This window comes from Zingiber officinale, chromosome 5A (assembly GCF_018446385.1).
Source record: "Zingiber officinale cultivar Zhangliang chromosome 5A, Zo_v1.1, whole genome shotgun sequence".
In the NCBI taxonomy this organism is placed as follows: domain Eukaryota; kingdom Viridiplantae; phylum Streptophyta; class Magnoliopsida; order Zingiberales; family Zingiberaceae; genus Zingiber; species Zingiber officinale.
In genome coordinates this window covers 1,240,848-1,312,936 of record NC_055994.1, presented here as the reverse complement: position 1 = coordinate 1,312,936, position 72,089 = coordinate 1,240,848, and positions in this window count along the sequence as shown.

Here is a 72,089-nt window from a genome sequence, read left to right as displayed (position 1 = left end):
TTGCAGAAATTATTAAAAATTTCAAAGGTTTCATCCTTTGTCTTTAGAAATTTTACCCAAGTGTACCTAGAGTAATCATCAATTATAACTAAGCAGTACTGGTTCTTACTTAGTGATTTGGCTCCATGTGAATCAAATAGGTCTAAATGTAGGAGCTCAAGTAAGGAATCAGTTCTATCTAGATTGGTTGACTTGTGGGTTGATTTGGTTTGCTTACCTTGTTGGCAAGTTTGGCAAACTGTATTTTCTAGGTTTCTTAATTTGGGTAGCCCTCTAACTAAGCCATTTTGACTTATTTTTGAAATGAGTTTGACATGAGTGTGGCCTAGTCTTCTGTGCCACAGGGTAGTTTTCTCTTGTTGTGTCAAGAGGCACTTTATTGATGATTTGGGTAGATCAATTGTGTAGATGTTATTCTTCCTAAATCTCTTAAGTATGGCTTCGGGGTTATCAATATTTTTAACTAAACACCTAGATTTATTAAAAATAACTAGGTAGCCACTATCACACAATTGACTTATACTTCGTAAATTAAAGTTAAAATTTTCAATTAACAAAACATTTCGAATAATGAAATCAGAATTAAGTTCGATATTACCTTTTCCGATTACCTTAAGTTTACCGTCGTTGCCGAATGCAACTGATCCTAGGTTCTTGTATTTGAGCTTAGTGAACTTCAATCTATCTCCAGTCATATGTCTGGAGCATCCACTATCCAACATCCATTGATCCAATTCCTACACATAAGGTATTTGAATTGGATTCATTTCGATGGATCAACAGATAGTTTGATTGAAATAAGCTTTCTAATTCTCCATCTTACTCATTCTATATTAACAATCAGTTATGTCTATGAGTGATTGTGAGATGGTTGAGTTTTAATTTTAATTTAATTTAATTTAATTTTGAAAAATATTTAAGTTAATTTCATTTTGAAAAATATTTAAGTTAATTTAATTTTTAAAAAATATTTAATTTAATTTAATTTTGAAAAATGTTTAAGTTAATTTAATTTTAAAAAATGTTTAAGTTAATTTAATTTTGAAAAATGTTTAATTTAATTTAATTTTGAAAAATATTTAAATTAATTTAATTTTGAAAAATGTTTAAGTTAATTTAATTTTGAAAAATATTTAAGTTAATTTCTTTTGAAAAATATTTAATTTAATTTAATTTTGAAAAATATTTAAGTTAATTTAATTTTGAAAAATATTTAAGTTAATTTAATTTTTGAAAAATATTTTAGGTTGATTAAATTTTTGAAAAATATTTTAATAAAATTTTTGAAAAATAATTCAGTTAATTAACTTTGAAGGATAATTAATTTAATTTTAATTACGAATTTCGAATTTTAATTCGAATTTTGAATTTAAATCTTGAATTAGAAATAATTATGAATTTTAATTTCAAATTTCAAATTTTAGAAATAATTACGAATTTTAATTTCGAATTTCGAATTTGAATCTTGAATTAGGAATAATTACGAATTTTAATTTCGAATTTCAAATTTTAACTCGAATTTCGAATTTGACTCTTGAATTAGGAATAATTACGAATTTGAATTTCGAATTTTGAATTTTAACTCGAATTTCGAATTTGACTCTTTAATTAGGAATGATTGCGAATTTTAATTTCGAATTTCGAATTTTAATTCGAATTTCGAATTTGACTCTTGAATTAGGAATGCTTACAAATTTTAATTTCGAATTTCAAATTTTAATTCGAATTTTGAATTTCAAGTTTGTATTTGAATTTCAAATTTGATTTTCTTTTAATTTCTATTTCTTAGTCATCTCATCCGATCTAAATTTTTAATCAGGTAATCCTATAATTTTTGTGAGATAAATTAGGTTCAATTTTAGGGTTTGGTTTAACTTTGTGTTAGATTCATGTTTTAGCTTTGGGTTCAACAAGTAGGCGTTCTTTGGATAAACTTCTGGGCTATGGTGAGTCACAAGGACATCATTAAAGTAACCATGCCTTCGAGGTTTTCCAAATAGTCCTACTCATTGAACTTAGTACTAAACCTTGGTCTAACTGGTTAGGATCCATAAAGGGTAGCTTCGGTCAGTTCCACTTAGCCAAATGCACCAGGTCGAAGCCATATCTTCCTAGACATGCGATGACTAAGCTTCCCCAACGTACTATCATCCAATACTTCACCAGTACCGTGAGTCAAGTTAAACCTAGCCCAATTTAATCTAACCTTAATTACCCTGCCGGGTAGTCTACTCTTGGTTACCCTTGTCGGGTAGATTAAGTTTGGAGGTACCAGTTATTCTGGAGCCTTCCCTTGGATTTTTGTTTGAATTTTATTTGAATTTTTAATTTTAAATCTGAATTTAACTTTAAGTTGATTTTTAATTTGAATTTCAAATTGAATTCTAATTTAAATTTTAATTTGAGTTTTAATTTTATTTAATTTGAGTTTTAATTTAATTTTATGTTTATTGTTTTTCTTCTAGCCCCCCCTGGATCATAGCCTCGATATGGTCTATCGAGGTAATGTATTTGATCCTTAGGGACCAAATATTGACCAAGTCCAACTTGATTAACCAGGTTAGACTTGGGTACCCATGCTTGGACTGATTTATTATTTTGTCTATTTACTAAGGACAAGTAAGATCTATATTTTCTTTTAGTTTTATAACCTAGCCCCAGTTTTGTTGTAAACGGCTCTTTGTGTTCCAAGAATTAGGTCAAGCTTCTTGGAGCCCAAAGAGAACCATTCTAATGTATTTTTCAAATCCTTGACCTGAGTTTTCAGACTAAAATTTTCTTTCTCAAGTTTTTGAACTCGAGTTGAACTTCCAGTCAGAACTGGGTCAGGCAAGGTCTTGGAGTTAGTCACTTCTTTAAGGACTGCTACTTCCTTTAGAAGTGACTTGACCTTTAGGTTTCACTTAGCTAATTTGCGTAGTAAGTAATTAACTAAATTATTAAGTCGAGGAACACTTACAGCGGGGTCAGACCCTTCGGAAATAGATACGGATCCGTGGCTTCGTTTGGACTCGGCTTCTGACTCGCTCTCGCTCTCGGACAGTTCAATCTGGTCCTGGGCCATCAGCGCAAGTAGACTCGTCTGATCGAGTTCATCGTCGATGTCTTCTTTTGAGGATTCTTCCCAAGTCGCTTTCAACACCTTCCTTTTCCTCTGCTTCTTTCCATCCTTCTGATTTGGGCAGTTGGCCTTGATGTGCCCTTTCTGGTTGCACCCATAGCAGATCACCTCGGACTTGACTCTTGAGCTAGGTTGACCTTCCTTGGATTTTACTTCTTTCTTTAGGTCTCTCTTGTTGAAGCCCTTCTTCTTCTTGTAGAGTTTCTTTACAAGATTTACTAGTTCGGTTGTCAATTCATCGTCTTCATCGTCTGAGTCAGGTTCGACTTTCGATTCCGGTTAAGTTCTTCGCCATGATTTCGGTTCGTGTGTTCGACTGGTACCTGCAACTAAAGCACCCCCCTTCTCGGTTGGCTGTGTATTAGTCTGTTCATGTAATTCAAACTCACAAAATAACTCATCTAATTTTATAGAAGATAGATCCTTGGAGACTTTATAGGCATCTACCATTGATGCCCACAATGTACTCCTTGGAAACGAGTTTAGTGCGTACCTTATGATGTCTCGATTCTCGACTTTCTGCCCAATTACATGGAGGGAGTTGAGAACGTCTTGTATCCGCACGTGGAGTTGACTTGCCGTCTCTCCTTCCTGCATTTTTAGATTATATAGTTTATTGAATAGAAGATCTCTTTTACTAATCTTGGTGTCGGAGGTGCCCTCATGGAGTTCGATCAGCTTCTCCCAAAGCTCTTTTGCGTTGGAGAATGATCCAACTCTGTTGAGCTCCTCCTTGGTCAGTCCGCACTGGAGGGTGCAGGTCGCTTTTGCATCAGCTTCCACCTTCTTGATTAGGGTCGGTACCCATTTTTCGCAGGGTGTCGACTTGCCGTCTTCGTCGGTTGGCAGTTGTATTCCAGTCTTGATAATCATCCAGGTATCAAACTGGATCTTCAGGTAAGTTTCCATTCGCCCCTTACAGTACTCGAAGTCTTCTCCGGAGAAGAGCGGGGGACGAATGGTGCTGAAACTCTCTTGTTGGGCCATTTGTTAAATATGCAAAATAAAAAATAACAGAAATGTCCCAAGACTAGGTCTTGGATTAGCAGTGCGGGAAATAAAGTTAAGAAATAACGAACTTGAGTGGTGTTGCACTAGCCTCGAGTAAAAACTGATTCGAAAAAAAATAATTAGAATATAGCTATTAAGCTAATTCTAATTGACTTTGTAAAACTGAAAATACCACGAAAAAAATTTACGTGATTGGTGGTTGCACCAGATCAACGCGACCCCGCTCTGATACTAATTGTTGGATCGAAAGCGCTAGAGGGGGGGGGGGGGGGGAATAGCGCTCGTGGCTTTCACTATTTTCGAATTCGTAAATCATACAAGTTTAAGCAGCGGAATAAAGAAAAGGGAATAAAAACAATACACAAGGACACGAGGAGTTACTTGGTTCGGAGCCTGTGGCGACTCCTACTCCAAGGCCCGCGATCGTTGATCGCTTCCGGTGGGCAACAACTATAAGCTCGAAACAATAGTACAGATTAAGATTTACAATGAGTGTGAGAATGTAAATTATACCGAACGACAGATTCTAAAATAGCGGAGCTTCGGGTCGTCGGAAGGTTGTTGCAGTACTTCGGGATGAACTTGTTTGCAGTTGAACGCAGAATGATCGCTTGTGAATTCTTGTTTTTAGTGATGCTCGAACCCTCCTTATAAACAGTGATGGAGGCGCCTCCAAGCCTGTCCGAGGCGCCTCCAGGCCGCCAAGTCGCACGCATGGATCAGCTCTGATCTGGTTGCACCTTACCCAATTGAAGGCGCCTCCAAGCTGCTCCAAGGCCCCTCCAACGCCTGGTCCAAGGTGTAGGACCGTTGGGCCGGCTAGAAGGGTTGGTAAATAACTTGTCAATTAAAACAGACAACCCTTCCTCGAACGATTAAGCTAACACTTGTAAAATGAATTAAGCAGATAAATAAAAGCATAAAGGAAAAGACGAGGCACCAGATGTTTACTTGGTTACAACCGATGTGGTTGTTAATCCAAGGAAGATTAAGCTCAAAAACTCCTTCAGGTGGAGAAGCCTCTTATATCGTTTAGGCATAGAAAACAGAAGCTTAACTACAACTAAAGCATACAAGTGCTTGAAAATAGAATGATCGTGATTGTTAAAAAGCTTCTGGACCAAGGCTATATTTATAGCCTTGGTCGGGGCGCCTGGAAGGGTTCCGGGCGCCCTGGGGGGATAAAATTTATCCCCCAATGGTTGGATCGAGTCAAAGCTCGATCCTGGGAAAAATCGATTCGGCGCCGGATTCGGCGCCCGGACACTCCGGCGCCCGCGGGCGCCCAGGCCAAAAGTCAACCTGTTGACTTTTGGTCCGTCTCTCTTCTCGGTTCGGCTCGCCTGCGTGGGTCTTTACGCTCGGCTCCGCTTGCTTGGGTGATCTCGACATCCGGAATAGGGCTCACCGAACCCATCTTCCGGTCTTCTCGGGCGTGCTTCCTCGGCTTCTCGTCCCTCGAGTGCCGCGTGTCTTCTTGTCGCGTACTCATCCGCAAACTTAGTCCCTCGGTCGCACCTCATGTTGACCTTCGCTTGCGTCTCTTGCTCCCCGAGCAATCTTCCGCTCCGGCTTTCGTACCTCGGAACCACCGCGCGCACTTCCTTCTCGTCCGCCGGTGTACTCTTCCGCAGCACCTCGTCCCTCGGACGCACAGCGTGCCGTCCTTCTCGTTAGCTTCGTCTTCCGCTCGAGTACCTGTGCTCCTAAGCTCCTGCACACTTAGACACAAGGTTAGAAACAACGCAGGACCTAACTTAACTTGTTGATCACACCAAAACAACCTTGGGGTTCCAACAATCTCCCCCTTTTTGGTGTGATCAACCCAAGTTAAGGTAGGGTCAACACTAGATATGAAATTAAATAGTTTATTGCAATAACATGCAACATGATAGAAAAAAAATTAAATTTCAAACATTCCAAATTTTAATTTTCAATTTTCTACCTCCCCCTAGACTTATACTTTCCTTCTCCCCCTTTGATCACAATAAAAATGGGGAACAACTAAAATCTAAGGGTTTGACACTTAGAAAGATTATAGAAATCTATTTCAATGATTTTCCGAGAAAGCATATTTCCAGGTTAAGGAAAAAGATTTCTAAGTCAAAGAATAACTTAAAAATTTTTCTAAGTTTTCACTAAAACAAACTTTCTAAGCTAAAAAATTTATGCAAGAAAATTTAGGAAGATTGATAACATTAAAAGAATTTTCTATGCATTTATTTATTTTAATACTTATATCAAAAAGTTTTAAATTTCCATTTCAATTTATTAGAACTTCTTAAATCACACTTTTTCAAATTTAAAGCCACAAATATTAAACGTGCAAAAAATTATATCATGTTAATTTTTATAATTTTTTGAATTTCTACTTCACAAAAATATTTCAATGGCATAAACTTGATAAAATTTTTCGACAATCTAATTTGTAAAAATTCTTTCGGCAATGTGCAAAATTCGTTTGAAAGAATATTTTGTGATAAAAATTCTAATTTGTAGGAATTTATTAATAAAAGATTTCTTAATCCGAAACACTTTTTCGATGACTCAATTTCTAAATCGCAAAACTCTTTCGAGAAAGTAATTTGTAATTCGAAAAAATATTCGAAGAAAGTTTTCGACAACACTTCTAATTTGCATAATTCTTTCGAATAAATGTTTTGCAATTTACAAAAGTTTTTCGATAAAATTTCTAACTTGCAAAATTCTTTAAATAATATTTTTGATTTGCAAGACAGGTTTGACAATTGATTTTCTAATTCGAAAAATTCTTTCGATGATTCAATTTCTGATTCGAAAGACTCCTTAGGCAATTTTTCGATTGGTTTAACCAATTGATTAGAAGATGGAGACCATACCTGACTTACCTTTTTGGTCGTTGGTTCTCCCTCTGTTGAATTAATTTCTTCCGAAGATTCTCCCCCTTCATCGATCTCAGGATGTACTTCTGATGACGGCTCGATGTCTATTGAGGAGACGACTTCAACCGGTTCTTCGTAGAGCATTAAGAACTTTTCCCAAAGTTCTTTCGCGCTTTTGTACTCTCCGACTCTGTCGAAATCTTTAGTTGGTATTGCGCTTAGAATGTGAAACTCTGCCCGAGCATTCGCCATGGACTCTTCACGTTGCTTCTCGTTCCAGAGGCGTATGCCGATTTTCTCTCCGTTCGTGTCTTTCGGTGCTTCATAACCTGTTTTCATTATTAGAGAAATACCAATATCAGAGTTAAGAAATACCTTCATTTGTTGCTTCCATGAAGACAGCTTCCCCTCGAATGTTGGTGGGTAGTCGCTAGCTCCGGCCATTGTTGCTTCAGACGACGGTTAGTCCTTCTGAGCCGTCTCGGCTCTGATACCACTTGTAGGACCGTTGGGCCGGCTAGAAGGGTTGGTAAGTAACCTGTCAATTAAAAACAAACAACCCTTCCTCGAACGATTAAGCTAACACTTGTAAAAAGAATTAAGCAGATAAATAAGAGCATAAAAGAAAAGACGAGGCACTAGACGTTTACTTGGTTACAATCGATGTGGTTGTTAATCCAAGGAAGATTAAGCTCAAAAACTCCTTCAGGCGGAGAAGCCTCTTACAGCGTTTAGGCACAGAAAACAGAAGCTTAACTACAACTAAAGCATACAAGTGTTTGGAAATAGAATGATCGTGATTGTTAAAAGCTTCTAGACCAAGGCTATATTTATAGCCTTGGTCGGGGCGCCTGGAAGGGTTCCGGGCGCCCTAGGGGGATAAAACTTTATCCCCAAACATTCAGAACGCATTAGATGCGTTTTAGTCAAACTTGCTGGTCCGGGCACCCGGAGGGGTTCGGGGCGCCCTGGGCTAGTCCGGGCGCCCCGGACTGGTCCGGGGTGTTCCGGGCGCCCCAGAATAGTAAAGTCAACCCATCTTGTCTTCTTCATCCGTGACCACTGCTCTGGTTCGGTTCAGCTCGGTCCGGGTCTTCTACTCCAGATCCGCTCGATCGCACCTGTGCCGACCTTCGCTAGCGTCTCTTGCTCCCGAGCAATCTTCCGCTCCGGCTTCGTGCCTCGGAACCACGCGCACTTCCTTCTCGTCCGCCGGTGTACTCTTCCGCAGCACCTCGTCCCTCGGACGCACAGCGTGCCGTCCTTCTCGCTAGCTGCGTCTTCCGCTCGAGTACCTGTGCTCCTAAGCTCCTGCACACTTAGACACAAGGTTAGAAACAACGCAGGACCTAACTTAATTTGTTGATCACACCAAAACAACCTTGGGGTTCCAACACAAGGCGCCTCCAGCTTCTCTGGACAACTGGCTTCGGCTAGCACCCGAGGCGCCTCCAAGCCCCATGGAGGCGCCTCGGACACTGTTCATCCGAGGCTAAGTGTGCTTCTTTGTTCCTGCAAAATGTGTGAGTCCCAAACACAAACCCTACAAAACAAAATTAGCATAGAAACAATATGATAGATATAATTGACAGTCATCGGACTGTCTAGGTCTGACTTCGGATTTCCAACCGGAAACCCTAGGTCGACCCGACGCCTACTGTTCCCTCTACGGGGAATGCGTCGTCACCTACTCCACTCAGGAGATTTACCTGTTGCCAGTGCGATCCTCCAGATTGACTGGACTTTTGCTCAGCGTTCGAAGAGTCCGGACTTTCTGCTGGAGTTCCGCTTTCTGGCTAGTCCAGTCTTTCACCTGGTTCGCGATACCAGGATTTTCCACCTAGGGTTACCCCCTTAGGACTTTTGCTTGAAGCTCTCGACCCGCCAAGACTTTTCGCATAGGGTTACCACCCCCTATGACCTAGGGTTACCACCCCCTAGGATTTTCCACTTGCCTAACTGCAGCTAGGACTTTTCTGAAACACTCAATTAAGTACGTTAGATCACAAAACAACTTAACTTTGAATTCCTTTGCCATTATCAAAACAATGGTCGATCGTCGGATACTTCCCGCACCAACATTGGAGGGCACCTCCTATAAGTATATAAGGTGCCTTCAATAAGGCAAACTCTATCCCAAGCAAACCGGCACTTATCTGTGATCTATTCTAAAAATTATCCTGCTAAGGGCGTCTTCTATATCCATGGAAGACACCTTCTATAAATAGTACCGAGGCGCCTTCCATAACCATGGAAGATGCCTTCTATGAACAGTACCGAGGCGCCTTCTATAGCCATGGAAGGCTCATGGAAGGCACCTTCGGGTACTGTTCACCTGAAGGCAATGTTGCTTTCTTGCCCTACAAACATGTGTCAGTCAAAATAACCTGCAAGACAAGTGTTATCACAAATATGAATAGTAGTAATTAGTTCATGTCCTCTCAGGACCAGGAACTAGTTAAGGTCTCAATCTAGGGATCCCAAATAGACCTAAACTGGACCGACGCCTACTATCCCTCAATTGGGGTACATCCTCATAGAGTCACTCTCCTCTAGTGACTTACCTTTACTTACCTTTTGCCAGACATCCGGTCAGCTTGTCTACCAGTTTGAACTTCATACCAGCTATCCAGTCAGCCATCGACCTAGCTAGACTTCATGCCAACTATTTGGTTGGGCCCGTCGACCTAGCTAGACTTCGTGCCAGTTATCCGGTCGGCCTGTCAACCTAAATGGACTTCGTACTAGCTATCTGGTCAGCACATCGACCTAGCTGGACTTCGTACCAGCTATCCAGTCGGCCCATTGATCTAGTTGGATTTCTCCTGCACACTCAGTTAGATTGTTAGATCACAATGAACCTAACTTAACCTACTTTGTCATTCATCAAAACTTGAGTTAGACCATTAGTGCTAACTGCACCAACACTCCGTTCCCTTGTGGATCACCTTAAAGGCACTTGTGTTTGAGGCGGTTGAGGTACTTGCTCATCAATATGAGGCAATACTTCAATTTCAGTGGTAGGTTCCTCCAATTGCATTGGAGATATCATGGGAATATCTTGGTTCACTACGCTCACTGGATGTGTGATACCCATAATGTGCGGTATGGTAACCATATCGTTACTGATCGCACTAGTAGTAACTATAGGAGGATCACCAATGTTTTCCTCAAAAGATACTTCCCTGATTTTATTACTCCGACTGTCCTCAATGAACTTGACATTTCCCATTTCGAAGAAGGATCTATTAGAGAGATCATAAAATTTATACCCTCTTGACTTCTCATAGTATCCTACAAAATTATAGCTAACCGTTCTTGAGTCCAGTTTCCTTTCATTAGGATTGTAAGGCCTAGCTTCAGTTGGACAACCCCAGACATGTAAGTGCCTAATGCTAGGCTTCTTACCTGTCCGCATCTTGAATGAGGTTTTAGTTACTGCCTTATTAGGTACTCTATTGAGTAGGTAAACTATAGTCTTGAGTCCTTCACCTTACAAGGACTCTGGTAGAGAAGTGAAAATCATCATACTTCTTACCATGTCTTTTAGGGTTCAATTGCGACGCTCAGCTACACCATTCTGATTGGGTGTACTAGGCATGGTATACTGAGGCACAATTCCACCTTAGCAAGGTAATTAGCAAAAGGTCCTGGACGTTGTTCACCTGCTCCATCATATCGACTGAAATATTCACCTCCACGGTCGGATCAGACAACTTTAATTTTCTTACCTAGTTGAAGTTCAACTTCGGCTTTGAAAATTTTGAACATATCCAAAGATTGCGATTTCTAATGAATAAGGTACAGATAGCCAAATCTGGAATAGTCATCTATGAAGCTAATAAAATATGTGTCCAATCCAAGATGCCTTAGGGAATGATCCACAAATATCCGTATGTATTGTTGGTTCAGCGGGGCCAGTAAGAGGGGAGGGGTGAATTTCCTGTAAAATAAGAATACCCTCCTCAAACTTTCAACTCTAAAATTATAGCAACAATAATAAGAAAATAAAATAAAGCAGAATAACAGAAAAGAAAGAAGACTCAACGATTTTGACTTGGTTACAACCAAGAAGGTTGTTAATCCAAGGCGGTTGGAAAGCACACTAGAAAAGTCTCATTCTCTGAAGGCGGAGAAGCCTTTTACACACTAAAAGCTCTTACAAGTTGTAGGAAGTTGTTACAGAGTTTATTCATTAATTTCCTAGCTCCAGGGGCTTTTATATAGCTCCTGCAAATCTTATCCCGAGTGTTGAAGGCGCCTCCAAGAGGGTTGAGGGCGCCTCTAAGAAGTTTGACCGGATAAAGCTCTATCCAGTTGCAAACGGTCACGAAGACTGGGTCTGAGGTGCTTCCAATGCCCTTGAAGTCACCTCGAACTGGTTTGAGGCACCTTTAAGGTAATGGAGGCACCTTCAATGTTGAGGGCGCCCTCAATGATGTTGAGGGTTCCTTCAACCTGCATGGTATAAATACTGCCTTCAACCTGCATGGTATAAATAGCTTCCAACTTCTCTTTTTCCTCTTCTTCCGAAGCTCCGATCGCTTGGGTGATTTCGACCAACTGAAATAGGGCTCACCCGAACCCAATTTCCGGCCTTCTCCTCGAGCAGGCTTTCGACCCGGCTTCTCGTCCCTCTAACGCCGTGCACTTTCTTCTCGTTCATCGATGTACTCTTCCGCAGCTCTTTCGTCCTTCGAACACACCGAGCCCGTCAGCTCCCTTCCCGTGCCGTCCTTCTCGCTAGCTGCGTCTTCCGCTCGACTTCCTGCGCTCCGAAGTTCCTGCACACTTAGACACAGGGATCAAATAACAAGCAGGACATAACCTAACTTGGTTGATCACATCAAAACACCCACGGGGTCCAACATGTATTGGCTCCAAAACATCACTACAACGGCTAACCCCCTTATTCCTTTTGTTAGTAGTCTTCCCCTTGATACACTCAATGCAAACATCAAAGTCTGACATGTCAAGGGAATCGAGAATTTCATGTGACATTAACCTTTCTAGGCGTTGTTTGAATATGTCCTAAACGCCTATGCCACAACATGGAAGAATTCTCGTTGGTCAATTTACGTTTCGTACCTATACTATGCATTATTACGTTGTCAACCGTAGGAGTAAAGGTGTTCAATTTATAAAGCTTATCAACCAAGAAACCATTACCAACCAACACTGAATTAAAGAAAATACTGAAAATTCCATTTCTAAATGAACAAGAATAACCTGATTTGTCAAAACAAGAAATTGAAATTAAATTCCGTAGTAAAGATGGTACAATAAATGTATTTTCTAAATCCAGAAAAGCATTGGTTCCCAAACAAATCCTAAAAACATCAATTGACTCGACTTTAGCCTTCTTTCCATTTCCTGTATAGATGTATCTTTCACCATCAAGTGGAAGTCGGTTCCTGAGATAACCTTGCATAATGACACTTATGTGAGTAGTAGCACTGGTATCTATCCACCAAGTGTCAGTGGGTACTATAGCTAAATTAACTTCTGAACTAACAAAATTTTGAAAACTCCCAGAATTTGCAGTATGCTTTCCTTTTCCTTTATTGATCCTCTTTCTTTTCTTGCTTAAACCTTGAGATCTAGATGCTAGGTGAGCACTTTCATGTGTCTCAAGCCTCAGTCTCTCCCTTACGTTTCCTTTTCTAGTATACCGCATGGTTACCAACTTCGTAAAAAGTGTGATAGTCTTGACATTTTCATTTGAGGTGAATTGGTCTACCATTTTGTCCAAGAAACTCCTAGCATCTCCTCCCTCGGTTATTGAGCCCTTTATTGGTGCCGGTATGGAAAGCTTCATGATACTCAGACACATGCAATTTGATTTCTCCCACACCTGAAATTCAGCCCTCTGCTCTATAGTGCTAGCACTGGTCAGAGGTGCAGGACGATCATTCCTTAATGTATAGTCTAAGTCCATGCAGCCTAAGACTACTGTCACGTATTCTTTTCATTCAGCAAAATTCGAATCAGTTAGCGTTGGGATGTTATTAATGTTGGCAGTTACAGATTGCACTGAAATTAAAGAAAGAAATTTATTTAAGCTCATGATTTAACTAAAGCTAAGAACATATAAGTAATATAAAATTATGCAAATAAAATAAAATTTTAAATGCATATAAATGAGCTCTTTATTAGATACCAAGTACAACATAATGTGCCTTCCTTTGGGCCGACACATTATTTGTTAGCGATACTCTCTAATATAACTCAAACTTTAATTGGCCACATAATGCGTCTTCCTTTGGGCCGACCCATTATGCGTATAATATGACACTTTATATGAGTTATATTTGGTCCATAGCTCACAACAACTTTAATCGGCCATATAATATGCCTTCCTTTGGGTCGACATATTTTGTGCATGATTTGAACAAAATAATATTTTGTTTCATAGTTGTAAGCTAACTTAAACATATATCTGGCATAAAAGTAACCTTCCTTTGAACCGATTATTTTTAGCATAGATATACGTCTACTAACACAAAATGTACTAAACCTACCTAAGGTGTCTTCCATTGTGTCGATACATTAGTTCAATTTAGTAGTAAGTTGTGTGGATAGACTCAAGAAAATTCTAGGAACTTAATTCGAACAGATTACTTAATCAGCTTTAACAATATAAAATTAGGCTTATTAATCGATTGATACCTTATAGTAGTCGATTGATATGATTCAATCGATTATCCCAATCGATTCGAAAGTCTACTATATGTGACTACATAATTATATATATAGAACTTTTTAAATTTAAGTTTTATAATTATAATTAAATAGTATTAAATTATTTAATACTATTTAATTTCTTAGTTATTCATGCATTAAAAAAAATTAATGCATTTGTTTTTTTCCGTTTGTTCACTGTTTCACATTGAAACAATGATAATTTTTTTTCTTCTTATGCTGTTTCAATGGAAACAATATGTTACCTTTTTTTTTGTTTTTTAATCGATTCATAAAAATAATAGAATAAAAAATAATCTTAATCGAATACAAATTAAACTTAATCAATTAAAATCGAAATAGTCGCGAGTTTAAGACAGAAAATCATTTAAATTGATATAGTCGTGAGTTTAAGATGGAAAATCATTTAAGAAAATTTTTTAATCAATTTCTATCAATTTTATTTGATGTTTTAGGCTTGGTAATTTATTGGTCGGCCAAATCAATCTATTAAATCATTGCTACATGGAATATCAAGTCTTTCCTAGATTTTCTATACAAAAGATTTTGATGATTAAATAAGTGTATTATACTAGGAAAACTTAATCTAACATACAAATAATAAATCAATGAAAAAACTTAAACTTTAAACCATGAAATCGATGAAAGAGAGTCCTGGCTCTGATACTAGTTGATGATTCTTGTAAAAATCTAAGCCGCATGAATTCTAGACAATAAAAATAAGAATTCGAATAGAAAAACCAAGAACATATGAGCATAGATCTTCGTTTCATCGAGAACATGACATAAGAAAGTAAATACTATAATTATAAAGAACCTGAATGCAGCAGAATTGTCATTATTTTTCGTGTAGAGCTTGTTGATCCAACAATCCCGTGGAAAAAAAGAAGGAGAAGAAGGTTGGTCTTCCGGAGGAGTTAGGATTGACGGTGCCAAATCCTCTTCCTCAATGGGGAACGAAGAGACGTCTCAAAGATGTCCTAATCTTCTAGGGACCAACCCATTATATAGTGCATATCTATTATCAACTTATAGATAATCATAGATGTGAGACTATAAGTATATATATATTGAACATCTATTATCAGTATATAGATGATAATAGATGCAGGACTAAATGTTCTACACATACATGGTCTACATCCAATAACCGAACCCAATAAGCATAAGTTAGATCACTTTAAAGGGTTCAGATCGTATTCATATATGCAACTTACAAATAAACCCATCTGATAGGGATAATTATATCCAACACTTCAAACCTAAATCACTTATGATGTAGGCTGATACATATATCGGTTAAAGTTCATGGTGGATCAAAAGTTAGGTAGTTAATTGGACATAGTTGGCAACCATCAATTGAATAGTCCGATTGGCGATAGCCAATCAGACAGACTCTTATGGGCCCCACTTTCCAGCTCTATCAGAATCATACGAGTCTTTGTCCCCTGTTCTATCCTAATCTACTACCCTCGATTGGACATTCCCTAAAAGGGGCCCACTCCCGGCTATGTCGGATTTGCACGAAGCTCTACTCCCCATTTTTTCTCGACCGACTACCGCCGATCAAACAATCCTTCAAACGGATCCACTCTCCGACTCTATCGAACCTGCACAAGGCTCTGCTCCCCGTTCTCTATCGATCGGCTACCATCTATCGAGCAATCCCTAAAAGGGACCCACTCCCTGCCTCTACTAGATCCACACGGGAATCCGCTCCTCGTTCTATCTCAATCAGCTACTGTCAAACGGATAGGCTCTCTATGGGCCCCACTTCTTGCCGGATCCGCACTAGGTTTTGCTCCCCGTTCTCTCCTGATCTGCTAATGCTGATCTGACAGCCCCTCAAGAGGACCCACTCCTTGGCTCTGTCAGATCCACATGGGGCTCTGCTCTCCGTTCTTTCATGATTGGCTATCACTGATTAGACAGTCCCTCAAAGGGACCCATATCCTAGCTCTACCAGACCTGCACGGGGCTCTGCTCCCAATTCTCTCTCGATCGGCTACCAAAACCAATTCCTCCTCTCGGTCCCTATCGTAGCCTCTTATTTATGAGTACTATACCCACCTATACCCACCTTCATACCCATGGTGTAGGGGCCGTCCAAGCTAGCTTGAGAACCAAGCTAGGGCCGGCCAAGCCTTGGTCCATGGGTGGCCGACGCTAGCTTGAACCCAAGCTTAGGTGGCCGACCCTTATTAAATTAAAAAAGAATTTTAATTTTAAAATTTTCTTATGTGAAAGATATAATTTATTGGAAAGATTAAAAATTAAAATATCTCTTTTATAAGGTTCTACAAAAGATTAAAGAAAGAGATTAAATCTCTTTCCTTATTTGTAGATTGGAAAGATATTTTATTTTTCTTCTTTGTAAATTATTCACATGTTGAAAAATTAAAATTATAGAGATTTCTTTTTATCAACCATGAAGGGATTTTAAAGGAAAATTTTATTTTTTAAAATTTCTGAAGACAAATAAGAAATTTTGATTGTTGATTGAAAATTGCCTTGTTTGCTGTCCATGAGGTGGCCGACCATGACATGAGGGATTAGAAAATTTTGTTTAATTTTTCTTAATTAATTCATGTCAAGGAAAGTTAAGGAAATTTTATTGTAATTAAATTTTCTTATTTGCCAAAGCTAAGGATTATAAAAGAGGGGGTCTTGGGAGCCTTCAAGGTGAACAACCTCTATTATTTTCTCCCTCTTTTCTTCCTTGGTGTGGCCGACCTCTTCCCTTTCTCTTCTCTCCATCCTTGTGGCCGAACCTCTCTTCCTCCTTGGAGATCAAGTGGTGGCCGAATTTTAGCTTGGAGAAGAAGGAGAGAAAGCTTACATCCCTTGGAGCTTGGTTGGTGGAAAAAGATCTTCATCTTTTGGAAGCATTGTGCTTGGCCGAAACTTGAAGAAAGGAGAAGAAGGTGCTTGGTGGTTTCTCATCTCAGAAGATCGTTGCCCACACAACGTCCAAGGTTTGAAGAGGAATACGATAGAAGACCTAGAGGTTTTTGTTTTCAAAAGAAAAGGTATAATAGTATTTAATTTCCGCATCATACTAGTTTTATTCCTTTGTAAAAATACCAAATACAAGAGGCATGCGATTCTAGTATTTCAAATTTGTTTTCGATGTTGTGTTCTTTTATTTTTCTTTTCCTTGTGATTTGATTGTTCTTTTTGGTTGACCTAAAGTTATTTAAGGAAATTAAATATTAGCTTTCCTTAAAAGGCTTTGTCTAGGCGGTGGTGGTTGTTCCCATATCCAAGAAGGCCAAGTGCCTCGCCATGCAGTCCTGGAAGCCAATTTTGGAAATTAATATTTAATGGAATTAATAACCTAAGTGATTTGGATCAAACGTGTTAAGTTCCGTAGGAGATCCAAGTCTAAACCTAGAAGAACAAATAAATTAAACTTTGGATCAAACATGTTAAGTTCCGCAGGCGATCCAAGTTTAATTTAAAAGAGCACATGGTAGCTAGGAAAAGGTTCAGATCTTTGTACAAAATTTTTGTACAGTGGAACCATTAGGCTTTCCGAGTAGCAACCAACAATTGATATCAGAGTTAGGGTTTTGCCTCTGTATATTTGGTATTAGTTTAATTATACACATGTCATACATAATTTAGGCAGGTTAATAGTAGGATGTGCTAACTTTATGGATGCAGGATCCAACTATTATGACTTATAGTTATTATGTGTGTGTTTGGACCCTTAGACATGCCGAGGGCATTTTATTGTGTGTGCATGATTGTATTATAAAATACAGCAGGAGCTGTATTTAGTTTATTAGGATTTTATTTTTTTGATCTAGTTACATGTACATTCCTTTTATGGAATATAGGATCGATGGATGTAAATTTTATTTTATGTTCGATCTAGTTTACATGTACATTCCTTCGAGGAATATAGGATCGAAAAATGTAAAATTCTATTTATGTCGCGGATCGAATATTGCAAGGCGTGGAACCTTTTGAGGACCAGAGGCGCAGCGGAACAAGGAGCAAGATAGATGCGACAACTAGACCCGGTGGCAGTGGCCAAAGATGGTAGTAGCTAAGGTTGGTGACACATGGAGGACAACAATAGATAAAAGTCATAATAGTTGAAAATTAGTTTTTCTATTTATTGCTTTTTATGCTGTGACTGTGTATGCTTGTTAGTATGCATGTTAAGTAGACTAGCATAGTCAAAATTGCTCACTTTAAATAACTAAGTGGGAGAGGGATTTATTTTTAAATAAATTCTACGATCTCCATTACTGGTTTATAAGTGATGCAACAAGCTTGCGCGTTGGCTCTGAGTGCTTTCCTCCATATCGGATGAGCTTGATTGCGGATCACTAGATTAAACTTCCATTTTTGGATGACTATAGGAAGTTAATTAAGAGCGTGTGATCTTCCCCATCGGAAGGGGCACAATCTTATTAATGGACTTAGTGTCAAGTAATGGTATACACTTAGGCACATCTAATAGTATCCTCCCCATCGGAGTCATTGCTATTATCCGTGTGACCAAAGTAAACCAACTATTAATTTTATTTGTCAAAAAGTTAGGTTGACAAGATAATAAAATTAATGCGTAAAACCCTCCTTTTACAAATGTTGAATTTGTATACGTCCACACTATCGTGACATACAAAATTCACAGTGTTTTAACGTGCTGGTTAATTTAAAATAGTATTGTTTGAGGAATCAATATTATTCTAAATTTAGAGTTCTGACTAAAAGTTATTTGTGATTCTTAGGATGACTTTCAACCCACTGGCCATCATAATAAAAGAGAACAGACTTACTGGTCCTAACTACATAGATTGGAAAAGGAACTTGGACATTGTTCTAACTGCTAAAAGCTATAAGTTTGTACTGACTGAGCTTTGCCCTGATACACCCAATGGTGAATCTACCCAAGAGGAGATTGAGTACCATAGGAAATGGGTAAAGCAGATGAGATGACGCGGTGTTACATTTTGGCTTCAATGTCAAATGTATTGCAACATCAGCATCAAGATTTACCAACAGCCTATGATATTATGAACAATCTCAAGGAACTCTTTGGTCACCAGGATCGGGCCTCTAGGCAAGAAGTCATGAGGAAGATAATGATAGGCACCATGCAAGAGGGTACTCCTGTGAGGGATCATATCCTAAAGATGATGGCTTATTTGAATGAAATACAAATCCTTGGAGGAGAAATTGATGGGGAAACCCAGATCGATATGATCCTCCAAACGCTACCTAGAAGTTTTGAGCAATTCCGCTTGAATTACAATATAAATAAAAGGGTATATTCATTGGCGGAACTACTGACAGAACTTCAGGCAGCAGAAGGTTTGTTCCGTCATAATTCTCATATTCACTATGCTGAAAATGGTTCTACTTCTAAACCGAAAGGAAAGAAGAAGAAGAAACAAGTTAGCTCAGCAAAGAAGGTGAATAAATCTCAAAGTACAGGACCTAAAGCTGGAGTGAAGAAGCCGAAGGCCAAGTGCTTCATCTGCAAGTAGTCAGGGCATTGGAAGGCGGACTGTCTTTGTAGGAATCAAAACAACAAAGGTATATCTCATGCTCTAGTTGTTGAAATATGTTTAGCAGTGTTATCTACCAGCACCTAGTGTGTAGATACGGGAGCCACTGATCATGTCTGCAATTCCTTGCAGGGGTTCCATGAAACCCGACGACTAACTGAAGGAGAGATTACCGTCTACATGGGCAATGCTACTAAGGTGGCGGCTGTTGCAGTGGGAGACGTCTACTTATCTTTTAATAAAAATAGAAATTTGGTTTTAAGAAATTGTTTTTATGTACCCAGTTTTAGAAAGAATTTAATTTCAGTTTCTAAACTGTTTTTGGATGGATATTCAGTTTCCTTTAGTAACGATGTGGTTATTAAGAGAAATAAAGTGATTATCTATTCTGGTGCATTGGTTGACAATTTATATACTTTAAATCTAATTTCTCCCACAAAGCAAAATATGGAAATCAATAACACATCTTCTAACTCAAATAAGAGAAAAGAACCTTCGGAAATGAACCAAGCATATCTTTGGCATCAAAGGCTTGGTCATATTAACTTAAGTAGGATTCAAAGGTTTATAGCCGATGGACTTTTGGGTTCATTAGAGTTGGAAAATTTTCCAACTTGTGAATCTTGCTTGGAAGGTAAAATGACCAAGAGGCCTTTTAAGGCCAAGGGGTATAGAGCCAAAGAAGTGTTATAATTGGTTCATTCTGATTTGTGTGGTCCTATGTCTATCCAGGCGAGAGGTGGTTTTGAATATTTTGTCTCTTTTATAGACGATTATTCAAGATACGGATACATTTACCTAATGCGCCGCAAGTCCGAGTGCTTTGATAAGTTCAAAGAGTACAAGGCTGATGTGGAGAAACGACTAGGTAAAAGTATCAAGACACTACGGTCTGATCGTGGTGGCGAATACCTCTTAGGAGAGTTTAGGAATTACTTATCAGAGGCCGGGATTCAATCCCAACTATCCGCACCTGGTACACCCCAACAGAATGGTGTGGCAGAACGAAGGAATATGACTCTTATGGAGATGGTTAGATCGATAATGAGTTATTCAGAATTACCAAATTCATTTTGGGGATACGCTCTGGAAATGACAGTGTACATTCTGAACTTAGTACCTTCTAAATCAGTTTCTTCTACTCTCACAGAATTGTGGAATGGACGAAAACCCAGTCTAAGACATATTTGGATTTGGGATAGTCCAGCACATGTGCTGAAACCAGATGCTGATAAGTTAGAATCTTGTATAGAAGTTCGCGTGTTTGTGGGTTATCCCAGAGGAACGAAAGGTGATTTATTTTATAGTCCTAAAGACCAGAAGGTCATTGTTAGCACCAATGCCCAGTTTTTAGAAGAAGACTATATAATGGATCACAAGCCCAGTAGCAAAGTTGTTCTAGAAGAACTTAGAGAGGACACGTCTACTTTAGTACCAACAGTACAAGATGAAGTACCACAAGAGACTGCAACATGTGTCACACATGATACACAACCACAGATGGTGTCTCGTCGTAGTGGGAGAGTTGTGAGGGAACCTGAGAGATTCATGTTTTTGGGAGAGTCTTCGGACTTGATCCCGGGTAAACATGAACCTGATCCCCGAACATATGACGAAGTACTCCAAGATATAGATGCAGCATCTTGGCAAAAGACAATGAATTCTGAAATAGAGTCTATGTACTCTAATAAGGTCTGGGAGCTTGTAGAACCACCTGATGGTGTAAAAGTCGTCAGATGCAAGTGGATCTACAAAAGGAAAAGAGGGACAGACGGGAAGGTAAAAACCTTCAAAGCTAGGCTTATTGCGAAAGGGTACACTCAGAAAGAGGGAATCGATTATGAGGAGACTTTTTCACCGGTAGCCATGCTTAAGTCTATCCGGATACTCTTATCCATTGCTGCTCATATGGATTATGAGATTTGGCAAATGGATGTCAAGACAACTTTCCTTAATGGAAGTCTTGAAGAGAACATCCATATGAAGCAACCAGAAGGGTTCATCGAAAAAGGCAAAGAGCATCTAGTGTGCAAGCTCAATCGGTCCATTTATGGACTGAAGCAAGCTTCAAGGTCTTGGAACATCCGGTTTAATGAAGTAATCCAGTCATATGGATTTATTCAGTGTCCGGATGAGTCTTGTGTATACAAGAAGTGTAACGGAAATGTGGTGGTATTTCTTGTACTATACGTAGATGATATTTTGTTAATTGGCAACAATGTCAAGGTATTATCGGACGTAAGGGTATGGTTGTCCAAACAATTTGATATGAAGGACTTAGGAGATTGTGCACACATTCTTGGGATCAAAGTTATAAGGGATCGCAAGAAAAGAATGTTATGTTTGTCCCAAGTTTCATATATAGATACAATCCTTACTCGTTTTAGCATGCAGAATTCCAAGAAAGGTTTCTTACCTTTTAGGCATGGAGTAGCTCTATCTAAAGATATATCTCCGAAGACATCAAAGGAGATAGAGGACATGAAAGCAGTTCCTTATGCTTCGGCTATAGGAAGCCTTATGTATGCAATGCTGTGTACGAGACCTGATATCTGTTTTGTCGTGGGCATGGTTAGCAGATATCAGAGTAACCCTAGACAAGGACATTGGACTACGGTAAAGCATATATTAAAGTACCTGAGAAGGACTAGAGATTATATGCTAGTTTACCAAGCAGACGATTTGCCCCCTGTGGGTTACACGGATTCAGATTTCCAATCAGATAGGGATAACGGTAAGTCTACATCAGGCTATGTGTTTACTTTAGGAGGTGGAGCCATTGCATGGAGGAGTGTTAAACAGAAATGCGTTTTGGACTCAACCATGGAAGCTGAGTATGTAGCAGCCTCTGAGGCAACTAAAGAAGCAGTATGGCTCAGGAACTTTCTAATGGATTTAGATGTGATTCCTGGTTTGCCCAAAATCATCACAATTTATTGTGATAATAGCGGTGCAGTTGCAAACTTGAAGGAACCATGAGGCCATAAGGCAAGTAAACATATAGAGCGCAAGTACCACCTGATACGAGATATTGTGAAGCGAGAAGAAGTTGTCATCACCAAGATTGCATCAGCAGATAACCTGGCAGATCCTTTCACTAAGGCCCTTCCAGCAAAAGCTTTCGATCGGCATGTGGAGGGAATGAGAATCAGATGTATGGCAGCAGATATGACAGCTTAGTCATTAGTATAAGTGGGAGATTGTTAGAGTGTATACTGAAAGCCTAAGCTTTTGTAAACATTTATTTTGAATAAAGAATCACATTTGGTTAAATTATCTATATTTGTTTGTAGTTGTTCAATTAATTTATATTGTACATAACATGGTATGTGGTGTCACATACAGAAGATGATATTATCAGTACCTTATAAATTATAAACAGTAGCTCACGACCAAAATGGAAAGGAACAAACCATTGGAAGGTCGTAGTGTAATTAGGAATTAGTTTATCTTAACTATATAATTACACTAGTACACTTATAGTGTATTGAGTAGGACCATTAGAGGTCATTTCTTTTATACTGACTTTATAAAGGAACAAAGACCTCAGTTATTATGGAAGTGTGTGCTCTTAATCCTAATATAATAACAAGCACATATATTTGATATTTATTTCTTTGATTTATCAATGGGTGAGATTTAGTTCGATAAATCAATAAGCCCAATAAGTTGGGAAATGATATCACTTATAGTGTGTGTTGTTGATTATAGAAGGAAACTGTGTCCTAGTGATCTAGGTTGATAATGCCCCCAAGAAGAGCTCATAAGAATTGTCATGTTAAACCCTGCAGGTGGACTTACTCCAACATGACGATAAGATTGAGTGGTACTATTCTTGGACTAAGATATTAATTAAATGAGTTGTCAGTAACTCACTTAATTAGTGGACATTCGACATCTTAAACACAGGGAGACTAACACACTCATAATAAGAAGGAGCCCAAAAAATGTAATTTGGGATTGGTGCGCTAGTTCAATAATAGTTCTCTAGTGGAATGAATTATTATTGATAAAATTAAGTTGTGTGTTCGGGGCGAGCACGGGATGCTTAATTTTATCGGGAGACCAAAATCAATTCCTCCTCTCGGTCCCTATCGTAGCCTCTTATTTATAGAGTACTATACCCACCTATACCCACCTTCATACCCATGGTGTAGGGGCCGACCAAGCTAGCTTGAGAACCAAGCTAGGGTCGGCCAAGCCTTGGTCCATGGGTGGCCGACCCTTATTAAATTAAAAAAGAATTTTAATTTTAAAATTTTCTTATGTGAAAGATATAATTTATTGGAAAGATTAAAAATTAAAATATCTCTTTTATAAGGTTCTACAAAAGATTAAAGAAAGAGATTAAATCTCTTTCCTTATTTGTAGATTAGGAAGATATTTTATTTTTCTTCTTTGTAAATTATTCACATGTTGAAAAATTAAAATTATAGAGATTTCTTTTTATCAACCATGAAGGGATTTTAAAGGGAAATTTTATTTTTTAAAATTTCCGAAGACAAATAAGGAATTTTGATTGTTGATTGAAAATTACCTTGTTTGCTCTCCATGAGGTGGCCGTCCATGACATGAGGGATTAGGAAATTTTGTTTAATTTTTCTTAATTAATTCATGTCAAGGAAAGTTAAGGAAATTTTATTGTAATTAAATTTCCTTATTTTCCAAAGCTAAGGATTATAAAAGAGGGGGTTTTGGGAGCCTTCAAGGTGAACAACCTCTATTATTTTCTCCCTCTTTTCTTCCTTGGTGTGGCCGGTCTTTTCCCTTTCTCTTCTCTCCATCCTTGTGGCCGAACCTCTCTTCCTCCTTGGAGATCAAGTGGTGGCCGGATTTTAGCTTGGAGAAGAAGGAGAGAAAGCTTACATCCCTTGGAGCTTGGTTGGTGGAAAAAGATCTTCATCTTTTGCAAGCAACGTCCGAGGTTAGAAGAGGAATACGGTAGAAGACCTAGAGGTTTTTGTTTGTAAAAGAAAAGGTATACTAGTATTTAATTTCCGCATCATACTAGTTTTATTCCTTTGTAAAAATACCAAATACAAGAGGCATGCGATTCTAGTATTTCGAATTTGTTTTCGATGTTGTGTTCTTTTGTTTTTCTTTTCCTTGTGATTTGATTGTTCTTTTTGGTTGACCTAAAGTTATTTAAGGAAATTAAATATTAGCTTTCCTTAAAAGACTTTGTCTAGGCGGTGGTGGTTGTTCCCATATCCAAGAAGGCCAAGTGCCTCACCATTGCTCTTGGATCTGAAGGGTAACCAACAGAGACTTTGTCTAGACTTTGCCAAGTGTCTTGCCATTGCGCTTGGATCCAAAAAGACTTTAATTTCCGCATCAGACTTTGTCTAGGCGGTGGTAGTAACCAACAGAGAGGTCTCAAGGGTCTTCTACTAGAAACTCATTGCGCTTGGATCTGAAGCATGGCAAAGCCTCCGCTACCAGTAGCTCTCCCGAGCGGCTGGATGTTCCTTTCTCGCGGGAAATTCTTGAAGATAAACACCCAAATGATTCCCACCTTTATCAATAGGAGAATATGGAGGTCCCACTAATCCCGAGGATCATATCCATAATTTAAAAATGCTGCCCTGCTACACCAATACACTGATGGTGTCAAATGTCTAGTGTTTCTAATAACTCTCTCCAGCTTGACATAGAGATGGTTCGATTAGTTCCCTACTGGTTCCATTATATACTTCATTAAAGATTTCAAGAAGGCTTTCCTTCAATACTTTATCAGCAGTTGAAGATACCACAAGACCAATTTGAACCTATTCTCCCTCAAGTAGGGGCAAAGGAGTCCTTAAAAGCTCTTATATAAGGAGGTTTGATCAAGTAGCTATGGATATTCCATCTGCCATCTCTGAAATATTGGTAAGTACCTTTTCACAAGGGCTTATGGATGGAAATTTCTTTCGCTCCTAGCAAGGAAGCCCCCAAAAGAGTTTGACAGTTTGTTAGGCCGAGTGGGCAAATATATTGACGTGGAAGAATCTTAAGCCAGTTAGAAAAAGAAAGTAGACAGTTCCTCCCTTCCAAGCCGAGTGGAATACCCCTTCACCTCCCATGTGGCACAAAGAACACTGACTGACTCCCATCCCCCCATCTCAGGAAGGGAGAGTGGTGCAACACATGAAAGTGGCATAGACATCATTTGCCGAGCTGCCCCGATGGATCCCTACTTTCTGTACTTACCATCAGACCAAGACTCACAACACCCAGGATTGTCAGCAACTCACCTAAGATAAACACTTAGAGGCTGAGCAAGGTCAACTGCCTCCCTAAATTGCTTCGCAGCTGATTAGCCATTAGTGCCAAGCCATAATATAGTTGATCAACAATCCAACACCCCTTGAGAACAAAGCAACCATGCCCCACTAAATAAAGGCACATAACTCCCTAGACCCGACAAGAAGAAAACATTAGCAATGTTGCTGTAAGGAGGGTGGGCATGATCTCCGAAGGTCCCACTGATGAAGATTCTAACCGGGCGAGGGAAACCCATGGTCGTAGACTTGAGATTCATGTGGTCGGTTCTAGACGAGAGCAAGCAAAGGGCCCCATATCAATTTTGGGTCCCAAGATCTTGAAAGGATAGAGCTCTCTCATGATGATGCCTTAATCATTAAGGTCATTATTGCCCACTCTGATGTAGCTTGAGTTTTTGTGGACACCGGAAGTTCTGTCAACGTCCTCTTCAAAGCATCCTTTAATAAAATGCATATAGATCAAGGTGAGCTTCAGCCTATGACTATTGCTTGTATGGATTTATAGGCAATGAAGTACAACTGCTTGGTCAGGTCAAACATGTCATCTCTTTGGGAGTTGATTTAGGATCAAAAGAAATTTATATATGTCCATAATGGCATGATATTATCCATTTTAGACCCAAACTCTCATGATTTTATTTTTGGACTATATCCAAACGGCCTCATACCAATGGAGATATCTTATCTTTATAAATCTATGATATTTTCCATGTATTTTCAATGTGGGATTTTGTTTGCAACCTTACAAACCAACAATACCCCCCTCAAACGAAGGACCACAGGCTTCCTATGTCAGATCCTCGACCCACCAGGTCTTTTTGCCCCAAGATCCACTCGACCTACTAGGACTTCCTTGCCTAGCCTTAATTAGGATTTCCTGCCTGGCGTATAGTCCTCTTGATTCAAACATAGGAGCCCTCACTTCCTTTGTTCAAGGTCAATATTCTACTCACATAGCTTAATTAGACCATAACTCTTGTGCACAGTTGACGATTAGACCTTCTGGCAGTCCGAGCTCTAACACCAATTGTTAGGATCAAGACATGCTAGATGGGGAGGGGAGGTGAATAACACTCGTGGCTTTTTCACATTTTTGCAAAACACAAAATGAAACAAAGCAAAAAATAGAAAACATAAGTAGGATTTACTTGGTTCGAAGCTTGTGACGACTCATACTCCAAGGCCCTCGATCGTTGATTGCTTCATTGGACAATCACTATAGATTCAGAAAGTTACAAGAATAATTACACTTTGAATATAAGTAACTAAAAAAATAATACCAATGACTTGAAAGATGGATCTTTTGTGTAGTCGTCGTCGGAGTAGAGTTACATTGTCGTAGATATCATTCGGAGCAGTGTATAGAAGCTGAAGATGCTTGGAATTCATTGTCTCAAAGTGCTAGGTCGAGACCTCCTTTTATAGCCAAGTTGAGCTTGATCTAGATCCACTGATCTTGGGATCAAGTTTGACTCAACTTTGATCGGTCGACTGATCCTGCCTGAATCGGTCAGTCTTTCCATCCAGATTCTGCTACTTTAGATGAATCTTCGTTCGGTCGATCGATCCGCAGTTGCTCCTCAACTTATCTGGTTCGATCAACCTGGCCTGATTAGCCCACTTCTTATCGACTGATCGATTGATTGAACCAGACATTCGGTCGACCGATCCTTGGTCGAAACTTAGATGTAAGTTGATATGATCTCTGGGGTTCGGTTGACTGATCAATGCCACAAACTTCAACCTGTAAAATGTTAGTTATATGCAAAATAAAGTTTGAATAATAGACAAAAAGATATTTTGACAGTCTTTGGACTGTCCAGTTTTAACTTCTGGATTTCCCATAAACCTTAAGTCGAACCGATGCTTACTGCTCTCTTAACGGGAAACTCGTCCTTACCTACTCCTCTCAGGAGAGTTTACCTTTTGCCAGATCGGTCCTCCAGACTATCTAAACTTTTTCTTAGCGTCCGAGACTTCAAGACTTCATGTTGAACATCCACTCAACGACCTGTCCAGACTTCCACTTGGTGTCCGCGACCCCCAGGATTTTCACTTAGAGTCCTCGACTCTAGGATTTCACACAAAGTTCTCGATCCGCCAAGACTTCACCCAGTCTCCTAGACCAGGACTTCGTTACCTAACCGCAGCTAGGACTTTCAATAACCTAGGATTACCTTCCCCTAGGGTTTTTCACCTGCAAGCTCAGTCACACTTATTAGATCACAAGACATCTTAACTTTTGAACCATTTGTCATAATCAAAACTCATGTTCAATTGTCTGGTGCTCCCTGCACCAACAGTTGAGCCCTTGATGAGAACTCAGAGGAGCACCCTCATTGTAGTGGATGTTTCATCCACTTGCAATGTCATATTGGGGAGAACTGCTCTACATGAATTTTGAGCGGCAGTCACCAATTTCTACAAAAAAATAAAATTTTTTGTAGAATGTTGGGTAGGCAAGGTAAAGGGAAGCCAACTGGTGGCATGGAAGTGCTACGTGGATGTGGTCAAAATGGAGGCATGAAAAGCCTAAAAATCCCAAGTAGCAAAAGTGCACTCCATACAATAAAAAGACTTAGGCTAGCCACCTAAGGGGTGAGAAGAAGTGCAAATCCACCACGATCAGATGGAATGAGTCACACAAATTACAATTGATCTACCTCCAAAAATGAAGGAAGAATTGGTGACATGCCTATCCTATAACAGAGATGTTTTTGCTTAGTCACCATAAAAAATTACAAGCGTTGCTCTAGCATTGATAGAACACAAGCTCCATATTCCTCCAGATGCCCAGCCGATCAAGCAGAGGAAGATAAACTTTGGGGTAGATTAGAACTAGATCATCTGAGAGTAAGTCAACAAATTACTAGAGGCGAGAGACATTCGAGAAGTGCAATTTACAGCCTAGCTTGCCAACATAGTTCTAGTTGTCAAGCCTGATGATAAATGGTGGATATGCATTGACTTTGGGTCCTCAACAAGGCATGCCCTAAAGATTGTTACCCGCTCCCACATATCTACCAGATGGTTGATTCCACCACTATGAGTGAGTTGATCTATATGATGGATGCTTACTAAAGATGCCACCAAATCTCTCTTGCTCAGGAGGACCAAGAGAAGGTTAGCTTCATTATTTCCAATGGTACTTTTTGCTATAATGTTATACCGTTCAGATTAAAAAACATAGGAGCAACCAATTAAAGGCTTATGGATAAGATCTTCTAGTAGGAGATTGGAAGAAATGTGGAAGTATATATGGATGATATTCTAATCAAGTCTACTCATGTGATGGACTTAATTTCTAGCATAGAAGAAACATGTAGCACTCTATGAAAATATGGGCTCAAGCTAAATCTGATTGGGTACTTATTCTGAGCTAGACGGGGATACTTGCTCGAGTATATTATCACCAAGTGAGGGATCGAGGCCAACCAAGAAAAAGTTCAAGCACTTAAAAGCATGAACACCCCTTAAATCTCAAAGAATCCCAAGAACTAATAGGCCATATTACCATGCTCTCTCGGTTTATCTCTCAGTCAGCCAATCAGACACTCCCTTTCTTCTAAGTACTTCATCGAGCTACCAAATTCAGTGGGATGAAAATTGCATCAAGGCCTTTAGTAGCTTAAATAACACTTAGAGACGTTACCATCCCTATCCAAACCAGAAGCCAGAGAGCAACTATGGCTCTACTCAAAGAGCAGTTGTGGCTCTACTTGCCGGTTGTGAAGGAAGCCGTGGGATCAGTTCTGGTCAAGAAAGATAACAATGTACAACAAGTCATATATTTTCTGAGTAATCTATTAAAAGGTGCTGAATGTCACTACACTACTCTTGAAAAACTAGCCTATGGGCTAGTCCTGATGGATCATCATTTGTAGCCTTACTTCCTTTCCCACTCAATCACAACCCTCACCAACAACACCTTGAGTAGAGTGCTGATAAATCAGGAAGCTTTAGGGAGGCTAATCAAATGGACTATGAAACTAAGTGAATATGACATATTGTATCAACCCTGCATAGATATCAAAGCCCAAGGCCAAGCCCTAGTCGATTTCTTTGACTGAAGTGCACAATTCAGAACCGGTGGGCACTTGAAAAAAAAAATACATAGATGGATCCTCTACTTGGCATGGAAGTGGAGTGAGAGTCTTAGTAATACCTCCCCCAAGAAGATGTGATGTAGTTGTCCGTATGGTTTAATTTTAGAGCATCTTATAATGAAACCAAACATGAAACTCTACTGGCTGGGCTCCAAACAATAAAACAAATGGGAGAAACTTAGGTGATCATTCACTTAGACTCACAGTTGGTGGCCCAATAATTGGCCAAAAATTTTTAAGTTAATAGTGAGCGGCTCATGATGTACACAGAAGCATATGAGAAGCTAAAAGCCAGTTTTCTTGAGGTTACCCTACACTGTTGGTTGCTACTCGGAAAACCTATAGGTTCCACTGTACAAAAATTTTGTACAAAGGTCTGAACCTTTTCCTAGCTACCATGTGTTCTTTTAAATTAAATTTTGGATCGCCTACGGAACTTAACACGTTTGATCCAAAACTTAATCTATTTGTTCTTTTAGGTTTTGACTTGGATCTCCTGCGAAACTTAACACGTTCGACCCAAGTCTCCTTAAGTTATTAATTCCATTAAATATTAATTTCCATAAAAGGTTCCCAGTACTGACGTGGCGAGGCACATGGCCTTCTTGGATATGGGAGCAACCACCACCGACTAGACAAAACCTTTAATAGAAAGCTAATATTTAATTTCCTAAAATAACTTTAGGTTAACCAAAGAGAACAATCAAATCACAAGGAAAAGAAAGAAACAAAAGAACACAACTTCGAAAAAACATATTCGAAATACTAGAACGTAAGCCTCTTGTATTTGATATTATTTCCATAAATAACTAGCATGATGCGAAAATAAAAATTACTAGTTATACCTTGTAGAAAAACCTCTTGATCTTCTACCGTATTCCTCTTCTAACCTCGGACGTTGTGTGGGCAACGATCTACCGAGATGAGAAACCACCAACCACCTTCTTCTCCTCCAAGCAAGGTTCGGCCACAAAGGAAGAACTTCACCAAAGAAGAAAACCAAAATACTAACCAAGCTCCAAGAGATGCTAGCTTTCTCTCCTTCTTCTTCTTCTTCTCCAAGTAGTATCCGGCCACCACAAGAGCTCCAAGGAAGGGAGAGGTTCGGCCACCACAAGAGGAAGAGAGGGAGAGGATGGCCGACCAAGGAACAAAAGAGGGAGAGAAAATAATAGAGGTTGTGTCTCATGAAGGCACCCTACCCCTTCTTTTATATTCCTTGGCCTAGGCAAATTAGGAAATTTAATTACAATAAAATTTCCTTAATTTTTCTTGACATGAATTAATTGAGAAAAATAAAACAAAATTTCCCAATTAACTTGAGATGGTCGGCCACATCATTGGAAAACAAAAGAGGACAAGTTTTAATCAACAATTAAAACTTCCTAATTTGTTTCCGGAAATTTTAAAAAATAAAATTTCTCTTTAAAATCTCTTCATGGTTGATAAAAGGAAATTTCTATAATTTTAATTTTATCAACATGTGAATAATTTTTAAAGAGAAAATAAAACATCTCTCCAATCTACAAATAAGGAAAGAGATCTAATTTCTTTCTTTAATCTTTTGTAGATCTTTTACAAGAGATATTTTAATTTTAATTCTCTTTAAAATATATCTTCCACATAATAATAAAAATTAAAATTAAATTTCTTTTTAATTTTATTTGGCGGCCCTACTAGCTTGGGTTCAAGCTAGAGCCGCCACCCAATACCGGCCCTAGCTTGGTTCCCAAGCTAGCTTGGCCACCCCTTATTGATGGGTATAGAAGGTGGGTATAGGTGGGTATAGAACTCTATAAATAAGAGGCTACGATAGGGACCGAGAGGAGGAATTGGTTTTGGTCTCCCGATAAAATTAAGCATCCCGTGTTCGCCCCGAACACACAACTTAATTTTATCAATAATAATTCATTCCACTAAAGAACTATTATTAAACTACCGCACCAATCCCAAATTACATTTTTGGGCTCCTTCTTATTATGAGTGTGTTAGTCTCCCTGTGTTTAAGATATCGAATGTCCACTAATTAAGTGAGTTACTGACAACTCATTTAATTAATATCTAAGTCCAAGAGTAGTACCACTCAACCTTATTGTCATGTCGGACTAAGTCCACCTGCAGGGTTTAACATGACAATCTTTATGAGCTCTTCTTGAGGACATTATCAACCTAGTATCTCTAGGACACAGTTTCCTTTTATAATCAACAACACACACTATAAGTAATACCATTTCCCAACTTATCGGGTTTATTGATTCAACGAACTAAATCTCACCCATTGATAAATTAAAGAAATAAATATCAAATATATGTGCTTGTTATTATATTAGGATTAAGAGCACACACTTCCATAATAACTGAGGTCTTTGTTCCTTTATAAAGTCAGTATAAAAGAAACGACCTCAAATGGTCCTACTCAATACACTCTGAGTGTACTAGTGTAATTATATAGTCAAGATAAACTAATATCTAATTACACTACCACCTTCTAATGGTTTGTTCCTTTTCCATTTTGGTCGTGAGCTACTGTTTATAATTTATAAGGTACTGATAACATCATCTTCTGTATGTGACACCACATACTATGTTATCTACAATATAAATTAAATGAACAACTACAAACAAATGTAGGCAATTAGACCAAATGTGATTCTTTATTCATAATAAATGTTTACAAAGCTTAGGCTTTCAGTATACATTCCAACATACACAAGATAGCACGAGCGGTAATCAAAAGGTGGATGAGTTATCAAAAATGACCAATTCATTATCCACTTATGTTATTGATAAGTCTGTAGCATAAACTCTGCTGATAGCCCAAATCAATCTACAGGAAAATATGGAGGAGCTGATCGATTAGCAGACTCCACTGATTTCTTATCTCCAACATGGAACTTTGTCGATCGGCACTGAGCAACTCAGCATATTAAAAGGAGGGCTAGCCATTTCACTCTAATAGGAGATCATCTATACAAGCAGGCAGTCTCTCACTCATTTCTCAAGTGTATCAAATCGGATGGCGTCGATTATGTTTTGCAAGATACACCAATGTTATTGTGGTAGCCATGTGGGAGGCCTAGGCTGACGCAGCTTGACTAGTGGCCACCTACACTTCCTGTCAAAAGCATCAAAATATCTCTTATGAATTGACTAAGCCCTTGAAGACATCTTTGGTTTCTTGTCCTTTTGATTAGTGGAGAATGGATATTGTTAGCCCCTTTTTGACTGCCCCCGTTCAGAAAAAATTCATACTTGTTGCGGTGGATTATTTTTCTAAATGGGTAGAGATGGAGGCTTTGGCTAGAATCACTAAGCACACTATTATTGTTAGTGCAATTTCCCCTGGGTCAAAGTTGGCCATGTTGACTAAGCTTGAGTTGACTCAAGCTTGAGTCTTGATGGTTAAGTTTTGATGTTTGACAAGATATGTAGATTGACGGTCAAAGGTTGACTAGAAGAGTCAAGTAAGTCAAGGTTGACCGGATACTTGACTGGAAAGTCCTAATTGGAGGTTAGGCAAGGACATGACTAACGAGAAAGTTGGAAGAAGAAGAAAATCTAAGTGGATTAGTGTTGATAAGACACTTAGTGTGGAAAGTCCTGGTAAGTGAAACCAGACAGTTTGAAAGTCCTGGTGAGTGAAGTCAGACAATTGGAAAGTCCTAGTGAATGAACCTAGGAAGATGAAAATTCTAATGAGTGAAGTAAGGTGGGAAAATCCTAGTGAGTGAAGCTAGGTAGTGAAAAGCCCTGGTGAGTGAAGCCAGACATGTGAAAATCCAGGTGGATCAAGGTTGACCGGACATCTAGTATTTAGAACTTCAAGTGGATCAGCGGTTGATCGAACACTTTGTATGAGAGGATAAGTCTAAGTGGATTAAGGTTGGTTGGACATTTGGCACGAGGAGAAAAGTCCAAGTAGATCAAAGGATTGACTGGACACTTAGCGATAAAATCCTAGCAGGTCAAGGTTGACTAGATAATAGGCATGAGGAAGTCCCAATATGTCACAGTTGACTGGATATTGGGAAAGGAAACCCTAGACTTGGATTAAGCAAGTTATGGTTAGATAATCAATTGAGGCAATCAATTGACCCTAAGCTAATCGATCGGGTAATCGATTAGGAGGTTCTTGCGAGAATACAGAAAGGGCTGAAATCGATTGGTTCAATCGATTAGGCTTGGTCTAATCAATTGGGTAATCGATTATGGATGGTTGTCATGAGAAAAGAAGGTGGAAGAATCGATTGGCCAATCGATTTCAGCCATGCTAATTGATTAGGTCAATCGATTGAACAGTGTGATGTCGTGAGGCAGGTGAAATCGATTGATCAATCGATTCAGGGGCCTCTTGTGTGAACACAAAAGTCAGCTGAATCGATCATCTAATCAATTCATATGCCCCAATCGATTAGTTTATCGATTGGAATATAACCGTTGTGCAGGTCGTGAAGTATAAAGCCGTTGGCGAGGTTCAAATATATAAAAAAAAAATCGACCACCTCTCCTCTCTCACCTGTTCTTGGAAATTTTAGGAGATAAAGTGCTGTTACATTTCCCATCTTCTAGAGGCATTCAAAGCAAGAAAAGCTTAAGGGATTCAAGTTTCAAAGTGTTAAGTCATTTTCGATTTGTATTTACATTTATTTCCTTGTTTTGAGTTGTTTTTTTTATTCTTGAGTTGTACGAGGTAAAGTGTTGCTGCATTTCCCACCTTCAAGAGGCATTCAAAGCAAGAAAAGCTCAAGGGATTCAAGTTTCAAAGTGTTAAGTCATTTTTGATTTGTATTTACATTTATTTCCTTGTTTTGAGTTGTTTTTTTTATTCTTGAGTTGTACGAGGTTTCTCCACCTCCGGATTGTTCCGAGAAGGAATGTTTACATAGTGGAGAGTGTACTCGAGTGTGGATCCTCGGATTAATCACCTCTTCTTGAGGTGGATACCAAGCAAATCCTTGTGTTAGTATTGGCAGAGCTTTGCTTTGTGTTTTCCACTACAAATCATGCATCGTTGACGAAGCGAGACGAACTATTCACCCCGTCTCCTAAAGTGTCCCAACAAGTGGTATCAAAGCAAGGTTGTTCTTCACCGGACTCATCGCTGGAAAGGGCAAAGAGCTAAAGAAAGAAGAATAAGTTGAAGCCTAAAGTCAACAAAGTCAAATGTTGGGACCTTGACGTCCGCTAGAGGGGGGGGGGGGGGTGAATAGCATCTCACCCAAATTGTCGCTTCCTACGCTTGTTAGTGCACAACGAAAATACAAAACAAATCTAACAAATAGAAAGCTAAACCTAGAGACAATAAGCTAGACAATCAAACCTCTAACACGTTTATGTAATGTGGTTTGGAGACCACTTACTCCTACTCCACGGTTGTCCGTAAGGTGGACGATCCCAATCATCGGTGGATGACTCCCCGGAAAATCTCCGGCTAGCTCGAGTAGCTCCTTGTGGGTGGAGAAACCTCGCCAAAAACTCGCACAAGCTCTTGATCACTCATGAAAACCTTGGAGACTCTAATAGGGGTTAACCACCTCTATTTTCGTCAACCTTAACCAAGCTTCCAATGCTTGGTTGTATAGGCCACGAGTTAGAAAACCCCGCCTACTAGTGGACTGCTAAAACCATAAGTCGACTGCCCTCTGTTGAGATTCGACCGTTACAACCTAACAGCCATATACCAATCGACTGATACTTCCATCAGTCGACTACTCCACACTAACCGAACGAACAGAAGTATTCTGTTCGTGCCCAGTCAACTGTCCGGTCGACTGCACCAGTCGACTGATGAAAACACCAGTCGACTGCTACATTATTGCCACAGTAACACTATAGTACTTGTACAGTACGCTACAATACTGCTACAATAACCCTAATCCTAGGATTTAACTCCCGAGTATATTCACTCAGCACTCGTCCTCACCTGACCAACCTAGACCTAGCCTTCTAGCCTCCTCCATCAGCCTTGCATTCCTCGGATGTCTACCCATCCTTCATGTCTTGCCTTCTGGAGCTTCCATCGGCCTTATCATTGTTGTCGGGTCTTCCTTTGCCAAGAGGGCGCGCCTCCGGGACTTCATCCATTGCCAAGTCACACTTGGACTTACGTTGCCAAAACTACATGCTTGAACTTACACCGTCAAGACTCATCCTTGGACTTTCCTCTGCCAAGATTACCATTGGACTTTCTTTGTTGTACTTGTATCCTGCACACTCACAATACATATCAAATACAACAATAAACCTAACTTAAACCTTTGCCCAAACATCAAAACCTAGGGTACCCAGATTGATCCAATATCAAATACTTCATCAACAAGCTCAACTTTAAGATAGATTTTCGAGATGAACTCGGATATGACACAAGGATGCCTCCACTATTCACATCTACAAGTTTTGATTCTTGGAAATCAAGGATTGAAAACTTCTTCATGATGGAGATAGAGAAATAGTTTGCTTTAATGGAATGTTTTGAAACTCCAACAAATGAAAAAGGCAAACTTATCAAGAGAAGCAATTGGAGCAAGGAGCAAATTCAAAGATGTGAGGCTAGTGACAAAGTGACCAAACTATTGGTCAATTTATTGCCTAGCAACATCTTGAGCAAGATAGGAGAGTATGAAGATGTCAAGGAGCTTTGGAGCAAATTAGAAAAGATTGATGAAGATCCTTCCACTGTACCAAACCAAGAAAAATCCAAAGAGGGAAATTCATTAGATCAAGAAGATGCAGAGGTTTATCTGTCCTCAAGAGAGTGCAAAGATAAAGGTAAAGGGGCATACTCTTTGTTTGATGTGCACAAGGATTCTGAGGTTGAGGGATGCTCAACATCCGAGGATGAAGAAATTGAAGAAGCCTCCGCCTCAAGGATTGAGGGGGAGCGTCATTTATTGACACCAGAGCAAGAAGAAGCTCCTACTTCCAAGACAAATGGAGGATCATGTGTCACTCCTTCAAGAAAAAAAAGGTATAAAAATTTTAAATTATAATAATAATAAAGATCATATTATTTATTTTGAGTGACAGAAAGAGGATATTACAAAAGTAAATATCCTAAGTTGACCATGAAGAAGGGTCAATTGACACTTAAAGGCAAGGAGAAGCCTAAGAAAGTCGACCCCGTAGTACGAAGAAGCAAGGAGTACATTGTATGCTTCTCGTGCAAACAAAATGGATATTATTGGAACCAATGTCCAAAAGAAAAGAATCCAACCAAAGTCAAAGGAGGAAGTTCAACTCATGGGGGAGCTCTTAAGAGCAAACTCAAGGTATCATTTATTAACGCAATTTCTTTGAGTCATGATAAAAAAACATGCTAGAAGTAGTCTTTATCATTTTAATGTAATTTATCATGAAAATATGAAGCATGATAGAATTAAAGAAAAATATGTAGTATATCATGCTAGAACCACACTTCCTAAGGATAGAAAGTTGGAAAATAATCTAGGCAAAAATTCTAAGGACTTTAGATATAAGCCTAAAAATAGAAATGCCCAAGGAAATTAAGAAACATAAAAATCTAAGGATTTAAAGATAGAAAATTAAGTCTTAAGATCAAGACTTGATAAATTGGAAAAGACCTAAAAAGAAATGAAAAATATCTTTAAGGGGTCAAATGAGTAGAATCTAAGGATAGATAGACAAGAATCATCCAATGGCAGGAGAGGTTTGTGTTATAAATGTTGGATTTTTCGGACCGCAAAAACCGCTTTTTCGCGTCGCGAAAACCCCGAAACCCCCGCCACCCGATCCGTGCGAAGAAAAATAAAACAAAAAAAATATGAGTACGAGTTTCTAAAGTCTAGATCTACACTAGATAAGAGCGTTACCCTCGATGCGATGCCCTTCGCTATCCCGCTAGTCCAACGGTTTGCCGGATCTCAAGATTGTCAAAGTAGACAACCCTCTAGAAGTATCCACACGAACAAAATTAGGTGGAGAGGACCAAACAAAGGTGTGCTAGCACCTAGGGTGTTCGGCCAAGAGAGAAGAGGGAGAGCAAGAAAAGAGAGATATAGGAAGAAGAAGATGTGAATAAGCCTTGAATGAAAATGAATTCCATTCACAATCAAAAGTGGCCGGCCACCTTCATGGAGTGTAACTCCTTTTTTCATTAAATGTGGAGGGCCACATTAAATTGAAAGGGAATTTGTAACCCCATTAGGTGGCACACACATGTGCTAAACATGATGATGTGGCACATCATCATTGGCCACTTAATGCCAAGTCACAAATGATGTGGCATAAAGTCAAGTCAAACTTGACTCTTCCTCTTCCTCTCATGGTTGATCTAATCCAACCATTTAATTCAAACCAATTTAATATAATGAATCTAATTCATTTAATTAAATTGATTCAATGAGTCATAATCTAAATTAGACTCATTGAACACATGAATCAACTTGAGTCCAACTCAATTAGGCCAATTAGGATTCCTCTTAATCCAATTTGATTCATCAAATGAATCTAATCCTCTTGGTTCATCATATGAACCTAATCTCCATCTAATTGTCCTTAGTGTGTGACCCTATAGGTTCTTGTAATGTTGGCAATGCCCCTAAACCCATTTTAGAGAATAAGTAATGAGCGATATCTAGCAACACATCATTACTACCCAAGTTACAAGAATGTTGAGATCCAACATCACCTTGTGACTACTAATTGTGACTCCTCACAATATATAACAAGTGTCCTTCTATCCTAGACATCTAGATTGATTAATGTGAGGCATAGACCGTGTTATCCTCTGGCCAATCTAAATCTTGATCTCCAAGTAGACTCACTAAATCAAATGAGCTCAATATCTCATATTGACTCATTTGGGCATGACCATGCACTTCGTGGTCTCACTCTATCAAGAATATCGATGTCTCTCCCGTCATATAGGAGGGATAGCTCACATCTACATCACTCACATCCCTCTACATAATTCGTTACATACCCAGTAATCGCCTTTATAGTCCACCCAATTACGGGTGACGTTTGACGAAACCAAAGTACATAACTCCTTATGTAGGGATCCATGGTGACTTCAGGTCCAAGGACTAGTAGTCATACTAATAGCCACATGAGAAAGTATATGACACTCATATAACGATCCATGATACTTTCTCATGGCGGGTCATTCAGTATACATTCTCCAATGCATACCCATGTGTCAACTTGATATCTCTATATCCATGACTTGTGAGATCAAGTCATCGAGTTGACCTACATGCTAGTCTCGTCGCATTAACATTGTCCCTGAATGTTAATACTCGACTAGGAATGATTAAGAGTAGTGTTCCCTATATCATCTCACTATCGGTTCAACTAACCGATTGATATAAGTGAGAACCTTCTACTCAAGGATGTTATCATACTTAGTTTATTTGGCACCAATACAAGTAAGTATAATAACAAAAAATAAATGCCTTTATTTATATAAGAATATGATACAACAAGTCCATAATACAATCATCAAATGATTGGCTCTAGGACTCTAACTAACAATCTCCCACTAGCACTAGTGCCAATCAGTGAAGGCTCTAAGCCCCAATGACCTAGTGTGACCATCATACTTTCTCTGTGCCAAAGCCTTGGTCAAGGGATCTGCGATGTTAGCCTCTGTAGGTACTCTGCAAATCTTCACATCTCCTCTCTCGATAATCTCTCGAATGAGATGGAAGTGCCGTAGTATGTGTTTGGTCCGCTGGTGTGAGCGAGGTTCCTTCGCTTGTGCTATAGCTCCATTATTGTCACAATAGAGCTCAATAGGGTCAGCGATACTGGGAACTACTCCAAGTTCAGTGATGAACTTGTGGATCCAAACTGCCTCCTTTGCTGCCTCTGATGCAGCAATGTACTCGGCCTCTGTCATAGAATCAGCTACTGTGTCCTGCTTCGAACTCTTCCAGCTCACAGCACCACCATTTATGCAAAACACAAACCCTGACTGCGATCGATAAACATCCTGATCGGTCTGGAAGCTAGCATCACGGTAACCCTTTACAGCTAGCTCATCATTGCCTCCATATATCAAGAAATATTCTTTAGTCCTTCTTAAGTACTTAAGAATATTCTTGACCGCTATCCAGTGACTTTCACCTGGATCTGACTGGTATCTGCTCGTCATGCTCAAAGCATACGAGATATCAGGTCGAGTACATAGCATGGCGTACATGATAGATCCTATGGCTGAGGCATAAGGGATCTGATCCATGTGGTCTCTCTCCTCTCTAGAAGAGGGGCCTTGAGTCTTCGAAAGACTCACGCCATGTGACATCGGCAGAAATCCCTTCTTGGAGTTCTGCATGGCAAACCGAAGGAGTACCTTGTCAATATATGTACTCTGACTTAGGCCAAGCAACCTCTTAGATCTATCTCTATAGATCTGTATGCCTATAATGCGGGATGCCTCACCTAAGTTCTTCATTGAGAAACAAGTCCATAGCCAAGTCTTGACAGACTGTAACAAAGGGATGTCTTTCCCAATGAGTAGTATGTCATTCACATACAATATGAGGAAGACAACTATGTCCCCTACAACATTCTTGTCGACACAAGGTTCAACTTCGTTCTTGATGAAACCAAACTATTTGATTGCATCATCGAATCAAAGATTTCAGCTCTGAGAAGCTTGCTTTAGTCCATAAATGGACCTATGGAGCTTGCATACTCTACTAGTATGCTGCGGATCTACAAAACCCTCAGGTTGTGTCATGTACACATCCTCGAGCAGGTTTCCATTCAGAAACGCGGTTTTGACATCCATCTGCCATATCTCATAGTCATGGTAAGCTGCAATAGCAAGCATGATCCGAATGGACTTAAACATCGCTACTGGAGAAAAGGTTTCATCATAGTCAATACCATGAATTTGCTTGAAACCTTTAGCTACCAAGCGACCCTTATAGATAAGTCCATCCATGTCAGTCTTTCTCTTAAAGACCCACTTACACCCAATAGGTTTTACCCCTTCAGGTGGATCAACCAAAGTCCATACTTGGTTGGTGTACATGGATTCCATTTCGGATCTCATGGCCTCTAGCCATTTCTCGGAATCTGGTCTCATCACATCTTCCTGATAGGTGGTAGGCTCATCCTCTATGAGCACAACGTCATCATGGTCAGACAAGAGAAATGAGTATCTCTCAGGCTGACGACGTACCCTATCAAACCTGCAAAGAGGTATGTCTACTTGAACTGGTTATTGTTCCTCAACTCTTTGTGGAACAACATCATCCACAACACTTTGTGGTTCCAGTTCAACTTCCATCAAGGCTTCAGTGCTATGGTCCGTATCTTGAACTTCTTCAAGATCGAACGTACTCACACTAGTCTTTCTAGAAACAAAATCCCTTTCTAGAAAGACCCTACTCTTTGCCACAACTACCTTGTGCTGACTGGGAATGTAGAAGTAATATCCCTTAGTTTCCTTGGGATATCTAATAAAGTAGCACTTGTCGGATTTGGACCCTAACTTGTCTTAGACTTGACGTCGAACGTAAGCCTCACAACCCCAAATCCTCATGAAAGACACTTGAGCATCTCTCCCAGTCCATATCCTATATGGTGTCTTTATCACGGCCTTGGATGGAACTCAGTTGAGTATAAAAGCTGCCATTTCTAGAGCATAGCCCCAAAGGAATGTCAGAAGATCTGTGTGACTCATCATAGATCGTACCATATCTAATAGGGTACGATTCCTCCTTTCGAATACACCCTTCCACTGTGGTGTTCCAGGAGGAGTGACTTGGGATAGAATCTCACACTCTGCTAGGTAGTCACGAAACTCATGGCTAAGGTATTATCCACCTCGATCTGATCGAAGTATCTTAATACTCTTGCCAAGCTAGTTCTGTACTTCATTCTTGAATTCTTTGAACTTTTCAAAGGATTCTGACTTATGTGTCATCAAGTACACATAACCATATCTACTGAAGTCATCAGTAAATGTGATGAAGTACCTATAACCGCCTCTAGTAGCGACATTGAAAGGGCCACATACATCATTATGTATAAGTCCTAACAAATCAGTCGTTCTTTCGCTGTGCCCACTAAAGGGAGTCTTGGTCATCTTGCCTAGTAGGCATGACTCGCACGTCTCATAAGATTCAAAATCAAATGAGTCCAGCAAACCATCCTTATGGAGCTGGGATAAGCGCTTGCCATTTATATGACCTAAGCGACAGTGCCAGAGATAGGTTTGGTTCAAGTCATTTGACTTGAACCTCTTGGTATTTATGTTATAGATAGGGCTTTCAAGGTCTAGAATGTAGAGTCCGTTTATCAGAGGTGCACTACAATAGAACATATCTTTTAAATAAACAGAACAATATTAAATAAACAGAACAATATTTGTCCTTAATAATAAAAGAGAAACCTTTCTTGTCCAAACAAGAAACTGAAATTATGTTCTTAGTTAATGCAGGCACATAACAACAATCATCCAACTCTAATACAAGCCCAGAGGGCAGAGATAGAAAATAAGTCCCTACAGCAACAACAACAACCCGTGCTCCATTGCCTACGCGTAGGTCCACCTCGCCCTTCGCCAATGCCCTGTTATTTCTCAGCGCCTGCACATTAGTACAAATGTGAGATGCACATCCGGTATCTAATACCCATGATGAAGAAATAGATAGATTGACTTATATAACATATATACCTGAAGTGGAAGTCTCACTTCGCTTCTTCTTAAGATCTTCCAGGTACACCTTGCAGTTCCTCTTCTAGTACCCGGTCTGATCGCAGTGGAAGCAGGTAGCATCCTTGGCGACCCCTCCTTTAGGCTTCAGTGCCTTGCCTTTGCCCTTGGCTTGGGACTTTCCCTTGCCTTTGGGCTTGCCCTTGCCCTTGTGTTTCTGAACCATCAGAACAGAGTGGGGCTTAGCCTTCTTAAGGTTCTTAACATGCTAAGCAGCTTAGGCAGTGGCTTGTCAATTTCGTTCATATTGTAGTTTAGAACGAATTGACTATAGCTATCCGGCAAGGATTGCAAGATCAGGTCAGTGGCCAGCTCTTGACCAAGCGGGAATCCCAACCTTTGTAGGTTTTCTATGTACCCAATCATTTTGAGTACATATGGGCCTACGGGAGCCCCATCTGACATCTTGCACTGAAATAGTGCCCTTGAGATCTCAAATCTCTCATGTCGCGCTTGTCCTTGATACAGTTGACGAAGATATTCAACCATATCGTAAGCGCCCATTAACTCGTGTTGCTTTTGAAGCTCAGAGTTCATGGTCGCAAGCATTAGACAGGACACATCTAATGCGTCATCTTGATGCTTCTTATAAGCATCTTTGTCAGCTCGCGGGGCATTGCAGGAGGAGCCTTTGAAATGGGCTGCTCTAGAATGTACAGTTTACGTTTCTGGGTGAGAACTATTCTCAAGTTCCTGTACCAGTCCAGGAAATTTGCTCCGTTGAGCTTGTCCTTCTCAAGGACAGAATGCAGGGAGAAAGTGTTCGTATTCGACGTCATGGTTATCTACAACAGAAAAATGCAGAAAATAAATATCATATTCTTTTAAATCATTTAATTAGGCCTTTAACTAAATGATGCTCCCACTGAATTCTATAATTCATGTGGGACAAGATCCACATCATACTAACCCTTGAGTTAACTTTGGCTAATACACCCAAGATTTAGTATGATCGGTAGGTAACGATTTACCAATTACATCTCTATGCAACTCTTGTTTATAGGATCATTATCCGCAGTTATATTAAAACTTGAGTTAGCTTTGGCTAATACGCCCAAGAATTAATATAAATGTGATTTATGTCCTATCTTTACAACCATTGGAAGAATGCCTATAGTTGTACTCGATCCAACCGAGTTAAGTAGGAATACTCAATCTAATTGAGTTTGTATTCGCCCATGCGTTGATAAGCGGGACCAAGATTGTCCCTCCGTACCCTACCAAGATAATATGTGTTGCTCTGCTTTGGTAGATTCAACAACACATGTGATCGAGGTAGTGATAGGTATCACGGCACGGTAGGCATTAGAGTTGACGTGATTTAGATCTAATCTAAACGATGATGCGTATCATATACTCAATTTAGATCTAATCTAATCGTGGGGTGCATCATGTGCACAACTTAGATCTAATCTAATCATTAGGCACTAATTAATTACTTAATCATGCATCACATATACACAAGTAATTAATTAAATTAATTTGTGATTAGTCATGGCCCTACTACGATCTTCTTAAGCCAATGAGAAGATCAGATGGTCAACCTAGGGTCAACAGCTTCTCAAGCTCCTTCCCTTGACCACCTTGTGTTGCTCGCACCCTCCTCGTAACTCCGTCTCGAGTGGACCTTCCACGGCTCCAATTTTGTACATTACAATTTTGAAACTCGAGTTACATTCGAGTCTAAACTAATTTACAACAAGAATAAACAGAGAAAGGCAGGACGTGCAGGTCACGTATCAAGTATATAGCACACACAACATAAATGACGGCGCGCAGGACGTAATATGAATTACAACACAAATATACCAATCCAATTGGGTCTTTTTGGGCCATGACTATCACAAATTATACATAATTCTAAATTATGTATTTTCTATAATTTTCTGTAATTTTTAGTACAATTTTATAATTTTTATGAGTAAAATTTTTCCGGCGGTCCCGTTTAGCGGTTTTCGGGCGCAATCGCGGAACGTATCCCCTTGCGGGGCCAGGGGCAGCGCCCCTACCCGCGATCTAACCATCGCGAGTGTCCCTAAGCGATCCTACAGCACCTTAGCCCGCTGTCCCAAAAAGTTTTGGGACGAAACCTTGCCGTTTCGGAAAAATTTTCTCGGTAGTCGAAGCCTACAAGTGTCGAAACACTTGTGCTTCGCTTCTACGAGAAAAATACCCATAAAAACCATAAAATTACAGAAAGTTACAGAACCTATATTTTTAATAAAAAATCAAATTAAATTCGTACTCGCTTCGCACGTGGCTCTGATACCACTGTTGGGTTTTTCGGGCCGCAAAAACCGTTTTTTCGCGTCGCGAAAACCCCGAAACCCCCGCCACCCGATCCGTGCGAAGAAAAATAAAACAAAAAAAAATATGAGTACGAGTTTCTAAAGTCTAGATCTACACTAGATAAGAGCGTTACCCTCGATGCGATGTCCTTCGCTATCCCGCTAGTCCAACGGTTTGCCGGATCTCAAGATTGTCAAAGTAGACAACCCTCTAGAAGTATCCACACGAACAAAATTAGGTGGAGAGGACCAAACAAAGGTGTGCTAGCACCTAGGGTGTTCGGCCAAGAGAGAAGAGGGAGAGCAAGAAAAGAGAGATATAGGAAGAAGAAGATGTGAATAAGCCTTGAATGAAAATGAATTCCATTCACAATCAAAAGTGGCCGACCACCTTCATGGAGTGTAACTCCTTTTTTCATTAAATGTGGAGGGCCACATTAAATTGAAAGGGAATTTGTAATCCCATTAGGTGGCACACACATGTGCTAAACATGATGATGTGGCACATAATCATTGGCCACTTAATGTCAAGTCACAAATGATGTGGCATAAAGTCAAGTCAAACTTGACTCTTCCTCTTCCTCTTCCTCTCATGGTTGATCTAATCCAACCATTTAATTCAAACCAATTTAATATAATGAATCTAATTCATTTAATTAAATTGATTCAATGAGTCATAATCTAAATTAGACTCATTGAACACATGAATCAACTTGAGTCCAACTCAATTAGGCCAATTAGGATTACTCTTAATCCAATTTGATTCATCAAATGAATCTAATCCTCTTGGTTCATCATATGAATCTAATCTCCATCTAATTGTCCTTAGTGTGTGACTTTATAGGTTCTTGTAATGTTGGCAATGCCCCTAAACCCATTTTAGAGAATAAGTAATGAGCGGTATCTAGCAACACATCATTACTACCCAAGTTACAAGAATGTTGAGATCCAACATCACCTTGTGACTACTAATTGTGACTCCTCACAATATATAACAAGTGTCCTTCTATCCTAGACATCTAGATTGATCAATGTGAGGCATAGACCGTGTTATCCTCTGGCCAATCTAAATCTTGATCTCCAAGTAGACTCACTAAATCAAATGAATTCAATATCTCATATTGACTCATTTGGGCATGACCATGCACTTCGTGGTCTCACTCTATCAAGAATATCGATGTCTCTCCCGTCATATAGGAGGGATAACTCACATCTACATCACTCACATCCCTCTACATAATTCGTTACATACCCAGTAATCGCCTTTATAGTCCACCCAGTTACGGGTGACGTTTGACGAAACCAAAGTACATAACTCCTTATGTAGGGATCCATGGTGACTTCAGGTCCAAGGACTAGTAGTCATACTAATAGCCACATGAGAAAGTATATGACACTCATATAACGATCCATGATACTTTCTCATGGCGGGTCATTCAGTATACATTCTCCAATGCATACCCATGTGTCAACTTGATATCTCTATATTCATGACTTGTGAGATCAAGTCATCGAGTTGACCTACATGCTAGTCTCGTTGCATTAACATTGTCCCTGAATGTTAATACTCGACTAGGAATGATTAAGAGTAGTGTTCCCTATATCATCTCACTATCGGTTCAACTAATCGATTGATATAGGTGAGAACCTTCTACTCAAGGATACTATCATACTTAGTTTATTTGGCACCAATACAAGTAAGTATAATAACAAAAAATAAATGCCTTTATTTATATAAGAATATGATACAACAAGTCCATAATACAATCATCAAATGATTGGCTCTAGGGCTCTAACTAACAATAAATCTAAAACCAAGAAGGATGTGCCTTCTTATCATAGAGTTTCATATAGCTATGGAACTAACCCTAGGTCTAGGGGTCAAGTCAAGGTTTTAAGGGAGGTTATCCCTATAATTAACCATGAAATGACCAATGTGGCTAAGGCTTCTAAGAAGGCTAAGAAAGTCATTAAGAATGTCACAAGGGAAGTTATCTTTAAAATTGACTGTGAGGAGTCTAGTGTGACCAAGGCTTTTAACAAGTCTAGGAAGCTCATTAGGAAGGTACTAAGGGAAGTTATCTCTAATGAGTACCTAGAGCACTCAAGGAGCACCAATAGATTTTGAGTTCCTAACAATGTGTTCTCTACACCCTAGATGAGTCTAGAGAGTGTCAGTCCTAATTAGAAGGGTAGTTAAACCCGACCTCAGTGAAGTTGGCACTTTGGGGCATTTTCAAGGTATTATTACTCCTTGAGAATGAGAAGTTGATGTTTGCTCTTTAGAAGAGTAAAATATGCTAAAATTTAAAGATTTGGACTTAATTAAAATTAGCACAAATATCATAAATTAAAGAAATGCTAAGTTGGGATTTTTGGCGCTTTCTTGGGAGATGAGGGAAACCCAGGATTATTTTTGGGTTAACAAATAGATTAAGGATAGAAACACTTAGATAGATCATCTAGGTATTTTTTACTAAAGTTGTCATGCTTTGTATACCCTATCACATGTCATGTCATTATATCATATATGCATCTTGCCATGATATTTTGATACATTCATACATGCATCATGTCACTTATGATAAATCTAGGATTTATTCTTAGAATTCATTTTAAGAAATATTCTTATGGTATATGCCATGATCATTTTTATGTATTATTTTAAATCCTTGAAATTAAGGACAATGATATTAATTACCAAATGACATCCTAGGTGGATGATCAAATTTAAAATATATAGTTAGATATGCATGATCCCTTAGATTAGGTAAAACCAATATCTACATCTCACAAAGACCATTAGTTGACTTGCATGAGTTTTAGTATACATTAGATAAAAAAGAGATGATAGGAGGATGAACATAACTCAAGATATTGATTTAGTGCATTTATTTGAGTTTTTTGTTTCATCAAAACACATAGATTATGTATCATCCAATCATGGAGAAAGTAAGTGTACAAGTCATATGCATTTAGCCCAAAGATCATGGTAGGAAATTGATTTTGAAAATGATTTTAAATATACTTTGGAAAACCTTGGTGAAGGCTATATTTTGATAAGAATCACCATTGTATAGTTAGACATAAGTTTGAAAGAAATATTGACGTTCTTCAAAAGTTTCTAACCTTGCGTCAATCATTGAAAATGAGATGTATTTTATTAGAAAACTATTTTTTTTCATGATAGTATATAGCATAAGTAATGTCTACATAAATTTTCATGATTTTTGAAATTTTATAGAATTATTTATGTATTTTTGAAATTCGGTTGAAATCAAATTCAGAAATTCAGGCATAGTAATCGATTGGGTCAATCGATTAACGCACTCCAATCGATTAATGAAATCGATTAAGGTGCATTTCTGCAAGCACAAAGGCTCACGGAATTGATCAGGTGATCGATTATAGGTCCTAATCGATTAGAGCAATTGATTATCACTCGATAATCGATTAAATCTCAACTTTAATCGATTAAGAGAGGTTGTAATCGACTGGTAGCTGACACCAATCAATTAAGAATGTTGATTTTATTTTAAATGGTCTGATTTTAGTCCATTAAATCATGATAAGTCATGTTAACCATCCCTAACCCTATGAAATACATTTATATATATATATATATTTAAGGGTAGTTTTTATAAACAAGAAAGGAATGGTTAAAGAAGACTAAGTTGGAGTTTAGGATGAGGTTTAGTTTCAAAATTGAATTTCAACCCTCATAATTTCAAATTTTGAGTTCCCTAAAGGTTTAGGAATTCCAAATCATTGTTGGTAAAATAACAGAAAATTGGAGCAAGTTTTGAGGGGGAGCTACTCCTTAAAAATATGATCTAGATTTTTTAAACAATAGAAAGTTGTAAACCTTTAGTATTGTGAATGTTCAAGGATGAGCATTGGATGATAGGTGTATGCTCAAGGGTGAGCATTTGGAGACAATGAAGGGTATAAGACCTTTATTATGAAGTTGTGAACAACAAGTGAGGTTATAAATAACATATGGATAACTCTTCAGGAGGGGAGTTTTTGATGTATGCTAATGGAGGAGAATATAGGGTTTAAGTTATCATTTTGTTAAGGGGGAGTATGAAGGAAACCCTTATTCATATTTTGTCATAAAGAAGAGGTTGAGACTATGGGATTAACCTAACTTAAATATATTATCAAACATTAAAAAGAGAAAGATTGTTGGTATAATTTTCCCTAGGTCAAAGTTGACTAGGTTGATTAAGCTTGAGTTAGCTCAAGCTTGAGACTTGATGGTTAAGTTTTGATGTTTGACAAGATATATAGATTGATGGTCAAGCTTAACCATAAGAGTCAAGTAGGTCAAGGTTGACCGGATACTTGATTGGAAAGTCCTAACTGAAGGTTAGCCAAGGGCATGACCAATGGGAAGGTTGGCAGAAGAAGTAAATCCAAGTGGGTCAGTGTTGATCGGACACTTGGTATGGAAAGTCCTAGTGAGTGTCAGGCAGTTGGGAAGTCCTAGTGAGTGAAGCTAAATAGATAAAAATCCTGATGAGTGAAGTCAGGTGGAAAAATCCTAATGAGTGAAGTTAGGTGGTAAAAAGCCCTGATGAGTGAAGTCAGACATGTGGAAATCTAGGTGGGTCAAGGTTGACCGGACATTTAGTGTTTAGAAGTCCAAGTGGATCAGCGGTTGACCGAACACTTGGCACGAGACGATAAGTCCAAGTGGGTCAAGGTCGATCATGCACTTGTCATGAGGAGAAAAGTCAAAGTGGATTAAAGAATCGATTGGACACTTAGTGATGAAGTCCCAGCAGATCAAGATTGACCAGATGCTAGGCATGAGGAAGTCCCAACAGGTCACGATTGACCGAATGTTGGGCAAGGAAACTCTAGACTTGGATTAAGTAAGTTAGGGTTAGGAAATCTATTGAGGCAATTGATTGACCCTAAGCTAATCGATTGGATATTTGATTAGGAGGTTCTTGCTAGAATACAGAAAGAGCCAGAATCAATTGGCTTAATTGATTCGGCTTGGTCTTATCGATTGGCTAATCGATTAGGGTAGGTTGTCATGAGAATAGAAGGTGGCAGAATCAATTGGCTAATTGATTCTGGCCATCCTAATCGATCGGGTCAATCGATTACACAATGTGATGTCACAAGATAGACGGAATCGATTAATTAATCAATTCTGGGACCTCTCACATGAACACAAAAGCCAATTGAATCGATTAGCTGATCGATTCAGATGTCCCAATCGATTAGTTGATTGATTGGGATATAACCATTGAGCAGGTCATGAAGTATAAAGCCATTGGCGAGGTTCAAATGTGAAAAAAAAAATCGACCACCTCTCCTCTCTGTTTTGCTCACTAGTTCTTGGAAGTTTTGGGAGAAAGTGTTATTGCATTCTCCACCTTCAAGAGGCATTCAAAGAAAGAAAAGCTCAAGGGATTCAAGGTTCAAAGTGTTAAGTCATTTTTTATTTGTATTTATATTTGTGTCCTTGTTTTGAGTTATATTTTCTTGTTCTTGAGTTGTATGATGTTTCTTCACATCCAAATTGTTTCGAGAATGAGTGTTTATATAGTGGGAAGTGTGCTCGAGTGTGAATTCTTATTAGTCATCTCTTTTTGTGGTGGATACCAACTAAATCCTTGTGTTAGCATTGGTGGAGCTTCGCTTTGTGTTTTCTGCTATAAATCATTATCAACGAAGCAAGACGATTTATTCACCGCCCCTCTAGCTCCCAGAGTGTCCCAACAATTATCAAGGTCGTATGGATCAACATCTTATGCCAGTTTGGAATCCCTCACAAGCTTGTTTCAAATAATGGGAGATAATTCTAAGGGAATATAATTCGATAGTGATGTGAAGATTTTGATATTCTTCAAGATTTTACCTCTGTAGTATACGCTCAAAGCAATGATTAAGCAGAAGTCACTAACTGAGAGATTATCTGAGGAGTCAAAACCAAACTTGATCATGTGGGCGGTAGTTGGGTTGAAGAATTACCAAGTATTTTATGGGTGTACTGAACCAACCAATGAGAGAGCATAGGGATGACACCATTGCACTTAGTCTACATTGTTGAAGTAATGGTTCCAGTCAAAGCAGATGACAAATCCACCTGGCGATTGTTGTATGATCAAAATAATGTTGATTGACACCTCGTTGAACTGAATTTCATTAGTGAGACCAAAGAACGAACAACCGCTTGGCTGACTATATATAGGCAGAGTGTTGGGGTTCCACCAAAGTCCCACATTGGAAAGATTTGGCAAAGATCATGAGTTTAAAAGGATTTAGAATATCTCCATTAGCATGAGGCCTTTTGGGGAGAGCCCAAGAGCAAAGTCATGAGGGCCTAGACCCAAAGTGGACAATATCATGTCATTGTGGAGATATGTGGATATCCTTTGGGCACAACAAATGGTATCAGAGGCATGGTCCATACCAAATGCCATATGGGGGAGACCTTGAACGAAGTTGAGGGAGGCCTGAAGTAGGTCATGAGTGTCCAGATGCTTATGGGGAGGCTTGGAGCAAGTCAGGGTGACTAGATACTTGCGGGGAGGCGAGTAGGTCAGGGTGACCAGATTCTCGCACGGAGGCCCGAAGCAGGTCAAGGTGATCGAATGCTTGCGGGGAGGCCCAAACCAAGTCAAGATGGCTAGATACTTGCGAGGAAGCCTGGAGCAAGTCAGGGTGACCGAATACTTATGGGGAGGTGAGTAGGTTAGGGTGACCGAATATTCGTAGGGAAGTCCGAAGAGGTCAAGGTGATCGAATGCTCTTGGGAAGGCCCGAAACAGGTCAAGATGACTAGATGTGGATGCTTGCGAGGAAGCCCATGTTGGTTGCTACTCGGAAAACCTATAGGTTCCACTGTACAAAAATTTTGTACAAAGGTCTGAACCTTTTCCTAGCTACCATGTGTTCTTTTAAATTAAATTTTGGATCGCCTGCGGAACTTAACACGTTTGATCCAAAACTTAATCTATTTGTTCTTTTAGGTTTTGACTTGGATCTCCTGCGGAACTTTACACGTTCGACCCAAGTTTCCTTAAGTTATTAATTCCATTAAATATTAATTTCCATAATTGGTTCCTAGTACTGACGTGGCGAGGCACATGACCTTCTTGGATATGGGAGCAACCACCACCGACTAGACAAAACCTTTTATAGAAAGCTAATATTTAATTTCCTAAAATAACTTTAGGTTAACCAAAGAGAACAATCAAATCACAAAGAAAAGAAAAAACAAAAGAACACAGCATCGAAAAAACATATTCGAAATTCTAGAACGTAAGCCTCTTGTATTTGGTATTATTTCCATAAATAACTAGCATGATGCGGAAATAGAAATTACTAGTTATACCTTGTAGAAAAACCTCTTGATCTTCTATCGTATTCCTCTTCTAACCTCGGACGTTGTGTGGGCAACGATCTACCGAGATGAGAAACCACCAACCACCTTCTTCTCCTCCAAGCAAGGTTCGGCCACAAAGGAAGAACTTCACCAAAGAAGAAAACCAAAATACTAACCAAGCTCCAAGAGATGCTAGCTTTCTCTCCTTCTTCTTCTTCTTCTCCAAGTAGTATCCGGCCACCACAAGAACTCCAAGAGGGATGAAGTATTCGGCCACCACAAGAGGAAGAGAGGGAGAGGATGATGGCCGGCCACAACACCAAGGAAAAGAGGGAGAGAAAACAATAGAGGTTGTGTCTCATGAAGGCACCCTCACCCCTTCTTTTATATTCCTTGGCCTAGGCAAATTAGGAAATTTAATTACAATAAAATTTCCTTAATTTTCCTTGACATGAATTAATTGAGAAAAATAAAATAAAATTTCCCAATCAACTTGTGATGGCCGGCCACAATCAAAAGAGCAAATTAGGAGAGTTTCAATTAACAAATTAAAACTTCCTAATTTGTTTCCAGTAATTTTAAAAAATAAAATTTCTCTTTAAAAATCTCTTCATGGTTAATAAAAGGAAATTTCTATAATTTTAATTTTATTATTATGTGAATAATTTTAAAGAGAAAATAAAATATCTCACCAATCTACAAATAAAGAAAGAGATCTAATCTCTTTCTTTAATCTTTTGTAGATCTTTTATAAGAGAGATATTTTTAATTTAAATTCTCTTTAATAAATTATTTCTTCCACATAATAAAAATTAAAATTAAAATTCCTTTTTAATTTAATTTGGCGGCCCTACTAGCTTGGGTTCAGCTAGGGCCGGCCACTCATACCTAGGCCGGCCCTAGCTTGTTCCCAAGCTAGCTTGGCCGGCCCCAATTGGGTGGGCATAGAAGGTGGGTATAGGTGAGTATAGAACTCTATAAATAAGAGGCTACGATAGGGACCGAGAGGAGGAATTGGTTTTGGTCTCCCGATAAAATTAAGCATCCCGTGTTCGCCCCGAACACACAACTTAATTTTATCAATAATAATTTATTCCACTAGAGAACTATTATTGAACTACCGCACCAATCCCAAATTACATTTTTGGGCTCCTTCTTATTATGAGCATGTTAGTCTCCCTGTGTTTAAGATATCGAATGTCCACTAATTAAGTGAGTTACTAACAACTCATTTAATTAATATCTAAGTCCAAGAGTAGTACCACTCAACCTTATCGTCATGTCGGACTAAGTCCACCTGCAGGGTTTAACATGACAATCCTTATGAGCTCCTCTTGGGGACATTATCAACCTAGTATCTCTAGGACACAGTTTCCTTCTATAATCAACAACACACTATAAGTGATACCATTTCCCAACTTATCGGGCTTATTGATTCATCGAACTAAACCTCACCCATTGATAAATTAAAGAAATAAATATCAAATATATGTGCTTGTTATTATATCAGGATTAAGAGCACACACTTCCATAATAACCGAGGTCTTTGTTTCTTTATAAAGTCAGTATAAAAGAAACGACCTCAAATGGTCCTACTCAATACACACTAAGTGTACTAGTGTAATTATACAGTCAAGATAAACTGATACCTAATTACACTACGACCTTCTAATGGTTTGTTCCTTTCCATTTTGGTCGTGAGCTACTGTTTATAATTTATAAGGTACTGATAATATCATCTTCTGTATGTGACACCACATACTATATTATCTTCAATATAAATTAATTGAACAACTACAACTAAATGTAGAAAATTTGACCAAATGTGATTCTTTATTCATAATGAATGTTTACAAAGCTTAGGCTTTCAGTATACACTCCAACAATCTCCCACTTATACTAATGACTAAGCTGCCATATCTTCTACCATACATCTGATTCTCATTCCCTCCACATGCCGATCGAAAGCTTTCGCCGGAAGGGCCTTAGTAAAAGGATCTGCCAGGTTATCTGCTGATGCAATCTTGGCGATGACAACTTCTCCTCGCTTCACGATATCTCGTATCAGGTGGTACTTGCGCTCTATATGTTTACTTGCCTTATGAGCTCGTGGTTCCTTCGAGTTTGCAACTGCACCGCTATTATCACAATAAATTGTGATGATTTTGGGCAAACCAGGAATCACATCTAAGTCCATTAGAAAGTTCCTGAGCCATACTGCTTCTTTAGCTGCCTCTATCACATACTCAACTTCCATGGTTGAGTCCGAAACTCTGCTTAACACTCCTCCATGAAATGGCTCCACCTCCTAAAGTAAACACATAGTCCGATGTAGACTTCTTGTTATCCCTATCCGATTGAAATCAACTGTAACCCATGGGAGCGATCGTCTGCTTGGTAAACTAGCATATAATCTCTAGTCCTTCTCGTGTACTTCAATATATGCTTTACCGCATTCCAATGTCCTTGTCCAGGTTACTCGATATCTGCTGACCATGCCCACGGCAAAAACAGATATCGGTCTCGTATATAACATTGCATACATTAGGCTTCCTACACCGAAGCATAAGGAACTGCTTTCATGTCCTCTATCTCTTTCGACGTCTTTGGAGACATCTCTTTAGATAGAGCTACTCCATGTCTAAAAGGTAAGAAACCTTTCTTGGAATCCTGCATGCTAAAACGAGCAAGAATTGTATCTATATATGAAGTTTGGGATAGACACAACATTCTTTTCTTACGATCCCTTATAACTTTGATCCCAAGAATGTGTGCACAATCTCCTAAGTCCTTCATATCAAATTGTTTGGACAACCATACCCTTACATCTGATAATACCTTGACATTGTTGCCAATTAACAAAATATTATCTACGTATAGTACAAGAAATACCACCACGTTTCCGTTACACTTCTTATATACACAAGACTCATCCGGACTTTGAATAAATCCATATGACTGGATTACTTCATTAAACTGGATGTTCAAAGACCTTGAAGCTTGCTTCAGTCCATAAATGGACCGATTGAGCTTGCACACTAGATGCTCTTTGCCTTTTTCAATGAACCCTTCTGGTTGCTTCATATGGATGTTCTCTTCAAGACTTCCATTAAGGAAAGCTGTCTTGACATCCATTTTCCAAATCTTATAATCCATATGAGCAGCAATGGATAAGAGTATCCGGATAGACTTAAGCATGACTACCGGTGAAAAAGTTTCCTCATAATCGATTCCCTCTTTCTGAGTGTACCCTTTCGCAACAAGCCTAGCTTTGAAGGTTTCTACCTTCCCGTCTGTCCCTCTTTTCCTTTTGTAGATCCACTTACATCCAACGGCTTTTACACCATCGGGTGGTTCTACAAGCTCCCACACCTTATTAGAGTACATAGACTCTATTTGAATTCATCGCCTTTTGCCAAGATGTGGATCTATATCTTGGAGTGCTTCATATATCCAGGGATCAGGTTCATGTTTACCGGATCAAACCAAGACTCTCCCAAAACATGAATCTTTCAGTTGCCTTACAACCCTCCCACTACGACGAGGCATCGTGGGTTGTGTATCATGTGTGACACGTGTTGCGCTCTTGTGGTACTTCATCTTGTCCTGTTGGTAGAAGTAGACGTGTCCTCTCCGAGTTCTTCTAAAACAACTTTACATCGGGCTTGTGATCCATTATATAGTCTTCTTCTAAAAACTGGGCATTGGTGCTAACAATGACCTTCCGGTCTTTAGGACTATAAAATAAATCACCTTTCGTTCCTTTGGGATATCCTACAAACACGCGAACTTCTGTACGAGATTCTAACTTATCAAGATCTGGTTTCAGACATGTGCCGGACTACCCCAAATCCGAATATGTCTTAGACTGGGCTTTCGCCCATTCCACAATTCTATGGGAGTAGAAGAAACCGATTTAGAAGGTACTAAGTTCGGAACGATACGCTGTTTCCGAGCATATCCCCAAAATGAATTTGGTAATTCAATAACTCATCATTGATCTAACCATCTCCATAAGAGTCCTATTCCTTCGCTCGCTACACCATTCGCTTTGGGGTGTTCCAGTGCATAATTGGGATTTAATCCCCTCGATAAGTAATTCATAAACTCTCCTAAAAGGTATTCGCCACCACGATCGGATCAGAGTGTCTTGATACTTTTACCTAGTCGCTTCTCCACATCACCTTGTATTCTTTGAACTTATCAAAGCACTCGGACTTGCGGCGCATTAGGTAAATGTATCCATATCTTGAATAATCATCTATGAAAGAGACAAAATATTCAAAACCTCCTCTTGCCTGGACAGACATAGGACCACACAAATCAGAATGAACCAATTCTAACACTTCTTTGGCTCTATACCCCTTGGCCTTGAACAGCCTCTTGGTCATTTTACCTTCCAAGCAAGATTCACAAGTTGGTAAATTTTCCAACTCAAATGAACTCAAAAGTCCATCGGCTATAAGCCTCTGAATCCTACTTAAGTTAATATGACCAAGCCTTAGATGCCAAAGATATGCTTGGTTCATCTCCGAAGGTTCTTTTCTCTTATTAGAGTTAGAAGATGAGTTATAAATTTCCATGTTTTGCTTTGTGGAAGAAATTGGATTTAAAGTATACAAATTACCAACTAATGCACCAGAACAGATAATCACTTTATTTCTTTTAATAACTACATCGTTACTGAAAGAAACTGAATATCCATCTAAAAACAGTTTAGAAACTGAAATTAAATTCTTTCTAAAACTGGGTACATAAAGACAATTTCTTAAAATCAAATTTCTATTTCTACTAAAAGATAAGTAGACGTCTCCCACTGCAACAGCTGCCATCTTAGTAGCATTGCCCATGTAGACGGTAATTTCTCCTTCAGATAGTCGTCGGGTTTCCTGGAACCCCTGCAAGGAATTGCAGACATGATCAGTGGCTCCCGTATCTACACACCAGGTGCTGGTAGATAACACCGCTAAACATGTTTCAACAACTAGAGTATGAGATATACCTTTGTTTTGGTTCCTACGAGGACAGTCCGCCTTCCAATGTCCTGCCTGCTTACAGATGAAGCACTTGAGATTTATTCACTTTCTTTGCTGAACCAGCTTGTTTCTTCTTCTTCTTTCCTTTCGGTTTAGAAGTAGAACCATTTTCAGCATAGTGAATTTGAGCATTGTGACGAAATAATCCTTCTGCTGCTTGAAGTTCTGTCAGTAGTTCCGCTAATGAATAAACCCTCTTATTCATATTATAGTTCAGGCGAAACTGCTCAAAACTTCTAGGTAGCGTTTGGAGGATCATATCGATCTGGGTTTCCCCATCAATTTCTCCTCCAAGGATTTGTATCTCGTTAGATAAGCCATCATCTTTAGGATATGATCCCTTACAGGAGTACCCTCTTGCATGGTGGCTATCATTATTTTTCTCATGGCTTCTTGCCTAGAAGCCCTATCCTGATGACCAAAGAGTTCCTTGAGATTGTTCATAATATCATAGGCTGTTGGTAAATCTTGATGCTGATGTTGCAATACATTTGACATTGAAGCCAAAATGTAACACCGCGCCATCTCATCTGCTTTTACCCATTTCCTATGATATTCAATCTCCTCTTGGGTAGATTCACCAGTAGGTGCATCAGGGCACTGCTCAGTCAGTACAAATTTATAGCTTTCAGCAGTAAGAACAATGTCCAGGTTTCTTTTCCAATCTATGTAGTTTGGTCCAGTAAGTCTATTCTGTTGAAGTATGATGGACAGTGGGTTGAAAGACATCCTAAGAATCACAAATAACTTTTGGTCAGAACTCTAAATTTAGAATAATATTGATTCCTCAAACAATACTATTTTAAATTAACCAACACCTCAAAACACCGTGAATTTTGTATGCCACGTTAGTGTGGACGTATACAAATTCAACATTTGTAAAAGGAGGGTTTTATCCCATTAATTTTATTATCTTGTCAACCTAACTTTTTGACAAATAAAATTAATAGTTGGTGTCTTTTGGTCACACAAATAATAGCAGTGACTCCGATGGGGAGGATACTATTAGATGTGTCTAAGTGTATACCATTACTTGACACTAAGTCCATTAATAAGATTATGCCCCTTCCGTTGGGGAAGATCACACACTCTTAATTAACTTCCTATAGTCATCCAAAAATGGAAGTCTGTTCTAGTGATCCACAAACAAGCTCATCCGTTATGGAGGAAGGCACTCAGAGCCAACGCGCAAGCTTGTTTGCATCACTTACAAACCAGTAATGGAGACCATGGGATTTATTTAAAAATCCCTCTCCCACTTAGTTATTTATAAATGAGGAATTTTAACTATGCTAGCCTACTAAAACTTGTAAACTAACATGCACACACAGCATAATATAAAAGCAATAAATAGAAAATTTAATTTTCAACTATTATAGCTTTTATCACTAATTGTCCTCCGTGTGTTGTCATCCCTAGCTGCTGCCATATTTGGCCACCGCCACCGGATCTAGCTGTCGCATCTTGCTCCTAGTTCCGCTGCGCCTCTGGTCCTTAGAAGGTTCCACGCTTTGCAAGATTCGATCCGCGACATAAATGGAATTTTACATTTTGATCCTATATTCCATAAAAGGAATGTACATGTATCTAGATCAAAAATAAAATCCTAATAAAACTAAATACAGCTCCTGCTGTATTTTAATACAATCATGCACACACAGATAAATGCCCTTGACATGTCCAAGGGTCCAATCACACACATAATAACTAAAAGCCATAATAGTTGGATCCTGCATCCACAAAGTTAGCACATCCTACTATTAACCTGCCTAAATTATGTATGACATGTGCATAATTAAACTAAATACCAAATACACAGAGGCAAAACCCTTGCTCTGATACCAATTGTTAGTTGCTACTCGGAAAACCTATAGGTTCCACTGTACAAAAATTTTGTACAAAGGTCTGAACCTTTTCCTAGCCACCATGTGTTCTTTTAAATTAAATTTTGGATCGCCTGCGGAACTTAACACGTTTGATCCAAAACTTAATCTATTTGTTCTTTTAGGTTTTGACTTGGATCTCCTGCGGAACTTTACACGTTCGACCCAAGTCTCCTTAAGTTATTAATTCCATTAAATATTAATTTCCATAATTGGTTCCTAGTACTGACGTGGCGAGGCACATGACCTTCTTAGATATGGGAGCAACCACCACCGACTAGACAAAACCTTTTATAGAAAGCTAATATTTAATTTCCTAAAATAACTTTAGATTAACCAAAGAGAACAATCAAATCACAAAGAAAAGAAAAAACAAAAGAACACAGCATCGAAAAAACATATTCGAAATTCTAGAACGTAAGCCTCTTGTATTTGGTATTATTTCCATAAATAACTAGCATGATGCGGAAATAGAAATTACTAGTTATACCTTGTAGAAAAACCTCTTGATCTTCTATCGTATTCCTCTTCTAACCTCGGACGTTGTGTGGGCAACGATCTACCGAGATGAGAAACCACCAACCACCTTCTTCTCCTCCAAGCAAGGTTCGGCCACAAAGGAAGAACTTCACCAAAGAAGAAAACCAAAATACTAACCAAGCTCCAAGAGATGCTAGCTTTCTCTCCTTCTTCTTCTTCTCCAAGTAGTATCCGCCACCACAAGAACTCCAAGAGGGTGAAGTATTCGGCCACCACAAGAGGAAGAGAGGAGAGGATGATGGCCGCCACACCAAGGAAAAGAGGGAGAGAAACAATAGAGGTTGTGTCTCATGAAGGCACCCTCACCCCTTCTTTTATATTCCTTGGCCTAGGCAAATTAGGAAATTTAATTACAATAAAATTTCCTTAATTTTCCTTGACATGAATTAATTGAGAAAAATAAAATAAAATTTCCCAATCAACTTGTGATGGCCGGCCACAATCAAAAGAGCAAATTAGGAGAGTTTCAATCAACAAATTAAAACTTCCTAATTTGTTTCCGAAAATTTTAAAAAATAAAATTTCTCTTTAAAAATCTTTTCATGGTTAATAAAAGGAAATTTCTATAATTTTAATTTTATTATCATGTGAATAGTTTTAAAGAGAAAATAAAATATCTCACCAATCTACAAATAAGGAAAGAGATCTAATCTCTTTCTTTAATCTTTTGTAGATCTTTTATAAGAGAGATATTTTTAATTTAAATTCTCTTTAATAAATTATTTCTTCCACATAATAAAAATTAAAATTAAAATTCCTTTTTAATTTAATTTGGCCAGCCCCCACTAGCTTGGGTTCAAGCTAGGGCCGGCCACCCAATCTTATACCTAGGCCGGCCCTAGCTTGTTCCCAAGCTAGCTTGGCCGGCCCCTATTGGGTGGGTATAGAAGGTGGGTATAGGTGGGTATAGAACTCTATAAATAAGAGGCTACGATAGAGACCGAGAGGAGGAATTGGTTTTGGTCTCTCGATAAAATTAAGCATCCCGTGTTCGCCCCGAACACACAACTTAATTTTATCAATAATAATTCATTCCACTAGAGAACTATTATTGAACTACCGCACCAATCCCAAATTACATTTTTGGGCTCCTTCTTATTATGAGCATGTTAGTCTCCCTGTGTTTAAGATATCGAATGTCCACTAATTAAGTGAGTTACTGACAACTCATTTAATTAATATCTAAGTCCAAGAGTAGTACCACTCAACCTTATCGTCATGTCGGATTAAGTCCACCTGCAGGGTTTAACATGACAATCCTTATGAGCTCCTCTTGGGGACATTATCAACCTAGTATCTCTAGGACACAGTTTCCTTCTATAATCAACAACACACACTATAAGTGATACCATTTCCCAACTTATCGGGCTTATTGATTCATCGAACTAAACCTCACCCATTGATAAATTAAAGAAATAAATATCAAATATATGTGTTTGTTATTATATCAAGATTAAGAGCACACACTTCCATAATAACCGAGGTCTTTGTTTCTTTATAAAGTCAGTATAAAAGAAACGATCTCAAATGGTCCTACTCAATACACACTAAGTGTACTAGTGTAATTATACAGTCAAGATAAACTGATACCTAATTACACTATGACCTTCTAATGGTTTGTTCCTTTCCATTTTGGTCGTGAGCTACTGTTTATAATTTATAAGGTACTGATAATATCATCTTCTGTATGTGACACCACATACTATATTATCTTCAATATAAATTAATTGAACAACTACAACTAAATGTAGAAAATTTGACCAAATGTGATTCTTTATTCATAATGAATGTTTACAAAGCTTAGGCTTTCAGTATACACTCCAACAGCCCAGAGATAGGTTAGGGTGACCAGATGCTCGCGGAGAGGCTTGGACCATGAGAGTAATTGTAGTCCTTTGTTTGAGGGGAGGATTGTTGGGTTCAATCAAAGTCCCACATCAGAAAGATTTGGTAAAGATCATATGTTTAAAAGGATGTAGGATATCTCCATTGACATGAGACCCTTTGGGGAGAGTCCAAGAATAAAATCATGAGGGCTTAGGTCTAAAGTGGACAATATCATGTCATTGTGGAAATATGTGGTCATCCTCTGGGCACAACACAGAGGATGCGACAAAACTATAACCGACGGATTATCCTTCATTTCTTTCAAGAGGGTGATCTAGTTTGGAAAAGAATCAAGCCAGTCAGAGATGTTAGTAAGCTAGAGCCCAAATAGAGTGGTCCTTATATAGTTGTAAAGAAGTTGGCTTCTGGTGCTTCTTATCTTCAAACTCCTAGTGGCAGAGAACTAAATCGTCCATGAAGTGCCAACTTACCTATAGCCTTAACAAACTTAAGGGTGTTCCTGCACTCATAGAGAACATTTATTTCTATATGTTTGTTTCTCTTAAATATAAACACAAGTGATACGGTGAATAGGAAAGAGTCTTTCAGTGGGGCCCAGGGGGTCAACATGCCAGTATAGGTATCAAACAAAGTCCAAGATGGTCAAAAGCCTTAGTAGCTAGCCTTGCAAGTCCCCACTCTCCTGATTGACACTGTCGATCAAATAGGATCTCAATGGGCCCTATTCCTAGCTTGGATTGGACTCGCTCAGGGCTCTGGTCCCCGCTCTTTCCAGATCGGCTCCCCGCCGATTGGACAGACTCTCTATGGGTCCCATCCCCGGGTCATAAGGTACTCGCTCGAGGCTTTGCTCCTTGTTCTTTCCCGATTGGCTCCCTGCCAATTGGACATGCTCTCTATAGGCCCCATTCCCGGCTCACACCAAACTTACTCGGGGCTTTGCTCTCTGCTCTTTCCAGATCTACTTCCCGTCGATCGGACAGACTCTCTATGGGTCTCATTCCCAGCTCAAACCAGACTTACTCGAGGCTTTGCTCCCCGTTCATTTCCAATCGGCTCCCCATCGATCGGACAAGCCCTTTATGGACCCCATTCCTAGCTCAGATCAAACTCGCTCGGGGCTCTACTGTTGGATCGAGAAGTGCTAGAGGGGGGGTGTGAGTAGCGCTCATGGCTATTTCGTACGATTCGTAAAACTATCGGAGTTAAAACACGCAGCGGAATAAATAAGAAACAAACACAGAGACACAGGGGAATTTACTTCGTTCGGAGCCTAGATCGACTCCTACTCGAAGGTCCGCGATCCTTGATCACTTACCGTGGACAACAACTAATAGCTCGAATAGAATTACAAGTGAAGTACAATAATCAATAAGAAATAATTAAATTATACCGACGACAATATAAATAACTGAAGATTCGGAGCTCCGGGTCATTGGGGGGTCGTTGCAGCACTTCGGGATCGTGTCGTTAGCAGCTAGTCGAAGAACGATTGCTTGGAGTGAGTTATATTGAGTTGCTGATCGAAACCCTCTTATAAAGGGTGTTCAAGGCGCCTCCATGCTGCCGAGTTGCACGCGTGGATCAACATAGACTTGGTCGAACTCTATTTGGTTCAAGGCGCCTTCAGCCTCTCCAAGGCGCCTTCAACCTTCGATCCAAGGCGCCTTGAGCTTCATTCAAGGCGCCTCCAGTCTGCTGCACCGGCTTTTCCTGGCTCGCACCCGTGGCGCCTCCAAAATTCATGGAGGCGCCTCGGACACTGTTCATCCGAGGTTAACTTGTGCTCCTTTGGTCCTGCAAAAGTGTTAGTCCCAAACACATACCCTGCAAAACAAAGTTAGCACAAAACAACAATAAATATGATAACAGAATATAATGACAGTCTCCGGACTGTCCAACCGGAAACCCTAGGTCGACCCGACGCCTACTGTTCCCTCTATGGGGAACGCGTCCTCACCTACTTCACTCAGGAGATTTACCTGATGCCAGTGCGATCCTCCAGATCGACTGGACTTTTGCTCGGTGCTCGATGCTTCCGGACTTTCTACTAGACTTCCGCTTTCCGGCTGGTCCAGTCTTTCACCTGGTTCGCGACACCAGGACTTTACACTAGGGTTACGCCCCAGGAATTTTGCCTGAAGCACTTGACCCACCAAGACTTTCCGCATAGGGTTAACACCCCCTAGGGTTTTCACCTGCCTAACCACAGTTAGGACTTTCCTGAAACACTTAGTCAAGCACGTTAGATCACAACACACCTTAACTTTGAATCCTTTGCCATTATCAAAACTCAGGTTCGATCGTCAGATGATTCCCACACCAACAATCTCCCCATTTTTTATCATGGCAACCCAAATTCAAAGTTAAGTTAAAACAAATGCATAAATATATCAAAAGGTTTAAGTGAGCAAGCTTAAGTACATAAATTCAAATAAAAGCATAACTTAAGCTAACACTTAAATTTTGTGAAGCTCCCCCTTAATACATGACTTCCTTTTACTTTTGAATTAGATAGATTTTTACTTTTTGAATTTCCTACTCTCCCCCTTTGCCATTTATAAAAAAGAAGCCAGTTTTACTTTTGAATTTCCTACTTTCCCCCTTTGCCATTTACCAAAAAATAAGTCAGTTGAAAGCAAGTTTTAAGTTTCTAGAAAAAAAAAAGATTTAGTCTTTGAAAAAAATTTGTGTATTACTTAGCTTATAATTAAGTTTTACTGAAAAAAAATGTTAGTTAAGGGATAAAGAGGACTTTAAAAAGAAATATTTTTCTCTTAATTTTAAAAAAAGTTGCAAATCATTTTGAAGTTTCTTTGTACTTAGCAAAAAAAAATTTGAAAGCTATGATTTAACTTTTGCAAGTAAAGAAATATGCTTTTAATACTTTTAGCTAAGTATAGAATTAATCTAATAGGTAACTTAGCAAAAATTCATAAAGATAGCTAAGTTTGAGGGTTGGTATATGAGTCAGTTAGCTAAACCTTTTGCAAACATTGAATTTTGAAAATATAACTTAAGTGAAAAGATACTTAGCTTAATTTGAATAAAATAATATTTATTTTTGAAAAAATTAGGAGTAAGAACTTGTTAATTTTTAGGACGCAGAGGGAGCAGCTAAAAGTTTAGGTTATTTATTTAGTTGGTCCTTAAGTCCAAGCATGAATAAGTTAAATAGTTGTTAACTTATTAATTTGTTTTGATCAGGTATCAGAGCCCTAAAGTACAAGCATGCTTAAGCTTTGTAACACCCCAAATTTCATAATTTAGAGTTCTAAAAGTCCATAAAAATATTTGGAAATACTTTTAAAATATTCTAGAGATTTTTAGAAATTTTTAGAGTATTTTTATGTAATTTTTGGAGTTCGTTTGGTATTTTTACCAAGAGGAAGAAGTTTAAAAAAAAAAAGAGAAAAGGAATATGTTGGAGCCAGGATTTGAACCTGCAATTTGTGACTTCGAGCAAAACCAGCTGAGCTACACGATTTTTATTAACCTTATATGGAGCGAAATTTATATATGCAGTAGTTGGAACGTTTAAAATAAATAAGAAGAAAAAATGGTTGCAACCGAATTTCGAACCTGAGAGCCACGCCTTAAACAGAACACGGTCAACCAACTGGGCTAGCGGTCGTTGCTGAATAAATAGGCAGCAACAAATATTTAAGCTATAGTTGAGACGTTTAAAATAAATTGAAATTAAAAGTGCGCGGCTGAGTGATCGAAGTCGAGGCCTTTGACCCGAGCAAAACCCACCTGATCAGCTGTGCTGGCGGCCGATGTTAAATAGAGAAAGAGTGAATAATATTTAAGGTATAGTAATTAATAAAAATCTTAGTTATAAAAAACAGCTTAAGTTTTTCCCGAACCCCAAAACTTTTCTCACGCTCGCGTTGGCGCTTCTCGTCGGGCGAAACCGCAGCAGCAAGCAAGGGGCGTTCCGGCGGCCGGCGAGGGCGTTCTTCGAAGATTTCTTCACCTTCGTGATCCCCTCGTTGAGAAGAGCAAGTGGGCGCAAGGAGAGGCCGAGAGCTCGAGTTCTCCCGAAGCCCTAGCTGCCTAATCCGGATTTGTAAGTCCAAGAAACGAAGTGTAAGTTGCTACTCACCTGCAGTAAGATAGCTCCGACGTTTAATCCTTGATTTTTTTCCTTGTTTTCGAAGCTTTGCATTGTTTTCCTTTTTGTTTCATTGCCGTAGCACTGGACATGAGGATTAGTTGTGGTAGCAAATCGTTTTCCTTGTGTTTCGGATCATGTATTGCTGAGTAGTTGCAATTTGGGTTCCTTTTTGTTTAGTTGTTGTGTAAGTCATTGATAAGGGTTTGCTGCCGTGAGCTTCCTTGTTGTAGAATGTTTGCTGTCGTGAACCCTAAAGAAAGAAAGGGAAGGGTTAGTTTAGTTCAAGCAGGTGGATTAGATTTCCTTCAAAGCCTTGTAATTAGTATTCCTAGGTTTTGACTCAAACCCTTGTTGTTTGTTACCTTAGTAGGCATGATCGGTTCATGTAGGACTTTGTAGATTTTAGAATATGTTGTAGTTGTAATGATCTCAAAGTTGTTCTGTTAAATTCTGCAAGGATTGAATGAAGCATGATTTTAGGCTATAAGGTTTTGATCTTTTAACTACGCCAGATCTTGTTCGATTCTGTTTATGTCTCATTGAATGGATATGAGAAGTTAGTGGTTGCTGTGGTTTAGGTTATCCACTGCTACCATAATCTAAATTGATGTACTGTTACTAACTGAAAAGAGTATTTCTCCGATGTATATGATCCATCTTTTACTTCCCTATGCATGAGTTAGATTTTTATTTGTTAGTTCCTTTAAAGCTAGTTTAAGTTCCGTGAAGCTAATTGTTGATGTTTGGATTCTCTTGAGTTGATCATGGATGTGGTAGCAAAACCTACAGATTCAAGTATAGATTTGGTGAGTATCATGTGTTAAGACTAAAGATGATATGAATTGATGTAATGAATTTAACAGGTGAGAAGTATGTGAATAATTTAGATATGTTACTTCCATTCGAGTATACAGATTTGAGGTTCTGAACATGAGGTTTAGATAATTTGCTTATGTTAAATCTGAGCATGAGGTTTAGATAATTTGCTTACATTAAATCTGAGCATGAGGTTTAGATAAATTGCATATGTTGAATCTGAGTTTGAGGTTTAGTTATGCTACTTCCATTCAAGTATATGGATAACATCTGTGCTTGGCTGATTCTGGAATTTTAAATGGATTACGAGTTATAATATCTTTATTGAGTGAATTCCAGATAAGCTGTGTATTAGTCATATTATGGAAAGGAAGTTTGAGAGACGATGAAAATCTGTACTAGCCAGAATATGTTTCTTTTGTTAAGTTTCTTTGTAGAATTTCTGTTAAACAAGTGTAGATTTTGTTAAGCTAGTATGCAGATTTCTGTTAAGCTATTATGCAGATTTTTATCAAGCTAGTATGCAGATTTCTGTTAAGCATTTGTGCAGATTTTTGATAAGTATTGTATGTGCAGATTTCTTTTGTATTCTATGCATGGTTATGTGTTACATAGTTAGTTTCATTCATAGATGCATACGAAAGTACCCTAACAGTATTTTGGGTTTAAGAAAAGTATAAGAAAGATAAAGAAAAGTATAAGACAGATAAAGAAAAGAAAGAAAAAGGCCAAGGCTTAAGTAGATCCCAAAGTCAAGACTTTAGGGATTTTGGCACACAAGGTGCTTATTAAAATGCCAAGGCATTATATATTAGAAATATTAAAAGATAACAAGTATTTTACTTTTATCAGTGGCACTGTACTGGACTCTCAGTTGTCCTTGGGTTGGGCTCCCATAGTCGTCCCTAGGTTCAGATAACCTAGTAGTAACGGCACGGCCGACGGTCGACGACCTGAGGGTCGCCAAATGGGCCGCCAAATGGGTCGGGTCGTTACAAAAGTAAAAGCAAGTACAGTTGCCGGGCCCAAGAAGAAGTTGATTATTATTTTAAAGTATTAAAAGTATAAGCTTTTGAACAAGTAAAAAATAAGTTTCACATAAGTATTAAAGAATAAGGCTTTAAGCAAGTGAAATAAGATACAGAAGGTGTTTAGAATTCAGTAAGTTAAGTTCTTTATGCAAGCATGATAGTATAGACTTGTCTTACATGTTTAGCCTTTCAGTATGTTTCTTTACTAATAGAAGAGCATGAGTTAGTTTACTGTTCTTTGCTATTTATGAGCATGATTAGCTATACATGTTTAGTATTTCAGTTAGTATGATTCCTTTGCTATGTATGAGCATGAGTAGCTTTACATGTTAGCATTCAGTTTTAGCATGTTTTTATTTATATACATGCATATCGAGATTTTGTGAGTTAGATAGCGCTTACTAAGCAAATTTTGCTTACAGACTGCACTTCCTCTTACTGCAGATACAGGAAAGGAAAAGATATAGAAAGGAAGGCGACAAGGAGGTATTTGAAGGATGTGTGATGTCAGGACTATGTAAGCCTTGGGACTAGGAAAGAAGTTTTATTTTAGTCTCTATTGTCTTTTGCTATGTTAGGAGTATTTGAGATAACATTTGTTATTTTGATGTGATTAGGACATAGTAGAAGAATTGTGATATGGTGTGATGAGTTATGATATTGTTTCCTTTATTTTGGATTTATTATACTGCGTGGTTGATTGATATGTGTTCCAGCCACTTGTGGCTGTGTATATTATGTCATGTATTAATGATTATGGTCACCGGTACAGGGGAGATTTTGTCGAAATTTTTCGGTAGGGTTTCCATATGATTTTTTAATTATACCGGTTAAGTAGAGTTAGTAGATAAGTAACGGTCATCTTTAGAGAGTAGTAGTAGTAAGAAGGGTGGTCGTTACAAGCTTAATATTTCTATTTCCTTCACCAACTGTCTAACCTTTAGCTACTTGTTGATTGCCTAGAGGGCAGCAACTTTCACTTGGTTAGTCGAGTTAAGTCATTTAGTCTAGTTAGTTTTGACTAGAGCTGGAAGACTTGACTTGATTACTGTTAATAAAGTATTTAACGCCCAGACTCATATTGATGCACAGAAATAAGCATTCTTGAGTCCAGGTTGTACCCTATGCATCTCACACCATTCTATATTTTTCAAACACAAGCAAGATATACCTAGGTGTTTGTGAGATACTCTGGCTTAGATCTAAGGGAACAGAATTTCTAGGGTAGAGCTTAAACTAAGTCCAATTTTTGAAAAGTCTAAGAAAAGGGGATTTTGAAAACATTATTTTTCCTATATTTTTTAAAACAATTTAAAAGTGGTTTTGAAATTATACTCACAATTTTGAAAAAGTAACGCATAAGTACTGAATTAAATATAAGACAGCTAAACATCAGATAACCAACTCCAAGATACAATCCAAAAGATGAGTAAGATATCCAAATCCAAGAAGTTAGTGGCATATCTAGATAGTCTAAAAAGATAGAGTCAAGAAGGCGGATCGTCAGCTGGAGGATCAGCTAGAGGCTGCTCGGGTGCCGGCTGAGGCTGTCCCTGACGCCGTATCTCGCCTCGGAGAGACGCGAAACCTGCAACCATCTCGGATCGCATAGATCGAAGGAAGCGATGGCTATCTAGCACAGCTCGTCGCGTCTGAGAGGACTAGATCTCGAGCTGAGTGAGTCTGTCCTCGACAGAGAGTGGTGCCGAAGATGAAGGCTCGGCTGATGTGGAGGGTCCGGCAGAGGTGGAAGGATCTGTGAAAAAGTCCTCTGCTAGGAAATCGGGCCACTCCTCATCCTCACCTGGTACGTCCTCGGCCTCTGGAGCACCAGGAGCAGCAACTGGTGGTGGTCGGCCCTTCCAGGCCAGAATCCCCTCGGCAGTGACCTCTGCTCCCGCTAATCTAAGGCTACGCTGACTTAACTCATCATAAATGGTAAGTGGGATGAGTACCCCTCTAGTAATGTCTATCCTAGAGCCGGAGAATATGTGGGTCAGGATGTGGCAGTAGGACATATGAATCACTCCAGATGTAACTGTACTAGATGCAAGAATGATGTTATGAAACATATGGAGAGCTATGTCTATATGTAGGCGCTGGTTGAGGGCATACAGAAAGAATGAGTGGGGCAGTCGCATCTTCGAGACGTCTCGAGATGAGATGGGTAGAATGCATGCTGTCAGGACTCTGCACATAGCATAATCCTGAACTTGAAGAAGAGTGGATCTGAACTCGGTCAGGCCCAAGGGTCTCTCCTCCCAAAAAAAAATGCATGTAGATATCATCTAAGGTAATGTGGGAATAGGGATTATCAAAAGGTAGCTCCCTACTCGGGTAACACAAGAATGTACACTGGGACTCCCTAAGCTCTAAGCTGGTGCGAAGTAGGGAGGGAGTAAACTGAAGGTCAGTACCACCAACTCTGGTGGTATATGTGCTATCATTAATCTTTTCAAGGTTGTGATAGAACTGGACACACATGTCTTGATTGACTGTAGTGGTACAGTTAACCAGTTTATCTAGATGATAGTAGTCTATCATCTGGATTGCGGGTTGACAGTATTGGGATAAAAATTCCCGACCAATATATCTAGATTTAATAGATTTAAAGGTGAACCTAGCGAAAATCTATCTTATGCTATTCCGAGGGGAATCTAGGGTCCGTGGAAGGGGCCCTATCCGGTGTGGGATCCACAATACGACGCTTCCTATTGTTGACATTATACAAGAAAAATAGCAAAACTAGCAAGAAATTTATGTAATAGATGATTGAGAAGAGTTTAGATTATACCTAGGAGGCATTGCTAGGATTAAAGGAGGAAGAGATGGGTTGAAGGCGCCTTGGTTGGGAAAAATCGCACTTGGGTTGTGTTTCGGCAGAAAACAAACAGAAGGAGGAGCTTCTGTTCGTGGCAAAAATGATGAGCGAAGGCGCCTTAAACAGGTTGGCGAGAAATTTCCCGCCGCTGTTGAGGGGGCCTCCCTCGTGTGGGAGGCGCCTTCGTTCAGGCGCCATGTGTGCCTTTATTTATTTATTTATTTATTATTATTATTATTATTTATTTATTTAAATTGTGATATGAGTTTAATTTTAAGTTAACTGATTTTGAGAATTAAGTTTTAAAACATTTTTAAAATGATTTTTAAAAGATTTTTCAAATAATTTTGAAATTAAGTTTTTAAAAGATTTAAAATATTTTTTAAAAGATTTAAAATATTTTTTAAAAGATTTAAAATATTTTTTAAAAGATTTTTCAAATAATTTTGAAATTAAGTTTTGAAACATTTTTAAAAATGATTTTTAAAAGATTTTTCAAATAATTTTGAAATTAAGTTTTTAAAAGATTTTTAAAATGATTTTTAAAAGATTTTTTCAAATAATTTTGAAATTAAGTTTTTAAAAGATTTTTAAAATGATTTTTAAAAGATTTTTCAAATAATTTTGAAATTAAGTTTTAAAATGATTTTTAAAATATTTTTTCAAATAATTTTGAAATTAAGTTTTAAAACATTTTAAAAATGATTTTTAAAAGATTTTTCAAATAATTTTGAAATTAAGTTTTTAAAAGATTTTAAAATGACTTTTAAAAGATTTTTCAAATAATTTTTAAATTAAGTTTTTAAATATTTTTTAAATGATTTTGAAATTAAGTTTTTAAAAGATTTTTCAAATAATTTTGAAATTAAGTTTTAAAAGATTTTTAAAATGATTTTGAAATTAAGTTTTTAAAAGATTTTAAAATGATTTTTAAAAGATATTTCAAATAATTTTGAAATTAAGTTTTAAAAGATTTTTAAAATGATTTTAAAAAGATTTTTCAAATAATTTTGAAATTAAGTTTTTAAAAGATTTTAAAATGATTTTTAAAAGATTTTTCAAATAATTTTGAAATTAAGTTTTAAAAGATTTTTAAAATAATTTTTAAAAAAATAATATTAATTACAAATTTAATTTTGAATTCGAATTTTAAATTCCTTAGTCATCTCACTTGATCTAAATTTTCAATCAGGAAATCCTATAATTTTTGTGAGATGAATTGAGGTTCAATTTTAGGGTTTGTTTTAACTTTGTGTTAGATTCAGGTTTAGCTTTGGGTTCAATAAGTAGGCAATTTTTAGATAAACTTCTGGGCTATGGTGAGTCACAAGGACATCATTAAAGTAACCATGCCTTCGAGGTTTTCCAAATAGTCCTACCCATTGAACTTAATACTAAACCTTGGTCTAACTAGTTAGGATCCATTTAAGGGTAGCTTCGGTCAGTTCCACTTGGCCAAATGCACCAGGTCGAAGCCATATCTTCCTAGACATGCGATGCCCAAGCTTCCCTAACGTACTATCATCCAAAAACTTCATCAGTATCATGGGTCAAGTTAAACCTAGCTTATTTTATCTAACCTTAATTACCCTACCGGGTAGTCTACTCTTGTTTACCCATTTCGGGTAGGTTAAGTTCGGTTACCCAGTCGGGTAGTTTAGTTGCAGGTGCCAGTTATTCTGGATTCTTCTTCTATTTTTAATTGAATTTAGAATTTTAAATTTAATTTCTAATTTTTAATTGAATTTTGAATTTTGAATTTTTATTTTCGAATTTTGAATTTCAAATTTTTAATTGAATTTTGAATTTTAAATTTTAATTTAATTTTGAATTTTTAATTGCATTTTGAATTTCTGAATTTTAATTTAATTTTGAATTTTTAATTGCATTTTGAATTTCTGAATTTTAATTTAATTTTGAATTTTTGAATTTTAATTGAATTTTGAATTTTTTAATTGAATTTTGAATTTTAAATTTAATTTCAAATTTTTTAATTGAATTTTTAATTTTTAATTTTAATTTAATTTTGAATTATTAATTGCATTTTTAATTTTTGAATTTTAATTTAATTTCGAATT